Genomic DNA, 54,700 nt, shown 5'->3' on the forward strand with positions numbered 1-54,700 from the left:
GAGTGCGGCTGAGCACAGTGTGACCTGTGGGAGGGCGGGAGAACTGGGCTGGGCAGGTATGAGCCCTTGGAGCCTTGCATACTTTCCCGGCAAGAAGGCTCTGCGGTGCTGGCCCTCACTGGAGCACTGCCAGCCCTAACGGGGTGCTGCCGTGCGAGCAGCAGCGGGAGCGGATGTGGGGCTGCATGGAAAACGCGTCATTCTACCACAACCGGCCCTTCCCACGTTGCAGTGTCTGTTCTGGTACAACGAAACCGCAGTTCAGCGTTTGGGGCGTGCGTTTAATTTGTTTCAGGCCAGTGTCAGTGTATTCATGTCAAGGGTTCCTCTGTCTCAAAAAACACAGCCCAGCACCACAATTCTTGTAAGGTTTGGTGCTTATAGCAGCTATTTCAGACAGTTCCCTTGTCCGTTGGTGAGCAGAGAGGGACTGGGGAAGTGGTGCAGAGCTGTCACTGACCAAGACCAGTCGGGTTTTCCCTGTCTTTCGACCTACATCTCCTATATCTGTGGAAGGAGCTGATTTAGGCCAAACTCCTACAGTGTCTCTACAGTGCAAAAGGCTCTGGTGATATTTTATAGCACCTACTCCCACATTCAGCATTAATTGATTTGCGGACTAACCCGGCTCCTGTGCTGGGTCGTCTTGAAATTAAAAAAAAAAAAAAATTCAAGGTGCTCCTGAAAGCAAGAGCATCTCGCGATTTTCCATGGAAATTAACCTTTCCCATGTCTGCCAACCCGAGAGGTTCCTCCTCTCCGTCTCCCTTTCCTTCCGGGAAGGGCCGACCGGAGGCGCGGGGTTCGGCCGCAGGAGTTGCCGCCGGGTAGGGCCGTGCCGTGCCTCCTCCGTCGTTCGCATCCCGCCGTGCAGCAGCATCCTCTCGGCTGCCGTCCCTCCCGGGCGCGACCGTTCCCGCCGGTGGTTCCTGTGGCGGCCCCGTTATTTCCGGCGGCTCCGTGTCCGTCCCGCGGCCGGAGCGGAGCGATAACGGAGCGGCAGCGGGGGCGGCCCTGGTGGGGGGAGCCGCCGCCGCCGCGTTGCATCGTGTCGCGACAGCCGCCCAGAGCGCGCAGCCGCCGCGGGGGAGCCGCTGGGCGCCGGCCCCGGGGAGCGCCGTCCGGCGCGCTGCCGGGGCGGAGATGGACCAGTCGGTCGCCATCCAGGAGAGCCTAGCGAGGGGGGCGACCTGCCGGATCGTATCCTTTGATCGGCCCCGGTGGCGCGGAGCCGTGCGGGGCGGCGGGGCCCCTCTCCCCGCTCCCGCCGGTCCCCGCGCTCCCGCCGGGCTGTCCCCGTCCCCTCCGATTTGTTCCCGATGCTCCCTCCCGCTGTCCCCGCCGCGCTCCCTCCGCTCCGTCCCCGCTCCCTCCCGCCGATCTTGGCTCCGTCCGCTCTGTCCCCGCTCCCTGCCGCTTGTCCCACCGTTCCTTGACCCGCAGCTGCAGGCGGTGCAGGGCCTGCTGGCGTCGGGGGAGAGTGTGGAGAGCCGGCTGCTGGGCCTGGTGGAGTGCCGCGGGCAGCACGCGTGGGTGCCGGACGGGAGCGCGGGGCGGGCGGGGAGAGCATCTGAGGGAATTCTCCGGGTCTCTCACGAGCCTCGACAGCCGCCTGAGAACCCCCTCCCATCCCAAGGGCTTTCCACCAGGGTACAGTCTTGTAGGGCAGCAGTTTGAGGGCATGGTGCCTTGATGTTATGGGTGGTCAGTGAGAAGCCCCAGGCCCATGAGCTGCTCTGCTCTGCCAGTAATGTGAACACATTATTTAAGCGATGGGGTGAGCAGGTGGGTGGGCACGTGGTTGAGGAGTTACTTTGGGATTTGCATGAGGCTGTGCTAGCAGGTGCTGCTGTGGGATGGGGTCTGTGCTTGTCTGTCTACAGACATGCCAGAACTGAGGAGGCTTTACCTCCAAGTCTGCTCTGTGCTTGCAGGATCTATGTGTACACTCACCGGCGGATGGCCATCACAGCTGAGGATGTCTCGCTGGAGAGAGTGATCCCCATCAGCGATGGGTTTGCAGTGGAAGAAGGTACTGACACACTGTGGTGGCTCAGTGGCCAGTTCCAAAGAATGGCATGAAGGGGTTTGGAGTCCATATTTTGCTGTTCTACTTCCTGAAATTTGCAATCTATTCTGCCTTCCCATTTTTTCTTCAGTTTGCTATCCTTGGTGAAACTTGTGCATCACACGGCATCTCTGGCAGGGCCCTGTGAGGACCAGAGTACCTATGTCCCATCAGGCCCCAGCCACAGCCCCTGCCCGGCAGGTTTATTCTGCCTGCCTCTGTTCCTGCAAGGAACGTTTGGAGTTTGGAGAAGTTGCTGAGCTCACTAACCTCAAAGTATCAGCGTAGTCTGCAAATCTGTTACTTAGCTTTCAACTGAACTTTGTCTTATTTTTGCAGTTGTACTTGACAGTGACCTTCACATCATTGGTGAGTTCTGGGGTTGCTTTAGTGCCTGCATTACAGGTGCTCTGGGCCCTGTGCCAGCTGCACACAGTGGGGCAGGAGTGGAGGGCTCTTGGTCTGGGGGAGTTGACTGGGGAGGGGTTGTGCCCTGTGGCTCCTGGAGCAGTTGCCATGCTGTTGGCCATTTTTAGTTGGTGCTAATGAGCATCGTCACCCCTGTTCAACCAAGGGAACTAATTTTTCATATGCCTTTCAACTGCTGCTGGAAGATTAATTATTGTCACTGAACAAGCAGAATAAAAAATTTTATAAATTATGATTTTTATATTTTAAGTGGTTCTCATGTAAAATTTTGGAAAGGAACATGGTAAGAAGGCATGGGGAGATGTTGCCAAAGGCTGAGTGCATGCACACACCCACCGTTGTAGAACGAAGAAACGCTGAGTTTGTGAAGGCTTCTCAGCACGACCCACAGGATCTCTTTCTCCCGCTATCCTCAGGCTCTGACGTGACTGTCCAGATCAGCTCAGCAGACGATCGACTGACAGTGCAGCTGCCCTTCGGCTCCCACACACGCACGTTCCTGCAGGAGGTCAGCAGGTGCAGCCCAGGTACGAGCTCCATGCGTGCGGATGTGACTGTGCACGTACGGGTCTGGCCGGGCAGGTGTTGCGACTGCTCGTCTCTCCTGCGTGTGGAAGAGCAGCGTTGACCTCTCTCTGCTGAAACTCTCTCAGCACTGTCGTGGGTCGCGATTCCCCATCGTCAGGCAGCTCGGCAGCGATGGTCGGTGTTTTGGGGGGCAGAGGCCGATGCTCCGTGCCGCAGGCAGCGGCTGCTCTGCGGGCCCGAGGCCGAACGGGCGCGGGGCTGCGGCGTTGGCGGCTCCCGGGGGCGGGCCGGGGCGGGCCGGGGCGGGCCCTGGGGCCGGGCTGGGGCCGGGGCGGCCGTGGCGCCGAGCTGCGGCGATGTCCGCGGGCGGGCGGGCCCGCCGAGGTGAGCGCGGGGACCCGCCGGGGCGGGCGGGGGGACCGCGCTGCCCGGCCGGCGTCTGTCCGGGGAAGTGAGGCCGGGGCTGGGGCAGGGCCGACCGCCCGCCCGGCGCTCCCGGAGCTCCGCGGCGCGGCGGCGGGCGGGAGGGAGGCGGAGGGGCCGCTCCGTCCCGGCTCCGGCTGCTCCCGCGGCGCTTCGGGGCCGCTCCGTCGCGGGCAGCGGGCGCGGAGCTGCTGCCGGGCGCTGGCTGCCGGGACTCCGGCGGCTTTGCCGCCCGCTGCCCACCCCGTGCGCCCGGGTCGCCTCTGCCGGGCAGGCCGCGCTCTCCCGGCGCCTCCTCCGCGGGTGGGCGCGGGTGGCCCCGCCGCTCCCGCCGCTCCCGCCGCTCCCGGTGCTCCCGGTGCTCCCGGTGCTCCCGGTGCTCGCTGGCGTTTCCCGCTTTGAAGAGCGCGCGTGTGAGAAGATTCAGAGCTACAGCAGTTCCTGGAAGTCAGTGTGGGATTCAAAACCTGAATATTGGCATTTTGCTGTACCCTGCTGCGTTTAGGCTGGGCTGCTCTCATTGCATGAAGGCTAATTTAATTCTCCCCTTTGGACGCTAAGCATGAATCCTGTTTTATCCAGGAGATATGATACATTTTCCTGCTGTAGAACAATACTATAATGTCGCTGCACATTTTTAACATTAATGCCTTTATTACTGCTTGAATATCATTTAACTACAAATCCTGTGCAATTGAGACCTCCTGTAATCTCTGCATGTTCCTCTGTATTTCTGTGCTCAGTTCAATTATTGAACAAGGTCATTATTCCACTTCAGAGTGTTACCACATAGATTCCGCTGACTACAGAAATCTGTGGCTAGATATAAATTTATCTAAAGAAAACGGCCCTCTTCCAAAGCTAATCTCTTTCTTAGGAGGTTGCTACCTAAAGCTGATTTCCGCCCACGAGGCTAAAATGCATGATGTGATGTATAACTCCGATCTTTGGATCATGTAGCAGTTGTGTCAGCAGCAGGCTCACACGTCTTTCCATTCTGCAATAATGCCTTCTGCATACTGGCGAGTGGCATGGACCCATGTGGGTAATAAAGCCTGGGAATCTGCTCTTGGCACAAAAGTAACCAGTGTCCATTGAGGTGAAGATTCAGGTTGGTTCCTGTCACTCACTCTCAAGGGGATGTTGCATGGCTGTTATCGGGAGAGCTTGCAGAGGTCCAAGGAGTAGTAATTGAGTAATGCCCATGGAGAAACTGCTGTGTCCCAGGTCCCCAGGCCCATACTTCCCAGTGCATCTCTGTGTGCTCCTGGTCAATTCTGTTTGACTTGAGCTGTGTGATCTGCAGTGAGGTTTCAGTCACATGCTCTTCTGCGTCCAGGCACTGATAAATCCTCTTACACAGTCTATTCTCAGAGGGCTCTTGGGCAGAAGAGGTTTTCCAAGCTGAGAATTTGGCCACTTCTTGCCAGCTGGTTTGTATCCCAAGGGCTGGGTGAACTACTGCAAGTTCTATTTCTGTTTTGCACTCTTGTTCTGCAGAATGTTCTGTGACAGCAGTAACATCTTAATTTTTTCTGGGCTGTGTTCACTGAAGAAGAAGCTCAGCTGAATGCCTAGAAACCAACAATCTTAACAATTTCTACATCATCATTAGATTTGTGTGGTAAGGAGCATGATTTTAAGATTGCTGGTTTTGCATCTTAAACACAGAGACCTCCCCTGGAATCCTCTTTTTTAACTGTTATTTTGCAACTTGTAGGAGCAGAATATTGTAACTGAAACAAAATGCTGAAAGACTGGTCAAATTTTGCTAAGGTAGTCTGATGTGTTTAGTGTCACTCCTGTGGTTAGTTCAATTTGTGTGGTAGCAGCCCTGTTATTCTTTTAGGAGTGTGCAGTTTGCATTGAGGCAGGTGTTTCTGCTGAGGTTCAGTGGGTCCGTGGTGTGACTCTGTATGACCCTTGAGGTGTCTCGAGGGGGCAGACACCTGTGCCTTGCTGGGTATTTACATATAGGTAGAAACCCTTTAAATGCTACTGTGCGGTTTGTTTGTTTCCCCTTTTTTCCCCTTTCTTTGTACTTCCTGTCTTGCTTCAGAAAGGAAAAATCTGCTATTAACATACATTTTTCAGATTCCTGGGATAAAGCCCTGGATTTTGTGCTGCTAAGTCCTGCTTCAGCTTAGCTGTAAAGGAGAGCCAGCAGCAAGTGCTCCCACAGCAGACAGTGGTTCTGCTGCTCTCTGTGGCTCCTGTCATTTCTTCCTCTGCAGGGGAAGCTCCATCATCACAGAACAGTTGGGTCAGAGTAAGCTAAATCTGTCAGATAGCTGAAAGCGAGACCATGGGGTACTTTGTTTTACCACACAAATCTAAATTATTTTCTGCCCACAGATTTTTGCCAGTGTTTACATAAGCATGTTGATAAATTGAAGAACACTTTGTGGTTAAAGTGAAACTTTTTGGTTTGTTTTTTTTTCAGAAGCGGTTGGCTCTGAAGGTGTCAAACAAAATGGAAGAAAAGCTGCAGTCAGTCAGAGCTGCAGCCAGGACAGCAGTGATAGAAGCGCTCCCAGGTACAGCGTCTCTGTCGTGTTCAGGTTTGGGGCTGCAGCTGAAGTGAGCTGTGCACATCAGCAACTCCTTGCGGAAGGTCAAGTGAGGAGTAAAAGTGGTGGCCACATTTCTGTGCTGGTTCAGCTGTGCCTCCCTCCTCACAGGGTCTCGGTATAGTGACAGTAAACACAGATACCACCAGCCTTCTGGATCCTGGGTGATTGTGTAAGGATGGAACGAACTGGGTTTGGCAAATGGTTGGTGCTTTGATGTCTAGAGAAAGAATCAGAATGTACAGAGAACTCTTTGAGCTTCTTGGTGATATGGGTTTTTCTGGTGATGTGGGTTTCCTGGACATTGAGGGGAAGGGAAGGGAGTGTCCCTGGTGCCAGTGGGTGAGCTCTGCACTCACCCGCTGCAGCAATCCTGTGGCCATGTTAGCAGTTCCATCTGCTGGTGGCCGTGGTGGGTCAGTGCACAGAGGTGAGGGGGTCAGAGCAGAAGCTGGCAACTTTTTGAGATGAGAATCTGCAGGTTCTAGTCAAGAGAGAAAAAAGTTCAGCATAAGCATGCTGTCAAAACATTAGTGGAAATTTCATTCCACTCCCTCAGAGACAATACTGTCAGTCCCCTGTTGGGGCATATTTTGGCTGTTTAGTGGGACGGAACCTGCTAGCACTGTTTATTTTGAATTCAGAGAGCTTTGGCTTACAGCCACTGTGTCTCATAGATACACTCTTAAAATGTTACAGTTTCATTTTCCAGTTCCCAGGACTTTGTGGACCCTGATGTATATAATTCAGAGTCTGTCCATGTGCTGTCCTTGGCACTGGTATGCAGGTTGCTGACCTTAAATTTATACCATCCAATTGCTGGTGGGAATTGCCAAGCTGTGACATTATTCCTTTGCAAAAGGAGTTTGCAGAGGCAGGAGACACAAAGTAAAACCACCTCTACCTCCACCCACTCTGGGCAGAGCTGGAAGATTTCCACCAGAAGGCTTTACAAACACAGTTCTTCATTTTCTGGCTGAGGTCAGAAGGGCTGAGCAGAGGCAGAGGGAGATGAGATTTCCCTCTCTTTGCTCCAGTAAGGAGGGAAGGTGTACAGGTTTTATTTCATTTTCCAGGTGTGAGTAAGGCCTGCTCTGTGTCAACAGGCTGCGGCAAGATGGTGAAAACCATTTGTTGTTTCTTTGTCTGGAGATTTCAACCCTGCTAAGAAATGCTCTTTTCAGTCTTCTTGGCTTATCCCAAATGTTATCTGTCTTTAGTGAACAGACAGAAAATTTTGAATTAAGGCCTCAGTGGCAGAAATATGCTAGTTAGGGTGTGGGGATAGCCTGGGCTTCATCTGCAGTTTTGCTTTCATTTGCAGGCAAAACAAACTCAAGCCTGAAGTGAGAACTGAACAGGTTCGGGCCTCCCGTGTCATGGCTTCGAACAAGGCCTCAATCTTATCAGAGCCAAAGTTTGGACTAAGAGATACTATCATTAAATCTCAGCTTGTACAAATGGAGGACTCCTACACACACATCCGGAACTACAGGTAATGATCGTTCCTGAGAAGAACTTACTTTTGTGGGTTGTAACTTAGCGTAGACTGTCAGAATAACTCATCTATTATTCCATCCTGTGTCTCCACAAACAGGAATTTCTGTAGAAAAGTATGATCCATACTTTCCAGAATAGTTTTCCTTCCACGTTTAGGCATGAGCAGAGCAGAATTTCATTCATGTCTCTATCAAGACTTGCCTCATGGTTCTTGTGGAGGAAATGGCCTTTTGGAAATCACTTTTTTCTGTGCTTATTTGTGTCTGGAAATGCATCAGCTCTGCACACTCCAGGCTTCTCCCTCTCCGTTTCTGTCCACTGCTTATCCATGTAGTTGTTCCAATAAGCTCATAAGAAAGAGCTTGAGTGAAATACATGATTAGGACCAAAACTTTACTGTGTTTGAAATTGTTTTATGCATTTCATTCTGTGAATTTATAATTTCAAACTGCTGCTGCACAGCCACCGTCTTATTTTTGTTATTTCTTTAATACTTTGTATCTGTGTATAACAATGTGTCCTTCTGTAAAAATGTGTCTGTAAAGGTGCAGCTGTAGTTAAATAATTTTAGGGACTTAAACTTTGTCACATTTCTTAACTTTCCCTGGCAACAGGTTAGTTATATGGAACATTATTTTCCTGGTTAATAGCAGTACTATTTCCTGGGCTCTGCAGTTTGCAGCTCTGGGATTCTGTCACTGTCTTTGCAGGGTTTTTGTTGGGACATACAACGTGAATGGTCAGTCACCCATGGAGAGCCTCCAGCCTTGGCTGAGGTGTGATGCTGAGCCCCCAGACATTTACTGCGTGGGGTGAGTGTCTATCCCTGGCCCATCCTCACAAATCTGGACTGTGCTGGCGGATCTGTCACACAGAGGAGTTCAGCCAGGACACCACAGGAATGTTGACACTGCTGTAGTGCATTGCACAGCTCTGGGGTGGGTGTGTCCACAGCTGGTAAGGGCTGGTGGCCTGATAGGGTTTGGCCTCTCAGAGTTACAAAATCCTTAATGCCATTTGATGTAATAATGACAGTAGTTTAGCTTTACATTTAACATACATCTACAATCAACATAACTGAATTTGAGTTTTCAGTTATAAATTTAGTGAGTATAAGCTGATTTAGTTCTTCCCCAGAGAAGGGGTTGGACAGTTATAAACAAATGCATGCATCCATGGGTTCCTTCCTCTAACACAGTTTCCAGGAGCTTGATCTGACTAAAGAAGCCTTCTTTTTCAATGACACACCGAAGGAAGAAGAATGGTTTAAAGCTGTAACTGATAGTCTTCACCCAGATGCCAAATATGCAAAGGTAAATGTGGCTTTTGGGGAGGTTTGAGTGTGGAATAATTTTCCACTTGGGCCTCTTTTCCCTTTGCTTTCTCTTGTTGTCAATGACTGTGTCTTCCAGAGGCTCTGCAGGTTTTATAGGTAGTGTTTCTGTGCAGGGTGCTGAGGCAGGGGCAGGATGGGAAACAGAGCCAGGCTTCCCCACTCAAAGGGAGCTTCTGCTGTCGTGGGGAAGGAGAATAGGAAATTTTGTACCTTCTTCCATGCCTGCCTACAATGCATGGGGGAATGAATTGTGAAGGTATTTTGTTAGGAATACTGCTTATGTTTTAGCTCCTGCTCTACAGGTCTGCTTCATCTCTTGCCTCTGCTGTTGAAGGGAAGCTCCTTCCATGGGCTTATGCATGTGCTGTGGCTCTTGCTTTGGGCATCAACTTCCTTTACTGATGTTGCTCCCAGCTCCTTCCTGGGCTGTGCTGCTGAGGGCCTGTGCACTGTGAGCCCTGCTGGTGCACTGGATGATCTTGAAACTTTCTTTTTGGTGACCCATGTTATGGATGGGGGGTAATGTGCCTTCTCTCAGCAAAACTTCTTCCATTACAGCATTGAATGGACCAGGGTCTGTTTTTCAGGTGAAACTTGTGCGGCTGGTGGGGATCATGCTCCTGTTGTATGTGAAGGCAGACCTTGCTTTGAACATCTCTGAGGTAGAAGCTGAGACTGTGGGAACTGGAATCATGGGGAGGATGGTAAGAATGGTAACTGCATGAGAAGGGGTGAGATTTGGAAGAGCCCCTCTCCTTGGATGTAATGGTTATTCCTCCAGCTAAGGCTGTGGCTGCCTCTAGAAGCAGATAGTCCTATCCCCATGCCAGCTCAGGGCACTGCAAGAGGGACTGCCAGGTGCTTGCTAATGTTCAATGCAGTAATCACTAATTAGGATTTTCAGTCTATTCCTTCCTCCGGAATAAACAGTCTGTCTCAAAGTCTTCTGGCTTGTCCAGTGCTAGTAACTCATCTGCAGTGTAGAAGCTTCTGACCAATGTCTTTGTCTTTATCTTTCAGGGTAACAAAGGTGGTGTTGCCATCAGGTTTAAATTCCATAACACCAGCATGTGCATTGTGAATTCTCACCTCGCAGCTCACACGGAGGAATATGAGCGGAGGAACCAGGACTTCAAAGACATCTGCTCTCGGATGCAGTTCTGCCAGTCGGATCCAAATTTGCCCCCTCTCACTATTGGCAAACACGAGTATGCTTCCCATCTGGCTGTGGGAATTCTGGCATGTGCAAGGGAGCACCTTGTGAATGTGCCAGGGGACGAGGAGGGGGGCTCAGTGGTGTAAACATCAGCTGGAAGAGCTGGAAAGGCTTTACCTGGTTTGGGCAGGGCTCACCCACATAGTTCTGACAGGTCGCTTGTCGCCTTATGCTCTCCCAAGCCTTGTTTTATTCTCAAGCCTGGAGTGGGAATGGGGCAGGAATAAGCACTGACTTCCCCAGCTGTGGAATTCAGTCACCATGGAATAATAACAGTGCCAGCTATTAAGAGATAGTGACAAACATGCAGAACAGTGATTAATAACATCAGAAATAGAAAAGGTAGCTTCTCTTTCAAGTTTTGACTCTTGTTATTCCTGATAAGAGCAGCTATGGCTGCACTCATCAGAGGGGTTGTGATGGGGAGAGCCCCAGAGCTGCATAGTGGAGCTGCTGCCCACGGCCAGCTGCACCCTGGGGCAGCTTCAGGCCTCTGCATATTCTGGTGTATGTTCTCTTTCAGTGTGATCCTATGGCTGGGGGACCTCAATTATCGGCTGGAGGAACTGGATGTGGCAAAAGTGAAGCAGCTTGTAGAGGAGAAAGCATTTCTAGAGCTTTGCCAGTATGACCAGGTACTGATGTCTCACCTACCTGCACATGGTGTTAAGGCTGCTTGGTACATGACTCCTTGGCCTTTTCTGTGCTCAGTGCCTTCTTTTTACTCCATATGGAAATTGTGCTTGAGCTTCTCTAAAATTAAAGTTTTCATCGTTTCTTCTTTTGTAGCTGAAGAGGCAAATGAAGGCAAATGCAGCCTTTGAAGGCTTCACAGAGGGAGAGATCTCTTTCCAGCCAACATACAAGTATGATGCTGGCTGTGATGACTGGGACACAAGGTACAGTGATTGTCTCAGATGTGATGCTACAAATGGCTGATGTTATCACTGAGGGAAGTAAAAACAAGGCTAAAAAAATTGCAGGTCTAATGGCTGTAATTAGTAACAGTTCTGAGATTATTTCTGGTTGTCTCCCTTCGCTCCAAAATTCATCTCCTGGTTTTGTCTATTTATGTTGTTTTTCTCCCACAACTATTTGTCAGATATTCCTAATATTTTTTTCCCAGTAATAATCCTATTAGGTTTCCTCTTAGAGGTGTACAAAGTTAATTAATCCTTTTAGCCAGTTTAATTCTCTTTTGTCTGGTTTGTTGGGTTTTTTTCCCAAGGAAAATTTTTAGGATCTCATTTTTGCTGATCTCTCCTGTACCTGTTCAGGTGAGACCAGTCAGGGTTGACATGGAGTCAGCTGTGCTGTTCTTCAAAAGCCTGCGAGAACCATCTTTCTTGTAATGCTCTATACACTGAGCAGCTCCTCTAGTCTTAGCAAACCAGGAACTTCAGTTGCAAGTGCAGAAATTAAATCTGTGCAGCTGTCAGTGAAAACAAGAAATGCAAACTTTAAATGTAGAGCCTGAGTTTTTATTTTTCATGGCTCTTATGGTCAAAAATACCTGAGTGTTGCTTTGTATGTTAATTGTATCTTGCACCTTTGAAGAAGTAGGAAGTAAAGCGTGCGCTGGAGATACCTTATAGTAGAAACTCAAGCTTTTTGTATCTATGCAAAGAAACTGTTAAAAACACACTTTGATAGAGAATGAGCTCCAGGCCATGGCAGGAAACCCTGATCTCTGGGCAAGCAGTGTTCTGCCCTGCGTTGTTACTACACTTGAACTGTGCCTGGAAACGGTGATTTTTCCCTCTGTTTTAGTGAGAAGTGTCGTGTTCCAGCGTGGTGTGATCGAATACTCTGGAAAGGGCAGAACATTGCCCAGCTGAGCTATCGCAGCCACATGGCTCTGAAGCTCAGTGACCACAAGCCAGTGAGCTCTGTGTTTGATATTGGGGTAAGTATGTCAATGCTGGATGAAGTAACTCTGCTGACCTCATCCCCTGGGTGCTGATTTCTCTCTCCTGCTTTTATGGCATTCGCAGAAAACAATGGCTTGAAAGGTGGGCTGGATCATATATGGAGTGGGATTGTTGATCACAGTAAGCAAGGGTTGTGTAAATGATACTGCTGTTAAGATGGACAAGGCCTGAGTATCTGTTGGTGTTCTTTGGGAACACAGTAGTGTGTTGTCAAACTTCTGATTTTTTCTGAGGGGGAAAAAAAAAGGTTAATCTAGCACTGACTGAGTGACTCTTGCTGGTTATGGCAAGGTCCTTTACTGTTGGATCATGAGAAGATCTTGGAGATTAGTGCTCCAAGCAGCTCTGCCCATTCCCTGTGTTGTATACTCTAGTGTGCTGCTAAAATCAAATTACTTCCCATGTTTCCAGCTGTGTTCCAGCTGTCCTGCAGAGGCACAACAAATGCTAGCTGTTGCAGTGTGTGTCCTTTTCAGGTGAAGGTTGTGAATGAGGAGCTCTATCGAAAAGCCTTTGAGGAAATAGTCCGCTCCCTGGATAAGCTGGAGAATGCCAACATTCCCTCGGTGACACTGTCCTGCAGAGAGGTAGGGCATGGTCATGTGCCAGCACTCCCTGAAGGAACCCTAGACCCCAGCAGTAGAAGATGGATTCTAGGCCCTGGGGTCTGGTTCCAAAAAGTAGAATATTTTGACTTCCAGCTGCTCTCTGTTTACAAGCCCTGGGAATCTTTGTTCCTGTTTAGATGCCAGTGAATTCCATTCACAGTCCAAGGCTGGAACACAGGGTGTGTCATTCCCTGAGGTGGGAAGAGAGAAAGTAAAAAGGTGGTTTGTGACCCTTGCTCTGACTTGTGCTTTCAAACATAGAATGTAAAATCGTAAGGATCTGGAGAAGGTCACAAACCAGCATTTGCTTTGTGAGTTGGGACTATAAAGATAAGCCTGGGAGACACTTGAGGCTACAGCTATCTTGTTCTCAATTTTATTGTAGTTACTTGAGGGGAGTATTTGTTTTAAAGGGCCCACTGACGCAAAGGACTTTGGCATTCAGAGTAAGCGTGATCCTATGCAGTCCTGGAAGAGATGGGATGTAGGAGCAAGGGGTTAATCTAGTTGTCTTGCTGCTTAATAATTAAACCATAGGACAGGAATTGCTGCTCAGCAAGGTGGAATCGGCTGATGATGTTGACTGATATTTGTTTCTAGATCCATTTCAAGGATGTTAAATACATGCAGCTGCACATAGAGAGGTTTACAATCCGCAATGGCCAAGTGCCCTGCCAGTTCGAATTTATCAGCAAACCAGATGAGGAAACCTACTGCAAGGAATGGCTGATTGCTAATCCCAGTAAGGGCTTCTTGCTCTCAGGTGAGGTCCTCCTTGTTTGTCTCATGTTAATATTGTCCCCTTCTGGCTTAGTTTCCTCTACACTTCTGAGAGTGCTGTGCCTGTTTGCAGGCTGTTGGTTTAATACTGGTTGTAACTGAGTCTGGGTTTTTTATCATCTGGCAGATGCTGAGATCACAGTTGAGCTGGAGGTGTTTGTTAATAAATCAACAGCTACTCGCTTAAACTCTGGAGAGGAAAAACTTGAAGATATCTTAGTCTTACATCTTGTCAGAGGGAAAGATTATTTTCTCTCCGTAACAGGCAACTATTTGCCGAGTTGCTTTGGGTCTCCCATCCATACACTGTGTTACATGAGGGAACCAATCCAGGACATGTCAGCAGAATCCATTCGGAAACTTGTGAGTTAAAGACAAGATTCCCTTCCAAACACACAAGAGCATTAACACTAGATGCTAAGGCCTGTCTATTTTTATTAAAAAGTCTCAGTTCTCAGGTATAAGCTTTGTGAAGTATTTTTGCCGAGTTGAATAAGAACTTGGCTAGCTACATTTTGTTTGTCTCCTTCCTGCCCACACTGCCCTCCCTCAGACCCTGATGCCAGTAGACATGAGTGATGATCCTGCCCAAGATGAAAAGCCTACAGACATCCCAAAAGAGCTGTGGATGATGGTGGATCACTTGAATCGCAACGCTTCCCAGCAGGTTGGCACTGGAAACACAGAATGAGATGTTTGCATTCGGTTAAGTTTTGAAGAAGATGCTGGTAATAGCAATCATTGCAAGCTGAGTGTGTTTGGTCAAAGGCCATGAGAGATAAGTGATCCTGATGCCCCAGGCTGTAGCGTTTGGTGCTGGTGACTGTGTCTATGTGTCCAGGCATCAGCAGTGTCCTCCTGCACTGCTCTCACTGCAGTGCCACAGCCTTCCTAGAGCTGTTTGTGCTGAGACTTGGGTGATAACCACCAATTTGGAAAGATTTTCCAGGCAGATTATAAGGACATTGTTCTATTTACTCAAAATTCTTCTATTTTCCTTGGACTGATAAAGGCTTGTCTTTGCAGGAGGACCTGTTTCAGCAGCCAGGCCTCAGATCCGAATTTGAGCAAATCCGAGACTGTTTGGACAAGGGAATGTATGATACTTTCTGTATCCTTTTAGACTGATGTCCAGGAGGGCTCACTATGCCGGAGTGACCAAAATTGAGAGAGGTTTTTAAGTTGCTGTCTCTCCTCCTGGGGTAACTGAGCTCTCCATTTCCTCATGGCTTCGAGCCATCGCTCCGAAAGCCTCTGTTGAGTCCTGGTGATGTCAGTGAGTTACACAAGTGTCCGACTGCCAACAGCAACAGCTCGTCTGGAGGCCAGGGGATTAACCCAAAGCTGTGAGCTGTAGGCAGAGTTCTCGGACACCTAACCAAAAGTTCATTCATTTTTCGGAAGAAATAGGACCAGCCTAGATCGTGCTGTGCTCTTCCTTAACCATGTTTGGATCAGTGGGCAGCAACCACTCAGTGGCAGAGGCCCTGCTGCTCTTCCTGGAGAGCCTGCCCGAGCCTGTCATCTGCTGCAGGTTCTACAGCTCCTGTCTGGAGAGTGCCAGCAACTACGGGCTGAGCTGCCAGGTATTGCTGGCTTCCCTGAGGGACCAGCTCCAGTTCCAGAGGGAGAGGAGGCAAACTGTCCTCTGCTAAACCTGGGTTTTGCTCTCAGTAACTTAATCATCTGTTAATAGAAAGGATCTGGAGCTGGTGCTTCTGGGTTATGAAGAGCTGTTGGCACCTGCAGCCAGGGGGATGTTGGGAGCAGGTGCAGTTGGAAGCCACTGCTGCGTCTGCAATATAAATGTTGGCGTTTTCCCTCCTCAGATTATCTCTGACCTACCAGTGTGCCATAAAAATGTATTTGAATATCTGATGGCATTTCTACGAGAACTACTGAAGAATTCAGGGAAAAACCATTTGGATGCGAATATTCTTGGTAAGGCAAGCAAAATAACCCTCTGTTCAGGGGGCTGCACAGTTAGGGCAACAAAACACTTAATACCCGAGTGCAGTTGTGGCTTGTACTGCTTTGAACCTTTTATTTTAAGTGAATAGTACATAGAAAAGCAGGAGCCTGGGAAAGTGACCCAGATGGGGATCATCAGCGTTATTCTACCTCATTCCAAAGCCAGGCACTCTTCCCTGGGATTGGGGTTGGTGGAATGCCCCGTGATATCCTGCTGCTACCACGGGGCTCTCACTGTGTGTGTGTGGCTTTTCCCTGCAGCCAGTGTATTTGGTGGCTTGTTACTCCGACCTCCTCCTGGACATCCCACGCCTGATATAGCTGAGAAGAGGAAAGCTCAGCAATTTATCCATCAGTTCCTTGTGAGAGATGATTTACCATGAATATCAGATGCATTTAATCTGACTTTTAGACATTGAATTACTGTAAAAATATTTTTTGTACATTATACTGGCACTTTTTTTGATATCACAGTATTTTATACAATCTATTCCTTTTGAAGGCAGAGATCAGGCATTTTGACACCTGATTATGCTGTAAAGTATATAAAGTTTCTCAATAAGCTGTATGTAGACAAGTAAAAAATATGAAAGCTGATCTTTACGCTCTATTTTATTTAACTTGCTAAAAAACCGGAGAATGTTTAAGTTTCTGCTCTTTAAATAAAGACATCTGGAGCCTTTTCCCCGCCTCTGCCCGCTGTCGGTGCCGGCCGTCAGTCGCGTGCGGCCGCACGGGGGCGCTGTGCTCCGCCGCCTCCCGTGAGCTCCCGCGGCGGGCGCGGTGCTCCCGGCGGGCCGCGCGCGGCCGGAAGCGGAAGTGGGTCGCGGCGATCATGGTGCCGCTGGGGCGGGGAAGGAGCTGCCGCCGGCAGCCGGTGAGCGGGGGGGGGGGAGGGGGGCGAGAGGGACAGAGGAAGGACGGGCCGAGCCGAGCCGAGCAGGACCAGACCAGGCTAGGCCAGGCCAGGCCATATCGGACCAGTGAGGCTCGTGCAGCCACCAGTAGTGGCTCTCCACCGGGCCGGGCGGGGGTAGTGCCGCGCTCGGGGCGGGACCGCGGCGCTCGGCCCGGCCCGGCCCCGCCGCCACCGGCCGCCCTGGGGCTGTGCCTGTGAGTGGAGCGGGGCCCGGGCCCGGCCGAGCCGCCTGACCCCCCCGCCCGTCCTTGTGTTGCAGATGAGCCGTTCCGGCCGGAGCTCCCGGTAGCGCGGTGAGAGGCGCGGAGCCATGGGCGAGAACAGCCCCGAGGGCAACGCCATCTACTATGAAGTGGAGGAAGACGACTTAGCCCAAGATGACAATATGATGAGGTTTGCTGACAAAAACGGGCTGGTGTCCTCCTCGTCCGGGACGGTCTATGACAGGACAACTGTGCTCATAGAGCAGGACCACAGTGTGCTGGAAGATGAGGAGGATGAAGGACAGTGTGGGGATCACTTGCCTTTTTTACCAGAGGGTCATGAAGAAGGATTTCATTTAATAGCAGATCATGAAGGAATGTCACAGGGTTATGTGCAACATATTATTTCTCCAGATCAGATTCATCTAACAATAAATCCTGGTTCAACTCCCATGCCAAGAAACATCGAAGGAGCAACGCTCACTTTGCAGTCTGAGTGCCCAGAAACCAAGCGTAAGGAAGTGAGTAGCTAAACGTGGTTGTGGGTTTTATGCACTCTTCTCACCTTAAAGGCATTGAAAATGTGCTCTGCCAAGGCTGTTTTTCAGGAGATGTGCAGTAGTTTTGCTTGTTTTCCAGGGGTTTTGTGTAACGTAGTGAATTGCCCTCCACTAAATCTGCTCTCCTCACCTCCAGCTTCGCTGTGTGTTGGGGAGAACCATGTCCCAGCAGAGCTGCCAGGGCCATCCCTTTTCCCTCTGACACCACCTGCTGCCCTAGGAACCTGCCAGAAGGCACTTTGTGGCACTGGATGGCAGGAGGGTGTGGCACTACCACATGTTTGTGGCAGTGATGTGTGTAATTTTAGTGATCTTTTGGTTTTCTTCTGGTTGGGTCATTACTTTGTGAGTTCAGAGGTAGCTGAAACAACCTGAGCTGTTAACTCTGGGATTGGCCACATTCTCAAGAAAAGCACATTCAGGTCACAGTTAAAGTCCAGGCCACTGCTGGGAGCTGGAGTACCAAATGTGAGATGCCAAACTTTAAATTACTTGTAGTTTTATTGTGTCACAGAGAAAATGTGAGAGAAGAGGGAAGCTTTAAGCTGCTTTTTGATGTCTTCTGAAAGCTCAGGTCAGCCTGTATGGTTAAAATTAAAGAGTTTGCTCTTAATTCTGTTTCCCTGGTGAATTCTATCTGGGCACACGGTGGTGAGGGCTTGTCCTGGGACTCTTCTTCTTGGGTGTAAGAGCAAAGGGAAGTAACACCAGCTCAGGGGCAGCTTAGTGCTCCTTTTTTGGCCCTCCTGAGTTATGTGAGGGGTGATGAGTCCAAGTGTCTGCACCAGTGTCAGCATCACCTGCTTGTGTAACTGAGAGGGAGAACGCTGCAGCCCTGAGCCCTGGCTGTGACACTGAATCCTGTCCCTCGGCAGAGAACTGTCACCATCATGGCTGGGTGGGGGGAGCGGGCTGTCAGCAACTTCTGGACTAAGGTGTGTTCAGTGAGTCTGTTTGAGTCTCCTTTTGTCAGTTACTCACGTTAGCAGCTGCTGCAGTTTGTACCTGCTGAGGTAATTCACTTTTTCTGTCAGTCATGTATGTACTTTCTCTCTTCTTTGTGGGACCCTGAGCCGCTCCCAGAGCAGGGAGCTAAACAGGGTCAATGGCTGCACGTGCAATTAAACTGGAAAGGGCGCTTTTATTTTTTCACCCTTGCTTTTTAGAGAAGGCTTGTAAGACGTGGAATTTCCTAATGAAATCCTTTAACGTGAATTTATTTTCCATTTCCGGAATTAATTTCCCAGAGTAGAGGGCAGTGATACCATAATGGGAAAGCAGTGGCACTGAGACCTGAGCACGTGTGAAACTTCTATCTTGTGAAATGCCTTTTTGCCTGCTGTTTCAAAGGTCTGATAAGTTGTCTGGAGGTGGGGAAAGGAAAGTTCTAAAGCTCCCAAACATCTGGCTTATCTCTGAAAATCAGCTGCTCCGTTCTTTGGTAATTCCAAAATATCTGCAGCAGTTTTAACACTTGAGATAACCGTTTTAAAGTCTTAAATTTTCAAGTCAGTCTTAAGGCATTTATGAAGCTAAAAAGGGGGTTTTACACTTTAGTTACATTTGGCTTTTTTTTGTTCTATTATATGTCTCTTACTGTAATTGTGTTGGTAAGAACAAACATGCTTACAGTATTTCAAATTCAGTTATTCTTTGTTCAGTGATGACACAGAAAAATTAGCCATTTAGGGGGAATATTGTAAGCTCAGGAGGAGTTAAAGGCAAACGGAGCAGTTACTCTAGACTTTGAACCAGGGTGTGAGGCTCCGCTTCCTCCAGCCCTGTTGGCTATTGCACAATGAGTTCCCATTTCTGAGGTAAGTGCTGGATTACAGCTCTTCCAGCGTCCCCCTGGCAGAGGCAGCAGCTCACTGTCCCTGGCCAAAAGCCACAGTCTCGAAGCACCTGGGCCCTGTCCTGCCTGTCCGGGGCTTGGCGTCTGCTGCCTTGTTTGTTTTCTGTTGTGCTTGGGTGCTGTGGCAGCCTGGAGCTCTTGCTGCTGTACCTGTGAGGCTTTCAAATCAGTCTCTGATGGTTTTGTGTATATAAGCAGTGCTGTTTGTGTGTATAAGCAGTGTGCAGTGTGTTGGTGTGCTGATGTGAAAAGGGAATTAAATGCTGTGATGCTTCACAGAAAGATTTGTTTTGCTCAAAATGTGGTGGTGTTATTGCTGCTGTCTGTGGTGTGCTCAGAAGGATTTATGAAATAAAGATTTGACCTTTATTTGGTCTTTAGAGGGAACAGAGCACTGCAAGACGATTGTTAGAGTTCAGGCCATTAAACTGATGTTGCTACTGCCACCCTCCCTTACACATGGGCAGTGACAGCTGGGAACCAAACAGCTTAATCTGTAATCAATAGTGTCCTTTTTCTTCTAGACCTACATGTAAACACCTAGAAAGCTTTACAGAACCCTCCCTTCATTTTCAGGTAGTTCCTGCCTGTGTCAGATCCCTTGTGTACCATGGGAATTATTGGGGAGAATGTTCTGTAAAGTGTTAATTTCCAACTGCCTTGAAGCTGTAACAGGGAACATTTACTTCAGCACTGATACGTGAATTGTACTGGACCTGGTGATCCCAGGGGAGGATGAGGTACCCTCCTCATGTAATAAAATGTGCTTTCTGATGTTGGTGTGTTACTGGTCTGTGCTCCCATGTTGTGGCTGGCTCAGCACAACCAAACTTCCTAACTGCATTGTAACCATGCTGTAGTTCTTGGGCATTTAGTGGTAACTTCTGCCTGATTTAAACTGTAAATTAAGGGGAAATTGCTTTAGAGTGAAATTACTGTTTCCTTCTCTGAGAATGCTGAGTGACTAGTTGAAAATGTGAGGGGATGAATTCCCTGCTTCCCCTGGTAGGCAGAAGCTCAGCCATGCCCAGGACAGCTGGGCTCCAGCAGGCCTAACAGAGACTGGGGAACACAAAATGTTTCCCCTTCCTCATCCTTCCCCAGCTCTCTATACTGAACATGACATCACATGGTCTGGGATATCCCTGGATCTGTCAGGGTCAGCTGTCCCAGCCGTGTCTCCTCCCCACTCCCTGTGTACCCTTAGCCCCTTGCCGGTGGGGCAGAATGAGGAGCACTAAAAAAATCCGTCTCTGTATCATCAGCGCTGTGTTGAGCACAAATCCAGAACATGCCCCATATGTGTGAAGATGAACTCTACCACAGCCAAACCCAGCACATTATGGTATTTCTGTGCTCTGTGTAAAGGTTTCTTGTATGTCTCACATGCTTTAACATTCTCCAAATAGGAAGGTTTTATTGAGGCCAGGCGAAGGTGAATGCTAGCCTGTTGTGGGAGCAACAAGAGACCATGGATTGAGATACACAAAAGATCACTCAACTTTATAGAATTTTTTTAAAGGGGTCCTGCTGGCAGCTTTTTCCCCTGCAAAGCAGGTTGGAAGTAACCAAGAAACTATTTCTCTTTTGTTATGGAGAACTGTCTAGAACCTGATTTATAGCTGGTGTGACTTGCCAAGTTCTCTCTTGGGCTCTTCAATCACCTTTAGGTGTTGAGGTTTCTGAACTGTGACAGTCAAATGAAAGTCATCAGTTTGGTAGTTAATGGTGGAGGATAACTTTATTCAGGCAGATTAGGTGGTGTATTCCTTGTGCTTTACGAGAGAGGATGAGATTTCATTAGGTGTTACCACTTGCACACTGGAAGCTTCTAAACGGTCCCTTGTGCCTGTTGCAGAAGTGGGGAAGGTACCAAATCTAGTTCCGTGTGAAATTGTCCTAGGGATCTCGACGGCTTACTGAGAAATCTGTGACACCTGTATTTGGGTGTCCATGTAACCTGATGTGATCCATTGCACTTCAGGCACTGGCTGTTTCAGTAACCACAGAAGGAAAGAACAAGGCTCAATGAAGGTTGCTTTGGGATAAAGTGAAGTAATGAATGGACTGGTGGTTAGACCATGGGAGATGGTAAAAACTATTTCGCTCAAGGTGTTGATGGGAATTCAGCACACAGGGCAGTGAGTTTGAGCGTTGTGGCTGCATTTTCCTTTGTCTCCCTGCTCCACAAATAAGTAGCTCTGCTAGAAGCATTGGACTGTAGTGCAGGTGCTACACATGTGGGTAGTGGACAGGTTTTGATGCCTTAGGTTTTAACTTTTCTATTTTCCAAATCCTGCACTGCCCAGTGTGTAACTGAAGTTTCTTGTGGCCTGTTCACTTCTGCTCTCTGTGCTGGGCAGACATAACAAAGCCTCTCCGGGCCTGCTCTCCAGGGACACCCAGACCGTCCTAGGCCCTAAAAGTATAAACCAAAAGCTTCTAAAGGGGGGAAAGCTGAGGGGAATTACCTCATTAACTAAGCTTTAATTGGAGAATTAACCCTGCTATGCAAATGAACCAAACCTATAAAAGTGTGAAGAACTCGTGCCCTGCTGTCCACCTTGGGGTCCATCTTGGCAGCGGCCTCTGGCTCCCAGGGGTACCTTTGAAGGCTTTTCAAATAGATTCCTGCCTTTATTCTCTTACTTCTGTCTAGTCTCTGTTTTTAGGAGGCCTCTCAAAGCATCAGTTTGATGGCTCCTCAATGTTCTTTCCAACTGTTCTATCAGATTTTTAGCTAGAAAAATTTTGGATTATGTTTTTCCTTTTTCCCCTTCTGTTAGACTCCTGTTCTGCAAGGCCAACTGCTTCCCCATGTGCCACTCCTTCCTTGCAGAGTGCAGCAGAAATGTTGTTGTCAGAGAATTAAGCAGCAGTAAATTTTTTGGGGGGCTTTGGGGTCAAAATCTGTTGCATTGTCTTTGATGTCTGACTGCAGTTCTACCCAGTCTGGATTCTAGAAATGATTAAAAGTTATTAAGCAGGCAGCATTTTGTCCCTTAGGTTAAGCGCTACCAGTGCACCTTCGAGGGCTGTCCCCGCACTTACAGCACCGCTGGCAACCTGCGCACGCACCAGAAAACCCACCGTGGGGAGTACACCTTTGTCTGCAACCAGGAGGGCTGTGGCAAGGCCTTCCTCACCTCCTACAGCCTCAAAATCCATGTGCGGGTGCACACCAAGGAGAAACCATTTGAGTGCGACGTGCAGGGCTGTGAGAAGGCGTTCAATACACTGTACAGGTGAGAAGGTGTTCACCACTGTATACGTGGGGCGGCTCTGGCGAGTTTTCTTGTAGGTATGGCTGTTGCTGTTCTGCAAGTTGCATCTGCTTTGTGTTTGTGTTTGAATACAATTGTTTTGCTTCTTCCGTGTACACCCCTCAAGTGTGGCAATGCTGTCCACAGGGTAGGATGACAGAACTGTGGTGACATGCTTAACTTCTTAATATTCCAATAGCATTGAAGGTGGTGAATAAACACAAGCGTCTCTCAGACTTGTTGGAGGACTTTGGAACTGACAGCAGTTTCATGAGCTCATTACCTTCTGCTCAGGATATGTTAAGCCTTTGATCCTGTCCTGCACATTTGAAAGAATGGCTTGCTTGCCTCAGGCCAGGGCTTTCTTACCCTGCCAGTTCTAAGAGGGATTTTTTTGGCATGTTTTTTAGGTTGAAAGCACATCAAAGGCTTCACACAGGGAAAACATTTAACTGTGAATCAGAAGGCTGCAGCAAATACTTCACAACGCACAGCGACCTGAGGAAGCACATTCGAACACACACAGGAGAAAAGCCATTTCGGTGAGTTGCTGGGTGGCAGTTCTGGCTTCTGTGGCTCAGGTAATGAGGCACCTGTGCCAAAAAGCAGCTGTTATTGCTCTGAATGGAATGGTGTTCTGAGAAATAAGTGAACGTGGCTGGCTGGCGTTGGAGCATGTTTGTTCTTGAGCTCCCACAGCAGCCTTTAACAGAGGGTGCAGTGATTGTCCTAAAAGACAAGAACAGTCAAGGTATTTTTTAAAACGTAAACCTGTGCCACGATGAGCATCTTTTAAAACACATTGCTGCTCTCTGCTGGGATGCAATGTGTATTCCATTAAGGAGACTCCTCCTAATACTGCCTTCGTACTTGGATTTTAAAGTCTTACTCAGAGCCCTGCTGCGATCTGTGTAGCATGCACAGCAGCTTCTGGGAGATATCTGGTTGCTAACAGAGCTTAGCTTTGGGCGTGCTTTTTAGAGTCCTGGGACTATTGCAAAGCATGATCTAAGGTTGTAGCTAATGCATCGAAGGGGGCTGATGCTGACTCTCCTGTGATGCCTCATTCAGGTGTGAGCATGATGGCTGTGGGAAGGCTTTTGCTGCAAGCCACCACCTCAAAACACATGTTAGAACACATACTGGTAAGTTCTATGGGTTTTTTTCAAAATTTTCTTTAATTGAGCTTATGTAGTTTATACTAACTCTCAGAATCCTAATATGAACTTAGTTACATGTGATATGGGAGTGACACCAAGCTGAGTGGCTCAGGCAACACATGTGAGGGAGGGGATGGCATCCAGAGAGACCTTTGCAGGCTGCAGGAGTGTGCCCCTGTGAGCCTCATGAGTTTAAAAAGGCCAAGTGCAAACTCCTGCACCTACATCAAGCCAGTCCACATTTTCCATTTACGCAGTTATATTTATGCTTGACAGGTCTTGAATTCAATGAATGTGTTTTCACAAATGTATCAGTAATATGCATAACAATGAAATATTGTGTTGTGTGTCAGTTCCCATGGTGAAATGGAAGCATTCACCTGCGGGACTCCCAGGAATAGTGAATGCATGAAGGGGCATTAAACATCTTGTTTGTATGAAATACTGGTCTCCCATGTGCTTTAAAAGTGTGTGTCTGATAGTATGTTTTTAAGTCTGTTAAATGTGTTTTGTGCTGCCTCTAGGGGAGAAACCCTTCTTCTGTCCCAGCAATGGTTGTGAGAAGACTTTCAGTACCCAGTACAGTCTCAAGAGTCACATGAAAGGTCATGAGAAGGGACATACCTATAATGCACTTCCCAGTAACAATGTGTCTGAGGTTAGTAGCACTTCTGCCTAATGCTTCTGTGTTGAATAGATATAAACCATACCTTGGGGAAGAAATCATTTGGTTTGCAGCTTGTTCTTAAGGTGTAACATTTAAGACTGGGATTTTCAAAGGGAGTTGTAAGTGCTCACTTTGCCACGTGTGCATGTGGGCAGTTGTATCCATCAGGCTGCTTTCCTTGTGTGTGCTTCAGTTGGAATCAGTACTGTGGGATAAACGTGAAGTAAAATAGATACTAACTAAAAACACTAACTGTGAAGGTTTAATTCTTAAATTTTCTAAAAGTTGATTTGTTCCTATGCTAATTTAAAATTCTGGGTTATATGACTTTGTGGAAGTACTTTGACAGAGATGTTAAGAATCCTTGATAGCTACTAAATATCCTTTGCTTAAAAATCTTGCTCCTTTGATTTTAGAACTGAGACCTGGGTCCCATATAAGCAGAGTGTGGACTCTAAAAGGTCATTTAAAACATTTATGACATTATTCTTTTAATATATAATTCAAATCGTTTTTCTTTTTTACAGGATACAAGTCACTCACTTTGTCTCAGTGATTTAAGCCTCATGTCAACAGATTCAGAATTGCGGGAGAACTCTAATCCAGTGAGTTACTGTCCTGGAATTGCTTCATCCTCATTGGAGTTTTGATTTTGTCCTCCAAAATGTGCAGTGCTTAGTTCAACCTGCTGTTGAAGGCTCTGCATCTGATTTTACAATAACAACGTTGTTGCTTCTTGATAAGTGTTGACTGAGCTTAAATTTTACATAGAGGAAAATTAGATGCTGAGGAGACTGTGTTGTTCTTTGTACCGTGGTGCCGGGAGCAGGGCGCAGCTTTTGTATATACTCTGCTCTTTGAGCAGTGTGGGTGACTAGAATTGCATAGTCCAGGATACAGTCTATATGGAGCTCCTTTTTTCTGCTCCACAAAAAGTTCTGCAAGCATCCAATTAATGTCTGTTTCTGTTTCTGACTGAGTACTGCAAGAAATAAGAGTTAAACAAGGTATGGATGCAGAGGAATATATTTTACTTTTGAAGAAGTTACTTATTTTTGTAGGGATTTGCTCATTATGTTGGTAAATTTGATTACCGGTAATAAAACTAAGCATATAAGTAATATATGTTGCCATTCCTGAAGGTGGCTGGTTCACTGGAGGAGGTTTCTGACATGCACATGTTGCTTGACTGGGGTTTGTGCAGTTTGATACCTGAGATACAGCACTGTCTGATGTCTTCCTCTTTGTTTTCTGTTTGTCAGACACATGGACAGGACCTCAGCACAATCTCACCAGCAAGCATCTTTGAGTCTATGTTTCAGAGCCCAGACCACACTGCAAATCAGGATGACTCTCAGCAGACAGGTACCAGTTGTATCTGCACTGCTTTTAAACACAACTTTGTGACAGCTCTGCATGCATGTACTGAGTTCAGCATTTCAGACTGAAGCTTAATGCCCAACGTAACTCCTAAGAAGCAAAAAGAACTTTAACTTCAGTGTTGAAATTCATTGATGTTGGGATGCATGGTGTGCACAGACCATGTGACACTCAGTGAGAGGGGAGGTGATGCAGCACACTGTCCTGCAGTACTGCCATTGGAGCTCTCAAGCAGTCCACATCATCCTGTTTTCAAGGTTCTCTCTTGAAGTTGCTGCACAACCTGGCTGATAAAAGGCTTATTAGAGAGAGCTGATGAGGCTGATCAGGCTCACTGTAGAGCCCAGTGTTACCAACTTCCTGAATTTGCAGCTACTTTTAGATTTCACTGCCTAGGGTTGTTTTTGAGCACTAGTCTGAAGTTAGGAATGTGGTAATGCTTTACTTGGCAAAAATCCATCAGCTAGCTGATAAGTTCATTGAAAAAGCAGTTTATTCAGACCTAATGAGAACTGATACATTTTTTCTGTTTCTTTTTCAGCAGCTGCCTTGATTGAAGGGTTTAATGGCGACACGGACTCGGTTGCTGCAGTCCCGCCCCCAGCAGGAGACGCAACCTCATTGTCCCTCCCCCTGGTCCTGCAGCTTGGCCTCCCTGAGCCCACGCAGGCAGCACTGCAAGCCTCAGCAGCACCTGCTGCTCCCTCTTCCATAGCACCCAGCTCACAGCCAGCTGCGTTTGGGAATCCTGCAACTGTTTTACAATCCCCAGAAGTGCCTGTTCCTCGCAGCACACCATTTGCAGCCAGTCACCAAGACTTCCTGCAGCACACCCAGCCGCCACCGCAGCCCATTGTACAGGGACTGTCAGTGGTTGCTGGGGCTCCTGCCCCGACAGCCCCGAGTGCCGCTGATCCCCTGCCAGCTGTAGTTCAGACTGTGCCTGTTGGTGCAAACCCTGTTTTGACCAGTAACCCCACTATAACCATTACTCCTTCTCCGAGCACCGCCATTCTGCAGTCCAGCATTGTCATGGGAGAGCAGAACTTACAATGGATCTTAAATGGTGCCACTGGCTCCCCACAAAGCCAAGAACAAATGGTCAGTACACCCAGTACAGGCTTTGGAACAGCTTGAACCATTCCTCCTAAAGCCCTTGTTTTTGAAAAGGGAGGGAGTTGAACCTGTAAGATAAACCCCAGGATGTAGTGTGGTATAATGCTTGTCATGTTAATGTGTATACATGTCACCAATGCAGCCCCTGGAACAGACAGGGAAGTAAATACAGCACAGAGAAATCCAGGGTGCAGAAAGATGTTGCTTTCTTCTTTCCCCCAGTGGTGGACTTCTGCCAGCAGGTATCAGCGTGTTTATCCAGGAAAGGTCCACACCAGGCCTGAGGATATACGTGGGCCTTAATCTATTACTTTTAATGCATAGAAGCGCAAAAGACTTGTAAAGGTTGTGTTTAGGCATTTTGTAATCTTTGTCTCTGCCTAATTTAGACTGATACTGAAAAGAGTTTTTTTGAAAAGAGAATGTTTGTGGTTTTCCATTGAATCTAGATAGCTGAAGCTTCAGGAGTTTTCTCTTTGACAATATTGGTGCCACTTTAGGCTCTCAACTGCAGGTGGACACGAGTGAGTGGCTGCAGGTACAGGCAGTGGGACCACACACAGCAGTGTTTAAGAATTCAGTCATTGAATTGTCAAAACCCACAAGCTGAGTTAGCCAACAAATAATGCAGGGGATATTATGCCCAATCTCTAGGACCACTGAAACAATACTTTGAGCCCAGTTTTCCTGTGTGTCTTTTTGGAATATGTGTATAGCTGTTTAGAATTTGAGCAATAGAAATTTGATTGGAGTCAATTCACACTTTTTTCTTGTTTGTTTTTTTCTTTAAAGCCACAAGTTCCAAAAGTAGTAGAAAAGGTGTTTTTTACCACTGCATTACCAGTAGCTGGTAGCACAGGTAAGCATGACACTGAACTAATTTACAAGGCTAATTTCTCTCTCCCTGCTGTGAAATTATGTAGCTCCATTGTGTTTTGTTTTTCTTTCACCTTCAGGAAACCCTGTTCAGCAGATTGGTCTCAGCGTTCCTGTTATTATTATAAAGCAGGAGGAGGCCTGCCAGTGCCAGTGTGCCTGCCGAGACTCTGCCAAGGACAAAGCCACCACCACCGTTAAGAAGGAATGTTCTTCACCTGATTCAAAAGCTTTGGAGCAGCCAGCTCCCCAGCTGCAGCCTCAGACCTTTCCTTCCTCCTCTGCTCCTCCTTCTTGTGGGCAGAGCAGTCAGATAGTTAACCCTTCAGACTCCCAGACTGAAACATTAAGTGCCATGGATGTATCGGACTTCCTGTCCCTCCAAAGCCCTGAAACCCCATCTAATATAATTCCAATCGAAGCACTACTGCAGGGTGAGGAAGAAATTGGTTTGAATAGCAGCTTCTCTAAGTGAAGATGTTCCAGATTTTCCTTTGCACCTGGAGGGTATAAAACCTTCTCCTTAGAAGCAGAAACTGAAGGATCGATTCTTATTCCTTCCTTTTTGGAAATTTTGTGGCTTATTTCTGCTTCACAGATGTCATCTTAGTCACGTCCCAGGTACATCCACCTTTGAGATTCTATCTAAAAAAAGAAAAGGTAAAAAAAAAAAAAGAAATAGCTAAGTTATATATGAACTGTTTTGGCTGCACTGTCTGTCACTTTTGCTTGTCATATGTGAACACAGAAATTAAGGTTACTTGTGTGCAAAAAGATTTTTAAAAGCAAAAGGGGGGTTACTTTGTCTCCAATTGCACATCACTTATGTTTGGGATTAAGGTACTGGCAGCAAGTGGGTCTTCGTTACAACTTCTTGGGTCTCTGATTTTCTCCTGTCTGTCATGTCTGTACTAACCATGCACTAAAGGGGAGCCCAGAAAAGGAGGCTGCAGGGGAAGGAAATGGCATAGCTGTAGGAGAGGATTTATCTGCAGTGTGATTTGGATGCGATTGTCACATACCTGATGAGGAGCATGTGGTGAGCACTGTGCCTGGTTTTGCTGTATACTAATGCTCTTACTAAAGCCTCCAGGAGCTTTGCGGGGGGTTTATTTCAGCAGGGCACAAGTACCTTGTGCCCCTGATAGATCTGTTCATTTAATTCCACTAGGACTCAAGTGTGTTGCAGACATTGTGTCACAACATGGAAGCGCAGTCGGAGCCGCTGCTGGCTCTGGCTCCAGAATCTGTTTTCTTGGCCTCTCCGAAGGGTACAGTGAGTCCCAGGTGTGGTCAGGTTGGTGCCTGCTGCTCTTTCGATTTCTTAGGCTCTGTTCAGCAACAAGTCATCATCCTAACCCTGGGACTGTTGAATTGGGAGCATGGTGCCTTTGCTGGTTACTCTCATCTTTTGTGAAGAACAACTCTTAGAAAAATTTTCAGAAAGATTCAACATAAATTCAGAATTTGAATTTGAATTCAGTGAGTCTGTCCTTCAGTTGTCCATACATGCTTCTTTTTTTTCCTGTGAGCTATATAATTTCTGCCTGACTCTGCCTCCAGCCTACTGCAATGCCAGCTTTTTGTGCACGGGGCTATTTCTTGACTAAAAGATGTTACGCAACAGAGTAGTTTTTCATATCAAACTGAGAGTCTATATTCTAACCTACTCAGGGTAAATCAAATCCAAACCCCCCTCTTCCACCAAAAAGCCTGTAATGTTGCAATAAATGCAGTCTCATTCTAAATGGTTTATTTATGCTGCATTATTTTGAAAGATGTAATTTTATAGTTTTTATCCATTTTTCTGGCTTTGGCTGTCAGTCTTCTTGTGTTAAAGGAAAGAATATTAAATAGTCTTTATTCAGTTTACAGTGTTGTCATTAGTGAGATACAAAGATAATGACTAAAGCCAATTAGTAGGGAGTGTCCCTGCACTCAGTTTAGAAATGCAAACTGTAGTGGATAGAGGTCTTTTCACTTTTTGTGTTTGATCAGAGCTGTTGTCTGTACCTCCGAGGAGGGGAGAACCCTGTGAGTGCTGCCTGTTGATCAGCAGGTGTTTAACCCTCCTGTGACATGCTCAGTGTAGCCTGACCAACACTGAGACTGGCTTCAGCGACCTCTCATGTTGTTCCCTTGAGAATGCGCTGTCCAGGCATGGATGGAAAGGGACTGAAGGGAACTGGTCTTCCCTTCTTGGACAGCTTGCTTTCAGTCAAGTGCAGAAGGGAAAAACAGTGTCCCGTGAGGGCAGATGGTTGTGCCAGGAATGCTCTGTGCCTGGGACACGCCATATGTTTGTGCCAGGGCAGAGAGCTCGGTGTTGACAGTTGCAGGGATGAACTTGAGGGCAGCACGCATGCTGGTGTTGTTTCCTCTGGGTGTGTGGCAGGGCTGTGCAGGGCTGTTGTATAGCAGGGCTGCGAGTCCTGCAGCAACAGGGTTTGGTATCCACAAAACAGGTTAACAAAGCATTTCTTGTTTTGTTCCTGTAATGGCAATCCCTGGAGGGCAGCAAGGTGGTGGCCCCTTTGCTTTTCTCCTACAGCTTCATTTTGTGCTGCAGTTGGGTTGCATGGCAGCAAGAACTGCTTCAAACACAAACAAAATAGTCCCAAGCCTCCATGGCTAGGACTGTCCTCACAGAGGAGTCTCCTGCCAGCTATTCTGCTTAGAGCTCCATTTGGGAGAGGATTGAGCACTGCCTGGAGGTGCTTGGAGGTCCCTCTGGTGCCTCTCACTGTGGCCTCGGGCATTTTCTTTGGCAAAGTGCAGCTGTGGTGTTTGAGTGTGAGTGGGTGTGGATGTGTGCCTGTGGGAGGCTGCTGATGCAGGAGTGTGAAGATTCCCCTGGAGTTGTGGGGTTACCTCTTATGGGGGACAAGGGTCCCAGATGTGGCCTGCACTGTGACAGCTGGGCAATTTAGCAACTGCTTCTGAGCCTTCACAGCCTTCAGGGAGGCTTTTTTAACTTTTGCTACTTATGACTCAGTCAACCTAAAACATGCTTCTGGTTGGACCAGAGAGCATCTTCAGAAATTTTTTTGTGACTGAAATGAGTAGAAGAAACTACCAAAGTCTCTGAACTGGGAGGCTCAATGTGGAGCTGTGGTGATGGGCAGCAGTGTCCAGGGTCGATCTGCTGTTTCTCTTCCCAGCTACTGGGTTTGTTTAATGTGTTCCAGGAAAAGCACTATGTCCTGTTGATTCTTTGGTGCACTGGGTTTGCCATTGCCCCCTTATATGTGCATCAGGCAGGCTGCAATTCAGGTGGAACTGGTAAGAGCTTGTACTGAGGCAGGAGTGTGTGATTCTGTGAGCGCATGGGCTGTGCATCCACTGTGTTTTACAGGTGTGTACTTTTGTTGTTTATCATCCATCTGCTTTCCAGAGTGTTTGTGTTGTGTGTGTCTGAGATGTTTTCACATTTGCATCAACTCCAGTGCTGCGTGATCAGACTCTGCTCCAGGGCAGTCTGTGCCATGCTGGGATGGGAGGAGATCAAAGGGTAGCTGCAGCAAAGCTCTGAGATTCTGCAAGGCCAGAGATTTTCCTGTCCTTTCCTTGCTGCCCCAGCATTTAGCATACTCACTATTACATGGTTTATTAAAGGGAGAGTTTCTGCCCTTACAGATCTGGTGAGATGTTGGATTCCCAGAAAAGAGTTCATGTGCTGGAGCCTCTGGGAACAGCATGCCCTCCTCCACAAAGTCTGCAGGAACCCTTTCAATTATCAGAGAGCAAAACTGCACTGCTCTAGGTCACTTGTTTTGTGCTAGTGGGGGTTTACTTGGTCACTTGTAGTTTCTAGATGGGTGTAGAAGCCTAAACATGTAGAGGGGATCAAGTTACTGACTTTGGTAGCTCTGGTCACCAAGTAAAGGACCCAAGCGAGCAGACCTGGCATGCAGCTGAAGGCTGGAGAAATTGCTTTTTGTGCTTGTAGGTTTGTAGGGGGGGTCAGGGGGAGAGAATCAGCACTGATTGAATGCTGGTACTGAATTACATGGAACAAAGTACGAGTTGGACACTTGTGTAATGCTGAGTGTGCCCAGGAAGACAAGTTTGCAGAACCTCATACTGGTATCTAAAATGCACTTTAGGTTATTTTATCTTTAACCCAATTGCTGCAATTTCTTTTGTATATACTTTCACAAAGTTTATTTTTGCTCTGAGTAAAAGTTAACAGGGGTGTGCAAAGATGAGCACTTAACTTGGTGCAATACCTGTAGCTAAAGATCCTTGTCCCGTGTGGTCCGTGTGTCTGTCTGACAGAACAGGTGTGGTGGGTGTTGTGCTGCCCTTCCCCCGTGCCCCAGACAAATTATGCATTGTTAGCAAACGTCCAATCTATGCAAATAACCCTCTGAGAGCACTGTGCTTCAGCAGCCTTTTCTCTCACACATTCTGGGGGCTGCTTGTCACCCTGTTGGACATGCTGTGTCTCTTGATGTGTGTCCTTCTTCCCCTGTCCTCGTTCTGTCACCCGCGTGGGAACACAAGTGACAAGCTGCTCTCAAACAGGCATGTTGCACCTTTGAAAATTGTCTTCAAGATGGTTTCTGATGTCCTGTTACTGCCTTATTTCTTGGGGGTGGCCGTAGCCATCCACAACATTGTCCTTGATCTGCATCAATGCTGTGAACTGTTTACAGCACTCCTACTCCAAGATAAACTGGGTTCAGAGCTGGAGCCAGCCAGGTCCTTGGTGTAGAGCTGCAGGGAGAGCTGAGCTGAGGGTAGTTGTCCTTGGAGATGATTGGAGATGAGCAGCTGTTCCTGGGCTGGTTCCTGAGCTGAGGCAGCCGAGTCAGTGGGGCAGAGGAGATGAGATCTGGTGTCACGTTCTCGCTTCCACCGCTGGCTGGGAGACACCGGGCAAGGCACAGAACCTCGCCGTGCCTCAGATCCTCCCCATGGAACAAGGACAGGGTGTTGTCTCTGTGAAATGATTTGAGATCTGTGGGTGAAAAGTTCTTGGCAGGAGTTATGTCAGCTAGCTGGGCAAAACTGTTGGAGTCAGTTTGGACTGTAAGGCAAAAAAGAAGAGCATGTCTTTAATAAACCCCATGAATTTCTGACTGCAGAGTTTTTAATTGTATACTATTTTTTCCGTAACATATTTTGGAAGCAATGTCAAATTTTTATAAATGTTACCTGTAGTCAATACTCATGGACAGGGCTGAACTTTTAACTTTTTTGTGTCTTATCTTGATATCTATCACATGTTCTAGAAGGTGGATTCTGTGTCTGCACTGAGAAATGCAAATTAAACTGGATATTTATGTAGTAGTGTACATAGTCTGAGTGTGTGTGTTTTTGGAACTAGGTGAAACCCCACACCATGCTGCAGTGGTGTGCAAGCTGGCCAAAATTTGGTTCATTATGCAGTGTACACTTCCTCAAATAAATGCAGTTTCTACTTTTTCTTAAAGATTTTTTTCACATGACCTTTTCCAGCAGACTTGAGGGTGTGCTTGCAGTGCTGTATTGCAGTCGCTGGTGTTCCTGGTTTGTGACTCTGTTGTCCTCCTGCTGCTCGGGCTGACCCTGCTCTGTTCTGCCTCACCCAGCCGAGCGCTGGCAAACCCCAGCCTGGCTCCACACCGGGGGCAGCTCCAGCAGAGCTGTCGGGACTGGGGGGGCTGCACTGCCTGGGGCTTTGGAGACGGCTGAACTAAACCCCAGTTTCTCAAGAATGTGTGTATGGTAATAAAGGAATTTATTTAACTCTGAAACATGGGAACAAATGTGCTTACATTGAGCAATGTGAAGATGTTAGTTACAGGTACAGTACTTCCAAAGGAAGAGCATCTCCAAAACCCAAAAGAGTAAATATGCATTTGTATTTTTTGAAGAATGTGAAATAATGGTGTTTGCTTAATTGCTCATTTTGTATGAAGTTAATATTGTACTTTGAAATATCTGCAAAGAAGTGGAAATTAACCTTTTTGGAATTGAAAGCAATATTAATACTAATGGAATCCTAATTAAATGCTTATTTAAACATTGTGTTATAATAGTTTTTCCTGAGAGTATTCTGTGGCAGAGCAGTGTGAGCGTCCTGCCCTGTCCCCTAAGGAAGAGGAATTCCAACCTTGAAAGGCGGCGTTTGCCTTTTCACCCTACTCCCTCTCCCATCACTGGCCCAATTTCGCCGCTCTGGTGCCGGGGGGTGTAGGTGGGAGTTGAAACCCAGAACCGGGGCATCTCTCACCTCAGACCTCCAACCTCGTCCCGCAGCTGGTTCGTGCTCAGGTCATGCCTGACTCCAGGACTGGCTCTCGGCAGGAGTTGAGCAGGGGCCTTAGAATAACACAGGGTTTGTGCCTCTGCAGCCTCTCCAGCGTCGGCTCGGGCTGGTCCTGATCCCAGAGCAGCAAGGGAAGAATCAACCTGTGCAACACACGGGCGCTGGGGGCGGCTGTGCCTCCTCCTTCCGAGCAGACGGCGGGGGTGTGGGGAGATACAAACCAAGCCACTCTCACTTTATTTTGAAGTGTAAATTTAATGGGATAAGGCACGAGCGCAGCGAGACCAAGCGAGATCCAAGGCCACGGCGGGGGAGCCCGGCGGTGCCGTCGTCACCGGTCCCTGTGTTCCCTCGGCACCGACCGGGCGTTCCCGCAGCCCCAAACCGATCGCGCCCCTCCGTCCCTTCCGCGAGGCCCATCCTCGGTCCCGCCGCCGCTCCCGGGGCTTCTCAGGGCCTCGCGCTGCTCGCCGCCGGGCCGGGACTCAGCGCCGCCCGCAGCGCGGCCATCGCCGCCGTCAGCTCCTCGCAGGCGGCGATGCGGGACCTCAGGTGCCGCTGCCGGAGCTCCAGCAGCTCCCGCAGCCTCTGCGGGTCGTCTAGAACCTGCAGGGAGACGGCGGGGAGCGCGGTCACGGCCGGCGCCGCGGGTACCCCGGACCCCCCATGGCCCTTGGCCGTCCCGTTCCCGCTCCGCACCCGCCGCTCCCGCTCCGTCTCCGGCCAGCCTGCGCGCGACTCCTGCGCGCCCCCGGTCGCCATGGGAACCAGAGAGCCTCCACGCCCCGGATGTTGCGTCATCGCTCGGCGCCGCGGGCGGAAGTCGCGCCGCATGGCGCGGGCGGCGAGGGCGCTGGCGCTGGCGCGGGCGGCGGAGGGAGCGGCGGGGCCGGGGCCGGGGCCGGGGCCGGGTCGCGCCCGCCTGGTGCTGCTGCCGCCCGGCGGCGGGGCCCGGCCCGACCCTCACGGTGCGCGCGGGGAGCCAGCGGAGGGGGGAGGCTGGGCCGGCGGCGGGAGGCCCCCAGTCGAGCTAGGGTGGGCCGGACCGGAGGGTGGAGGCCCCGGCCGGTGGAGGCAGGTGCCCGGTCGCCCCGCTGACGCCTGGTGTCGCGCAGGCTGGAGGGAGGCGGTGGCGGCCGCGGCCGGTGCCTTGCAGGCAGGCGGGCTGGTGGCGGTGCCCACGGACACGGTGTACGGCGTGGCTTGCCTGGCCCAGGACTCGGCCGCCGTGCGCAGCATCTACAGCCTGAAGGGGCGGAACGGTGCGAAGCCGCTCGCCATCTGCCTCGGGGACGTGGAGCGGCTCTACAGGTGAGCGCGGCCGGGCCGTGGAGCCCGCGGGGCTGCCCGGAGATCCCGGCGGGGTGCAGCACCTCCTCTCGCGGACCCGGAGCCCCACGGAAGGGATGGGAGGGCCTTGCTGGAGCTGCCTGAGGTCCAGTGGCCCGGCCGACACCGTGTGCACATCCTGATCCAGCTGTCTCTGGCCCTGCAGGTACTGCCACGTGAATGTTCCCGACGAGCTGCTGCGGGACTTGCTGCCGGGACCAGTGACCCTGGTCTTACAGCGTTCAGAAGAGCTAAATAAAGACTTGAATCCGTTCACATCAGTAAGTGTTGGCTACAGGATTGATCTCAGGGCTTCGGGGGCAGGAGGCTGATTTTGTGTTGCTGCTGTAACATTTGTCCTTACTTGTCCCCAGAAGTGGTCCCTGTGTTGTCCTGCTCCCTGTGACTGACCTGGATGTGGCATAAACCAGCGTTAGGGCCTGATTTAAGTCTTGTGTTATTGCTGGTTCAGCAGATGTAGATCTGTCAGTTCTCTAGAGCTTCAGTTTTAAGTCAAGAGAGCTTTAGGCAATGCAAATTAAAACCAGTTGCTGTGTGTAAAACCCTCCTCTCTTTCCCTGCAGCTGGTTGGTGTTCGCATTCCAAACCACCCCTTCATGAGAGACCTGGCACGTGCCTGCTCGGGACCGCTGGCTTTGACAAGCGCCAACATCAGCTCCCACGGCAGCACCCTGACCGTGTTGGTGAGGTTCTTTCATCCCTCAGGGATGTTACTGGGGCAGTTTGGCAGAGCCCCAGGCTCTCTCAGTTGAACTCAGCTTTAGCAATAAACCAAGAGTTGCTCTGTTGCTATATTTTCATTTTATTTAAATGATACTCACAAACCACTGTCAGGACTGCTACCCACAGCTCTCTTGCAGGAATTCCAGGACTTGTGGCCTCAGTTGTCCTTGGTCATTGATGGAGGCCCAATAGGAGACATCCAGAGCCCAGAGTGTCGCTTGGGGTCGACTGTGGTTGACTTATCTGTGTCGGGGAAATTCTCCATCATCCGGCCTGGCTGGTGAGTGTAGCTGGGGCTTTTCCCTTGCTTTAAATGAAACAAAGCTTTTGGATAGGGTTGGGTCATGCATTACTTTGCTTTGTTTTGTTCTGCTTTGTTTGCTTTGCTTTGCTTCCCACAGCAGTTCCACCTTTCCATTAATGTTAACTTAATTACGAGCACGTACAGAAATCCTCAAGAGTTCTCAAATTCCCCTTTCTCAAGGCTTCTATGTGAAGCCGTAGTTTCTGGAGTTCAGGCTCTCCTTGGTTCTAAGTGCAATCCTGTGTCTCACCAATTACTCTTCCCCAGAAAATGCAGTTTAATGCTCCAAACCCTTTGTTCTGATGGCTCTGTTTCTCCCTGCAGTGCACTAACACCCACAGTTGACATCTTGAAGAAGAAGTATGGCTTGCTACCAGAATCTTCCTAACCCTTGGGACTGGGAGCTGGTGGAGCTGGGCACTGTGTGCCTGTGCACTCAGGAGTGGGTGATCATGGCCTTGTTTAATAAGGTCAATGGGTTATGTCAAGGTAAATAAAAAAAAGACTAGAAAACCCTTTCTGACCTCTTTGTGCTGCTGTATCGTTCCCAAATGTCTGTTCTGTTATCCTGATCAGGCTTTGTGAATACAGTGATTATGAAAGTTAAACTGTTGTCAGGATGGTGTGGGGAAGAACTGTGTGCCCCACCCACTTCTGAGTGCTCATCCCATGCCATCTGCACTGGAAGGAAAGCAAACATGGAGTAGAGGGGTTTGGAGCTTTGAGGGTGTTACAGCTGTGGTGTTTTCTGGCTGCTTTTCTCTGTTCTAAATGCAATCAAAACCTACTACTGAGATAAAACTGTCAGTGCTTCTGAAAATCCACAGTATTCAGAAAACCTAGGCTAGAGCTGCTCAGAACAACCTGCTTCCTCCTAATGATGAGAATGAAATAAGCTCTTGGCGTGATGATCTTCCTTTGTTTAAATGTAGAATTCTCTCTTGATTTTGCTCTAAAATGGTGCTAAGCTGAAGTAAACAGGGAATGGATGAAAGTGTCCACTGGTATTTATCATTGATTGAAAAGTAAAGTTGTTGGGAAGCAGGGAGGGGGTGGCACGGGATGTGGAGTCAGGATCCTTTCCCTGGGTGGAATGGCTCCACTGGGGTCTCCAGTGCTGCCTGTGGGACGTGAGTGGGGCCTGTGCCAGGGCCACTCCCCTGCCTGCACCCAGCCCTCGCACAGCCTGTGCTGGGATGGTTTTTCTCAATGTCTTGAGGGCCATAGAGGAGTTTTCTGTTGTAACTGCTCAGAAGCAGCAATCTCAGACACTGCCAATGGATTGTACTACACACACAGCTGACCCCAGAGTCAGCATTGCCTGTCTGGAGCTTCTGCTATAAAGTTCCCAAAGCACCAGGGTGAGTTACTGTCATTTGTAGAGTGAAAGCATGAGGGATCTCTGGCTGTTTCCCCTTCTCTGCACCTCTGCTCTTACCCTGCCTTTCCCAGTCAAGTATCCTGGGGCATGGAGGCGCTGAGGGAAATCAAAGGGGTCACTTCCTTTTGCCTGCGGAGGACCACTTGTTCTGCCTGCCTGTCCCTGCAGTGCTGGCGGACACTGCTCTGAGCAGAGGGTCTGGTGTAGTAGAGGGGGCAGAGTGGGGCACTGAGGGTCCCTCTGTGGGCCCTGGTGGGTAGTAAATCTGGGCAGTGACTCTCCACATCCCTCAGTTCACACTGGCACTGAGCAGAGCCAGAACTGCTGCCCTGGTGCCCCCATGCCTGTGGGGGTGTGTAAAGGCTGTTTGGGGGCTTGCTGTAACCTCCCACCACGGTGAGCAATTTCCCTGTTGCATTTGCACAGTGGGCAGCCCCTGCCTCATTCCTCAGCTCATCAGCTATTCATCCATCCTTGCTGGGCTACTCCAGTGCTCATCCATCACTTGCACCTGCCGTCCACTTTCCAAATGTTTCCTATTTTCCCAGTGCTGTATTTCCCTGCTCAGACAAGCTGATCTTGCACTGTCGATAACCAGGTGCAGCTGTGCCCCTGCCCTCTGTGCTGGCAGAGGCACACGGCTCTGCCCTGTGCCAATGGAGCAGCTGAGCCATGGTCACCGATTGAACCATGCAGTTGAGGGGCCTCCAGGAGCCTGCTTCTCTGGCTATGGGGGCTCTGCTGCAGCAGGTCCTCCTCCTTCCCTTAGGGACTCGGAAACATGCAGGTGGAGCTGGTGCCCTCACAGCCAGGAAGGGCTCCTTTCCTACAGCTGGGTGGGGAGTGATGCTCCCCCAAGTGAGCCACAGCCTTAAGGAAGAGCAGGCTTGCCTGAATGGGACTGGCTCTGGCATCTGCTCTGGGATGCCTGGAGCACCTCATCTTGGCCACAACCTGATGTGGCTTTTGTGAGCAGCCTTGGTGGGCAGAAAACTGGAGAAGCGTATCACCATCTCAGCTCGTGCCTCTGCTCATGGCTCATTCCCTGCTGCCGGTGTTCAGAGTCCCTGCAAGTGACAGCTTTATTTATACCACCAGCATCAAGAGGATGAGCCATACATCAGGCATGGGTGAAAGGGCTAGTGCTGTCGTTCTCTTGCAGGAGCTGCAGGTGCTATAAATTCCCTCTTTCCTCTGGCTTCTGGCTGTCTGTGGGGCACTGCGCTGTCAGCATGATGTGCTTGGCACCAGCTGAAGTGACAAGCCTGTGTATCAGCGTTGGGGCACTGTCAGCACCTCTGGAATGCACCAGCATGAAGCAAACCCGGGATTTGTTGCTTATTCACGTGTCCTTGGTACTTCCCAAACTGGGACCCTGCTGCTACACCGAGTGACTGCAGAGCCCCATGTGCTGTGGGCGGGGGACATGGTAGTGGGTCCAGCAGCCATAGTGAGTCATCAGGACACAGTGACCTGTCTGCTGGGACATGGTGAAAATACACCCCAGCCCAGCCAGGACATGAGGATCAGACACAGCTTCTGGAATGGGAAGGTACCTTTGGAAATCTGGTAGGTGGGACTATAAACACATTCATAAACGTACTCACAGACCAGGGTGACCCTAGTGTTTGCAGCCCTTGTAGAAGTCACATTGGCGTGAGCACTCAGAGCAGAAGTTACATGGTTTGCATTTTAATTAGCACTTGCCCTGCAAACAAAAGTGCATCTGTAGAACCTCACTAGCAGAGCCAGTTCAAACTCGTGGAGCAATGGTTCAAACGAGCAACACCAGGCCAGGCTGCCTGGGCCAGGGTTGGATTGGAGGCGAAGCTGCTCGATGTCTGACCCTTTCCAGCCCTGTTGGAGCTATTGGGAATGCTGCTGTCTGAGGCATCCAAGAGTCCTAACCAGGGAGAGGTTTTTCTCCATCACTGCAACCAGAGATCTGTGATGCTGCTGCTACTGCCCTCATTCTGCTTCCCAATGAAATTAAAACCAGACTTGGGCTAATTAAGCTGGAAACACAAAATTGCAATTTGCAGCTGATTAAGTCTTTAAAACAATATTTATGTTAATCTTCTTCTGATTTATTTTCTTGTAATGGCTTGACTAGGAGATAGCTTGGTAAGATGATTCTAGATGGAGCCGAGCCTACCCTGCCAGATGCTGGGAGCTCAGAGTGAGGGTTTTTCACTCACTGTGGTTACAGGCAGGAAAAATGATGTCTGTCTGGGCCAGGCCTGTATGCAGCAGGGTATGCTGAGTTGCAGCTCTTGGTTTTGCTGCAGGAGTGAGTCCATCTGTGTCAGGAGAGGGCTGTGAAACAGTGCGTGGGAGGGGGCATCCACTGGACAGCCAACTTTGGCTGGGGCAGTTCTGCTTCTCCTGCAGCTCCCAGACGTGGCTTTGCTGTCACACAAGGAGGCTGCTGTGAAATGCTCTTTTGAGTTTATCCTCCCAGACTACAAAGGCCTGTTGTAAAAACCCAGTTTCCTTCTGCACACTGTGCGTGCATATCCACTTACACTGTCCTCCAGCCCTTCTTCCAGCTCCAGAGCTGGCAGAATGCTGGGCAAGTTTCCGCAGGATACCAGCTTAAGGAATTAGTCTGTAGAAGTGTAAATGATAATGACAGAAGGGACCTTGAAGTCATATGGAGAGTCTGTTTTCTCAGACAGCATTCCTGCTTCCAGATCACCCCAGGTACATTAGTCAGATTTGCTCTCAGCTCCCTTTTCTGGAGGATGTTCTGCCTGACTGCTCTTCTTCCTATTTTCCAGTTCCTTAAAAAAAATATTTATTTGGACTGGAATTTTTCAGGGGCTTAAAGGTAACACAGTCTGTGTTCACCCACCTCTTCTCCATTTTTTCCCCTTTTCAGAATGGCTGTGGTTTACCCACCCTGGTCTTGACGCCTTGGGGATGGCTGCAGGGAGTCCTGGGGAGGGGGCTCTGGGCAATGCAGGTTGAGGTGGGGAAGTGCTGGCATGCCATGCGATGTCACCGCTGCAGTCCCTGCATGCAGGGAGAAGAGGTCCAGAGGTCAAGGGCTTTTCACTGTGGAATTGTTAAATTAACTATTAATTTAGTTTTGATTAAATTAAAACTTTTTTTTTTTTTTACCAGCAAATGATTCTCTGCATAATTAATGCTGGCTGAGACTGCTGATTCACTTGCTGCTGCTGTGGGACAGAGCATTCATTGCAGTCCAAGACGTGCTGGGTTCCAGGGGCAGCCCTGTAGGAAAGCCATGTGCGGCCCTAGGGAGAACTTCGGTGCCCGGGACAGGGAAAGCACTGGATTAGATCCCCCATTGCAATGAAACTATTAATTTTTATTGGTGAGCCCACTCTCCCCAGGGCCTGGGGTGATGCTCCCCATTAACTCTGCCTACAGGGGCTGAGAGTGGCCCGGCTGCAGCTGTCAGGTGCAAGTTGTCATCAGCCACAGCTTGATTGGATGAGATTTCTGGGGAACGAGAAGCTCCCAAGCTTGTGGCAGTTACCTGCCCAATGTGGGCAGAGGAGAATTTTCAGGTTTTTTTCCTTGGTGTATAGCTGTACCCTCTAAACACCCTTCAAACGCTGATAGGCTTCCCAAGGTGTGGAGAGAGCGCTTTCCTGCCTCCAGGTGTCTGAAAGCAAAAGAAATGGTGAGTCACAGGGGATTGTGGTTTTAATAATGAAATATCATCTTTTAAAACCTGCAGTGAGCAGGGCAGTTGGTTTCATTATTCTGAGCATGTTTGGCCAAAATCCTCTGCTGGTTACCAGACATCCATTCCCCTCTGCTGTGTGGCTGCAGCTGTGGTGAGATGAGTGGTGGGGCAGGGATCAATGGTGGAGCAGGGATGGAGGTGGGGTGGGGATCTCTGGCAGGGCAGGAACCACCACACCTGGCTGACGTGGGAGCCCCAGGGCTGGCAGAGAGAGCAGTCAGTGGGGCTCTGTGGTGTCTGGCTGAGGATGGCTGGGATTGCAGTAAAACTAAACTTAGCATCCAGGATGTTCCTGAGAGACACTGTCAAGGTGCCACTGGTGTTTGGAACAGGCTGGTCCTGCAGCTGGGAACGCTGGCGAGATGAACATTCCGTGCAGAGACCATGTTTGCTCTACTTGTGTCCTCCGTGGTTAATGCTCTGCAAATAACTTCTTGGCAATGACTCCAATTAGGCCAGGACATCTCCCTGTAATCTGGATCCCTGTTGTGCTGTCAGACTCAATTCAAATTTAATTTGCTAAAGGTGTATATCAGGCAGCTTTTTTCCTTAACACAAAACTGAGGGGAAGATAATATTGATGGAAAAAATAATATAAGTTCATATTCTTCTTACCTTAAGGAAGGAAAAGTGATGCCAGAAAACTTGGCTAAATTTACATTTTAATGGGAAATGTTCTGACTGCCTGCTCTGAGAAACACAAATTGCTTTCCAGATGGGACCCTCACTTTATACCAAAGTGCAGGGAATTAAATCCAGCAGCCTCTGATGAGATGAAAGGGATATCTGGAGCCACAATCTCCACAATCAGCCACTGGCAAGGACAAGCCAGGCTCTGGTGGTGAGGCCAGGCTGTTGTCCCATCAAGACCAGGGGCACAGGCCAGGCAGCTGCTGGGACTAAGGGACGTGGCTCCTGGCTCCAGCATCTGGAGGTGTCATGCCAGTGAGTGGAGGGCTGTCTGCTATGTGTTTCAAACCCTGGGTGACCGTGACCCTGCCCCTGCTGGTGTACCCCAGCCCATTTTGGGGGCGCTGACAGAGGGAGGGCTGGCTCAGAGGAGTCTGTCCTCATGTGTGGCGAGGTGGGGTCTCAGTAGTGGTAACTGCACTGGCACAAGCGCCACTTCAGCCATTCTAACTGGCAGCTGCAGTGGGAGCCTCCCAAGAGCCTGTGCCCAAGGCAGCTGTGCTCTCTGGGGTGTCCCTGCCCTCTTGTCTATTCCTTGTCAGAGCAGCTGAAGCTTGCAGACAGGCTCCAGCAGTCTCTCTGTGATGCCAGCCTGGTGTCTCAGACCCCCATACAGCCAAAAGCCGTGCCCAGGACAAGCTGCCGTTAATTTCTTTGCATCTTAAAGCTCTTTGAAGATGAAAGCACGGCACAGTGCTGCATAGTCTTATCTCTGGCAGGGCCTGTCACCTGCAGACATTTCTGGCATATTCACGGGCACAGCAAAGACTCATCCCTGCTGGGACTGAGTTCCTGGCGTGTGTCCCCACCCCATATGGTCCTTTTCCAGTTGTCAGAGCAGTTGTGTGCAGTGGATAGGATGTAAATTCAGTGTCGTATGGCAAACACATCACTCAGACAAGGAGACAACATGCTTATTGGGGATGCTTCCAATCCAATAAAATAAGCAAAATCATCCATGTTAGAGGCTCAATCAGAGCAGATGTGCTGGCACCCACAAGGCTGCTTCCCCGGGGGAAACAGTGTCACTGTCTGGAAACCAAGGCAGTGATAAATCATAGGTGACCTTCAGTGATTTGTTACTGCCTTGAGCAAAACACTGCTGCTCCTCTGGGCCAGTCCTGGGCATCTGCCTGGGATCACAATGATTCCGATCTTTACTATCATAATGGGTTTGTCATGGGTTAGATAATGACAAAAGGCTGCGGATGCAGGAGAACACAGATGTGGAGCTGCTGGAAGCAGAGCAGAGCGTGGACCAGTGGCAGGTACCACTGGTGTTTGCTGCTGTGGGAAGAGCCATCCCCAGCTGCTGGGTCTGCAGGGCTGAGCAGGGTTGCTCAGAGGCCCCTGTGGCTCTTGTGTGCTGGGACAGAGAGAGATGGTTTCTCATGTTTCCAGATTGCCAGGCATCAGCAGGCTCAGTCCTGCCTCACACTCCATTGGTAGCAGCAGGACTAATGCTGTTAGTGGAAGCGGTGGGAGAAACGCAGAGCACTCGCGGTGTGTGTGGCATGGCAGAGGTTCTGGTAAAGAGATGGAGCAGCTCAGGGCGAGTTCTGGAGATTTGGGGTTCACAGTGATGTGCTGAACTCCTGCCCAAAAGTGGAGCCAAGCTGGAAGGTGGTGGGGTGGGAGCCTTGGAGTTTGTTGGTCACAGACAGGAGCGGTTGGGGTGAAACTGTGGGCTGGAGCTGAATATGGGGCCATGGTGGAGGAGAGGGTGTTGGGCCCTTCAAAAACATCAGTGGGCACCTAGTTGGGCCCAAATGACAGGTTTCAGTGCTTCTCCTTGGAGAGGCAGTCTTGCACTGTTCTCCCTGGCAGCAGGGTGCTCTGCACCAAAATACAGTGGGGGCTAGGACCCCTCCTGCCACGCTGGTGTGAGTGGCTAGTGGTGCTCATGGGGTTGACTCGGGAGCCCCACCAGTGTTGAGGAGAATTCTGAGGACTCCCTGCAATGACTCAGGCCAGACCCAGAAGCAGGTGCCTGAGTTTAACCAGCAAGTTTGTGTCACAAGGATTCCATGGGCTTGGCTGGAGTGAATGTTATTTCCCCCCAAAAGTCACAGGGAGACAAAACACCTACTAAAAACAAAACTTCCCATGATACTTCAATTGTGAAGCAAAATTTATGTTTTGATTTTGGAAATCAATGGCAATTCACAAATTATTCTCCTGTGCTGCTACAGGTCACCCATCAGCATTGGTCTCTGCTTGACAGGAGCTATTATGGGGTTTGTTTGTTTGTTTGTTTGATATTAGTGGTTTGTTCAGCTGCTCTCCAGGTTGGTATGGTAATGACAAATTACAGACTCATGGGCTTTTTTTCCAAACAGTTTTAGAAAATGCAGCTGGATGACATCATCACAGTGCCACTGAGCACACCAGCAGCAACACCTGGGATGAAGCAGTGTTGAGGAGGGCATGTCCCCATGAAGGTGAGCACCAGGTGAGTCTGGTGTGGGGCAGCAGGCTGCAGCTCCAGAGACATGGCTCAGACACACTACTGCCCCTGTGTCCCTTCATCTTTCCCAGATTGTTTATCCCTGTGCCCACTGACAGTCTGGAGGGACCAGAACATTTCAGGATCACTGCTGCTTCCTCACTCTGTCCCACCCATTGCCCACTGTGTTGGGATCCTGGCTGTGTTGGGATCACCTTTGCTGGTGATTCTTTAAGTGACCTTAAAACAGTTCTTCATGACACATGTTGCAATGTCTTGGAGGTCCTGGGTGGTAGTGGGATGCACCGAGTGCTGTTGTGTGGCCATTTTTGGGGATGGAGCAGCAGTTCAGAGCCCATGGGGACACAAAGGGGGTCCCAAGCTGGGATGGGTGTCCCTCAGGAAGGGTCTGTGATGCTGGTACTGGAGCCATCCCAGACCTGCTGGGCTCTGCAGGCGTGGGGCTCTTTGCCAGCACCAGGCCTGTGCTATTATGGGCAAATTACCTGCAGAATGCTTTTTTAATCTTGAGAGAAATAACTTGATTAGTAATTATTGGTGCAGAACACTTGGGGAGTCTCTGCAGAGGGCGAGGACAGGCTGTTTCACTGGAGCTGCCTGTCAGTTTTGTCACCTAATTATAAGACTGTTCTGTGCCAAGACTCGGGACAGACAGGAAAAAACCCTCAGTGTAATTGTATTGGTCATATTTTATAGCCACTAATTACTTGCTTTGCAATTAGCATTTCTCTGGCTGGCTGGGGAGCTGTCACAGCCCTGGCTCACGATACATAGCTCAGTGCTTCCCATGGCACAGCTTCCCAGGGCTGGCAGGGAAGGGGGCTCAGGCCCTGTGTCTGCAGCCTGACAGCACAGGAGGGAAGGGAGGCTGACTGTCACCGGGGGGCGGGTGAGGGATGTGATGGTGTCCATATCTGGGACAAGATGCTGGGTCTGGGCTTGATGGCTCCACCTGAGCTCAGTGTGATCATGAATCAAAATTCTGATGTGAACTTTAGCTGCATCCATAAGCTCTTGATTTATCATTATTAAAGATATGTCAGTGTTCAAACTCTGGTTTATAGCTGTAAATTTATATTGTATGTTGTCTCTGATACAGTAAATATTCTTGTCCAAAGCCCATCAGGCAGTTTTCTACTTATTAGGAATTAATGACTCATAAAACAGAGCCAGAACAGGCTGTTGGTGTGAATGAAGGGAATGCTGTGGCTATTGGGTTTCCCTCCTAAAGAATTATGAAGGGACCCCAGTTAGCAGGTAATTGGGTCAATCCACCCTCTGAGCAGGTCCTGGGCTGAGCTGTGAGTTTCAGAGGATCCTGGCCCTCTGTGGGATGTGGGGGCTCAGCCATGCCAGCCCTGTCAGGCTGCACTGCCAGGTACTCTCCTCTTACATCCTATAATACATATGTTAACCCTCTGGTTCTTTCTGCACTGGCAAATCTTCAAAATCCTTCACCTCCAGGAAAGACCATCTGCTGCTTCAGCATCATGAAAACAGCTTTTGGCAAGCGAAACTTCAGTTTATCATTTTAATTCAGCCCAATGCCAAAAGTTCTGTAATTTATTGTGCCTTTTGCAAGGTTTTTCTCTAAGTGTCTGTATAGTTGGTGTTTGTTTGGGAAGTTTTAGGGATCTTGTGTTTGTGTGAGTGTCTCAGAGTTGTCATGATGCGGCGAGAGAACTTGTCTGGTCTGAAACTGCCCTGGGCTGGTGTGCTGTGCTGACACTCTTCCATAAACACCAGTCCTAAACTAAAACTCTTCTAACAACTAAATTAAATGGAATCAAAGATAAATCAGCAGTTAAATGCATTTGTGGATGCCTGGTGTGGTGCTACCGGTGGACTGAGGATGATGCGGCAGTGGGAGCTGCAGCCTGGCATGTCCTCCTGGGGCTCAGAGGAGGAACAGCTCTGAGAGGGGTTGTACTGAATCGTTTGTCCATTTGTTGCTTCCTTTTGGCATTGCAGACGAACTTTTGCATCCCAATGCCTGATTTGTAGGACCTTTGCTCACTCACTGGGACAAACTTGTATTTTGGTTAAAGCATTACAGAGGGATACAGTGTGATAGAATGGGCAATGTTATCTCTAAGAAGCAATTATACTTCATAATATGCATTAATTAAAACTTTACACTTAAACCAAGTAGCTAATTACAGATCTTTTAGCTTGATAGAGTATGGGAAGGGATAATATAAATGGTAATTATTGAGTTAAGCAGAATGTAATGTGCATCCAGGGCTCACCTGGGACATCTCAGTCAATACTCAGTTACTTCACTCTCTCTGAAGTCTATGTGCCACCTGAAGGCTCATGCTTGCCTCCTGTGACATCATCAGTACTGTGATGTGCCTGGGCTGGCGGGTGAGCGGTGCCAGGGCCAGAGAATGTGTCTCATGAGGCTGATGTGCCTTGGCAGCCAGCTCTCAGTCCATGTCTGACCTGCCCACCATGGCCCAGCCATCTGGCCTGTGGCAGGTGCTGGTGGTCCGGCTCTGCCCAGCTCCTTCCTGTGGCCTCTGCACAACGCTGGGTTCCAGCTGTGGACTTTGCTGCTTCCCAGCTTGGCAGAACTCCTTGAGGTTTCTGCCATTGCTCCCTGCCACTGCAGGGAGGCAGAAGTGTTACGTTGTGTGGGTCTGTGCCGCTGGCAGTGCCTCCGGGCCTGTGCAGTCTGTGCCCTGCCAAGACCCTGTGCTTCTTCAGCATGCCTTGACTGAGCATCATTCCTGGCATTGCACAGCCCTTACAGTAACACAGAGGAGAAATTCATTTAGCAAGGCTTAAGGTCAGATTCTGAGAGTTAACAGTTGCGAGGTCAGGAACAGAGAGTTACAGGAGGAAACAAAACACAAACCACAGCCCTACACCGATTGCAGGGGACAGGCTGCTCCCTCGGCTCTGGTCGCAGTGCTGCAGCAGCATGCAGCCCCAAGTTAGTTACGTTTGTGGCCAGTGAAAACAGAGGCAATGCTCTTCATGCCTTCCTATCAGATGGGAATGGATGGGAAGCCATCCCAGACCAACTGCCACATTCCCTTCTGGGGATGTCTGGTGAAGTAAACCTTTCTGCAGGTGTGGGGTAGCCCTGGAGAGCTGTCATCACTGACCACAGCCATCCTGGCACTGCAACAACGTCCCGACAGCTGATGTGAGCTTAATGACTGGATGTGAATGTACTGACTGGCAGGCACTGGGACTTGCTGGCTGGGGAACTGGAACTTGACACAAAGCCAGGTGCCTGGCTGGAAAATTCTGGCTTGTTTGGGAAAGGTCACTGTGATGCTTCAACACTTGAGCTAGTTGGATTATGAACAGCTCCAAAAACCCAGCAGTAAATGGAAAGTGGGATAAGATGTCCTGTGGATTTCTTGGCAGGTGATGTGGGCAGGCCGGCCTGTGCACACTGTGGCAAGGCCAGCACTGACAGAGGGCACGATCTGAACTATACCCACTGCAGGCTGAGGGGAGACAAGCTGTTGGCCAAAACCACAGTGAGCTCAGATGAGAGTGAGGAAGGGCTGGGTAAGGACGGCAGCTGCAGGCAGCTCCAGGGCCTTTGGGCTTGCTGTGGTGAGGGCTCGGTCCTGTCCCTGGCATGGCCGTGGCTGGGAGAGGTGCTCAGAGGGATTGTGGCAGGAGAGACTCTCTGGCTGCTGACGTGGTGGGGACAGGTCCTGCTGGCTCCCAGTCCTGCAGCAGAAGGTAGCACTGTCTCCTCCCCTTCAAAGGCAAAATGCTAATTTCTGTCTGAGCAAGAGCAGTCACAAATTGTACATCAGCTCCTTCATCTGTGTGCTCCATGCAGCACCTCTGCAAAGGGTTTGAACAGGGATGAAAAGCCCCTGTTAAGAAGGGAGGCTGGTTAAGTACCTGAGTACGGGGCTGGCTGGCAGCTGCTCCAGGCCCGTGGTGAGTATCTCAAAGCCTGGGGTGCCATCAAGGGTCCCCAAACATCTGCAAGGGAAGAGCTTCTTTAGAATTACTAACAGCGGCATCCTGTGTCCTCTTTGGTCCAAGCTGATGTTTGCTGAAGGATATTGGAAGAATTTGTAGAGATATTTCTCTTTAATCCTGTCCAAAGTGACAGCAAAATCAAACTAAAAGGCAGGAGATCATGTGCTGTTGTTTTAGGCAAGAGCCTAGTGGTGTTAATGAAGGGTTTTATCACTATGGGGGCTGTTTGATTTAGAGAACAAAATACGCAAAGTAACAAAGCTGGATGAATTAAAAGCCTAACAGCATAAAAATGTATTATAGCCCTACAAATTCTTCAGGGAACTTGTCTGGGCTATCCCACTCTTCCTTGAGACCAGTGACACTGCCAGCCAGCCCTGTCCTTCCCTCTGGGGCTGTTCAGTACTTGGTTGCTGGATTTGACAGCAAATCCAAGGAAAGAGGTTTTAGGGGCAGGCAGATGGTGGCTTTTGGCAGGGATGCAGCATTTTGTGGTTGTTGGGGGTTTCAAAGAGCCAGGATACCATTTCTCACTGTTTAAGGTTTGACTTTTATTTGATGAGTCAAGGGATATAAATAAATGGACTGTGTTTGCAAGGGTGATGCTTCTGCATCTCTGACTGGCGTGAACAAGGGCCGGGGGGGAATAGTGGGTAGGGATGTTTCTGAGAATCTTCTTTAGTCTTTGCTCTGCTTTCCTGGCAATATCAGCAAGCTCTCCAGCACTGCTGCTCTCTAATCTAATCAGACCTAGGGAAAGAAGATTCGCTGCAGTGTCTGACCACTTAGATAGCCACCAGCAGAGTAAATACCAGACATGTCCTGTGAGAATGGCCAAAAGCTATTCCAGCCCTTTTTAATGCAGAGACAAGATCTCTTGAATCTGGACCTCTCCCTGCTTTGGGCTGCTGCTCCAAATTCCCCTACTGCTGGCCTTTAGCAAGACTCAGCAGGTAGGTTCATCGATACAGAGGAGGATCTGTGGCTAGGTTTGAAAAACAGGTGTCTGTTAAGGAAGACAGGCGCCTCCTTTGGAATGGAGAATATGACTTCTTTCTCTCCAAATTGTTATAACTTTGAAATTAAGGGGCTTTCAGGCAAAGGTATGAGAAAAGGAATAACAGTTCTTTACTCGTATGTATAACGAGGCAAACAAACAACAACAATGGCAGCAACAGCAAACAAAACCAGAGACCCGGCGCAGCCTCTCTGGACTGCAGGTGCTTTCCCGTCGGTGCAGCTCCGGTCACAGCCGGCAGGGGCGCTGTGGGCCCGCCCGGCTCGCTGCCCGTGGCCGGTGGCGAGCGCCGGCGGCAAGGAGCGATGGAGAAGGGGCTCTTTCACCAGCCCCCTGCGGCAGTCCGTCTCAGTGTTCTCCCAGGACAGCAAAAGGAGCTGTAGTACGAACCTCCGGAGAAGCAAGTTGGAATGGCAGGACTGCCCGGCAGGCAGAGGGTGAAAAGCTACAGTATAGCACAAACCCGGGGGTTGGGCAGCAGCAGCCCGGCTCTGGAACACGGCAGGGAAAAGGGCCCCCCGGAATTTTTCACTGGTGTTGGCTGGAACCCGGGTCCAGGCTCTGCGAAGGGGGGCAGCCCTTGGCGGGAAGTGGGGTGCTCTCGGGTTCTGGCAGGCACGCACTGGCTCTGGGCTTCCTGACAGCCAAGCAGCAAAAGAAGTCGAGCCGTCACAGTGCCGAAGCAAAAGAAAAACCTAAAAGAAGCAGGCAAAACCCACAGAAACAGCAGGAGCTGTGGTCTGAGATACTGGCGCGTGTGTCCAGTTGAACTGCCCGCGCTGGAAGAGAGGGGCTGCCTCTCTTTTCGCCTTCAATTTCTTCTGGAAACCTTGGCCTGGCTGCCATTCATCACGATAGCCCCGGAGCCAGGGAGGATGGGGCGTGGGGCGGTGACAGCCGCCACCCCGGGCACAAAACAAAACAGATCAAAACCTCCCAAAATGGGATGGGATAATAAACCATCCCCAAGACAATCTGTACATGGGGAACTCAGAACAGGGGGTATGCAGTCCCTTCCTTCTCATGAGCATTTATGGGTGTCTTCCAAAGTGTTTTTCTTTATGACTTGATTAGTAGATAAAAGACCACTTCTTCTTTTAATGGAGTCTCTGATGTTAATGGTCTCCTTCCAATCAGATTAAGGTGTTTTGGCCCGTGGAGGACCATCTAATGGAGGATGATTGAGAAATATCTGGTTCACAGCTAGCTCCTTGCACTCTCACTGTGCTGTGCTGCTGCCACTGAGACACTGCCGGGAATTTAAAAAAAAAAAAAAAAAGGCTGGAGGAGTTCACCCCCTCCCTTCACAGGGGCTTCAGCACTCCCTCCTACCAGGCTCTTCTGCGCTGTCATCAATGGTCATCCTGGGACCATTCCAAGAAGCACATGGAGAATAGGGGGCTGTGCTCACCCTACTGAGCTCCTGGGGCAGCTGGTGCTGTAGCGACTGCCCTCCCCTCATGCAGTGGGAGCTGTGCTGCCTGCCTGGTCCTGCCCTCTCTGCCATGTGCTACATACAAGGGCAAAGCAAAGCGCTGGAGTCTGCTGGATAATCACAGCTATTAGATGCACTCGTGTGTGCAAGAGGGTGTGAAATGCAGATGGATGGAGGACCCTGGGGAGCAGGACAGAACAAGTGGGGACGTGCCCATGTCTGCGCTGAGTCCAGGATGGAGCACTGGCTGTGGTTGCTGGCCAGGGGGTCCTGGTGTCCCTGAGCCCTACTCAGCCATGGGCATCGCTGACTTGCACAGAGCAACTCCCCAGGTTGGTCCTATTGTATTAACAAGGCACCACTTCTGCATTTTAAGTGTGTGCTCCTTGATATTGTCCTGCCTCTAAATGATCCTGGAAATGCATTGTCTACTTAACTACTTTTTAATTAAAATTCAGGGATATTAGAAAAGAGAAATCAATTCTTGTCACAATTAAGACTTGGTTTGAACAATTGCAGCATGTTTCAGTGAAGGATCCTCTCTGGGCTTATTGATCTGTATTGTCATAATGTCTAGGTTATTGCCATGGTTCAGACAGTCTTAAATTAATATTTTACCTGAATTATGTATATATTCTGGCAGGCAGAGGAGGCTGCCTGCTGCCACTCAGAGCCTGCAGGGCTCCCTGGGCCCCCGTGCCTACTGACTGAGGCCTGTGCTGGGATGAGCACCTTGTCTCCTACAGTGTCAGGCTCCTCTGTGAGCCTGGTGATTGCACCAAGGGCCTGGTGACTGGTTGGGCAAGTCAGGTAGTCTCGGGGTCTGCAGCCCCAGAAGTGTCTCAAAGCTTGGAGGCAGCCACAGGGCAGCCAGTGGCACCAGTTGAGCAGGAATTGGCAACTGGCAGTGCCCACGGAGCATCCTGCACCCAGTGCAATGCTGTGTCTCCCTGCTAACGGGAGCTGGAGCAGGACCAGGAGGGCAGGCTAGCACAGGAGCCTTCCCCATAGGTGGCTGTGGCTCCCCCAGCCACCGAAGTCTGTCTCCCTCTCCTTCTGCCTTTCCCTCTCTTTCTCTTCCTCCCTCTCCCTCTGCAGAGCGGGGCTGGTGGGAGGTCGCCAGTGCTTTCCACAGTGACTGTGGACAGAAGGGTAGAAGGATGATTAATCAAAATCTAATATGATGAAGGACCTTTTTAAAGGTAGAAGATGTCCCAGTTATGGTTTGTCTGCCCTTTAAAAGTTCTTGAAAACTAGGGGGTCTTGGAGGAAAGAAAATTGATTTGTCATGGTTTCTCTTGTACCTTGGGGCAGAAAGTAAATTCAAAGGGGTCCTGCCATGAAAGGTCAGAGTCTATTGCTGTGGCTGATAATGAGATCTCTCAGAGATAAATCAAAACACCTGGACTTCACCACAGAGCAGCTACTGGTTTAACCCAAGATTTGGAATCCGGAAGAAGAGAGGGCACATCCTAAACCTTGTCTGCTGTGGAAGCAGAGGTGGCAGCAGTAATGCTGCAGCCCCCATTATGCTGGTGCCAGGGCTGTTCCTGGTGGTGCCTGGAACATCCAGCAGCTCCCCACAGTTTGTGCAGAGCTTCTGGCCCCCACCAATGTACCTTTCATGTCATCACTGCTCCCTTACATGCAGTGGCACATCAGCAGCAGCTCCTGCAGCTGTGCTCCCTTCTCCCTGTGCTCCCCCCAGTCCTGTGAGCCACATTCCCCAGACTTGGGGGGCTGGGGAAAGAGAACCCTGATGGCCTTGACAACACTCTTTGTTACCCAACGGCCGTGGCTTCCAAGGCTGCAGCCCACTAGATCCCATTTACTTTGTGGTAAGTAGGATTCACATAATAACTTCTGGCTTGTATTAATGCTTTTAATCTGCAGACCTCAGAAAGAGATGAGCCAGAGAAAACCAGGAGAGAGATGCTCAGAAAAAAAGAAAAGAAGCAGAGAAAAGTGAGTAGGATGAACTCTTTACCTCTCTATCCCATTAGTATGTTTGCCATGGATTGCAAAATCCTGTTAGGCACAGGCAGCCTGCAGATCTCGAGGCAGCACAGAGCCTGCAGTATTAGTGCTGGCTTTGGCTTTGCAGCAGTGCCAGGGCTCTCCTCGAATGCTGGCTGCCCTCAGGGTGTTGGGGAGGGCTCCAGCACAGCCTTGCCCCTGGCTCCAAGTGCCTTCCCCTCACTGGGACTCCCTGGCTCCGATATTTGGAGCTCTTGGATTTGGGTTCAGTGACCCTCAGGCTCTGTGTTCGTGCCTTTGCTGTGTGACTAATTGGAGAAGTGTCTAATCCTGTTCTCCACCGATGTCACTGTTATGCAGCCTGTGATTAAACATGCTGTCAGCTGCTGCTGTTTACAGATAACAATGCTTCTTTCTCTCATTCCTACACTATCAGACTCATTAGGAAGGTTTATGGATAAATTAGTCAGTCTGGGATTGAATAATGTCTGAAATGCATACACTGAGAACTGCACTTTCCTGCTCTGGGTAGCCAAATGTGACAGTGACCTGAACCGCTGCACAGGGCAGAGGCCCAGCCCCACACCAGGGTAACCCCCAGATCCAAAGCCTAATTGCTGTCCCCACATGGCCTCTCTTCATTGAGACTCTTCCAGGGGTGAGCCCCCCACTTCTGGTACCAGGCTGGAGATAGCAGTAAGTGTCTGGTTGACAAAATTCTCTCTGATGCTTCATTACAGCAGATTCTGCAGTACACATAAAAAAGGGCTCTTTTCCTGCTCTTATTGCTTGAAACACTCATACATTTCCAGAGAAGATTCCTGGTAGGCTTGGTGCATGGCTGTTCGATACAGGGGGAACAAACTGCAGCTGCATATGGGAACAGGTTGTTTCTGCCATTTGTTATTTTTTTTCCCTAATTATGATGCAGATTGGATGCTCTCTCCAGCATTCCCTCCCTTTCTGTATATTCAAGCAGGATTTTTGTGAACGTATACACCAATTTCTTTCTGGGCCTGGACTGCCCCATTAGAATGGAGCAGAATTTATTGCTTCCCTGAGCTGCAGCCCTTTCCCCAACCCCCTTCCACCACTGGCCAATGCTGAGCCGGGATGGGAACAGGGCTGGGATGTACCACTGAGGAGGATCCCTCTCTCCATCATCGGGGCAGGGCTGGCAGGACCCCCATGGCAGCTATCCTGGGGGATGGTGTGGCCGGCAGCTGGCAGTCTCTCTCTCCAGGGCTGCATCTTGTCCTGGCAGAGTGGCAGGAGGAGCAGAGGCACCTGCAGGCATGGAAAGCTGTCCTGCTCTCTGCTGAGCAGTGAGCAATCTGTAATTACTGGAGAGCTTTCAGGGAACTGGACACACCATGCTGGTGCCTTATTTAGAGTCTGCCCAAGTGCTGAGTCCTGGAGTGCAAAATGCATCTACGAATTAGCCACAGCTGGATTAAATTGCTAATTATAATTTGCAAAGTGTATTCCCCTCTTCTATCATGAACAAATGAAAAAGACTCGCTCTGCATGACCTCCCTGTCACCCTCACCCCTTGACAGGGGGATAATTGGTGAATGTCTTGTGGTGATTGAGTTACCAAGTGAGTCCTGAAGTGTCTTTCCTCATCAGTGTGTCATGCAAGTTGCATCTCTTATTTGCCTGATGAATAAGAGTCAGAGCAGCATCACTCCATGGAAATCCACAGCAATTCAGTGCCCTTGTTGTTGTTAAAGGGCATTTACTGCCTTTTTATTGAAGGACCAAGAAAGTTAGAAATCTTGGTAATGCATTTTAAATGGTGATCAGCACAAAGATATAAACATAAAAAAAGCTCTTAATAAATAGAGGAAACACCATGAAACTGGGAATCCAGGCACAAGGTGCATTGGCACTTTGGGGTCCCCATTTGGGGTGCAGGGATGCTCTCCTCAGGAGCAGTGTGAACCAGACTGGCACATACTTAGTCTTCAAATTAACCAAGGTTTGGGTTGCAGATTCAGTGCAGTGCAGCTCGGAGCTGCTGAAGGAGGTCTGGGAAGAGCTTAAGCTGTGGAGGGAGCCT

General features: G+C 49.4%; 3 protein-coding genes and 1 long non-coding RNA gene across 10 annotated transcripts; 3 read left to right on the forward strand and 1 right to left on the reverse strand.

The window, feature by feature from the left end:
* Window positions 1-827: 827 nt before the first annotated feature.
* On the forward strand, window positions 828-16,042 carry INPP5B (inositol polyphosphate-5-phosphatase B). Of its 4 annotated transcripts, XM_068994428.1 has the most exons (22): window positions 833-1,200; window positions 1,450-1,529; window positions 1,935-2,032; window positions 2,408-2,437; window positions 2,914-3,024; window positions 5,892-5,985; window positions 7,343-7,513; window positions 8,229-8,330; window positions 8,717-8,831; window positions 9,442-9,558; window positions 9,875-10,062; window positions 10,594-10,705; window positions 10,860-10,969; window positions 11,841-11,976; window positions 12,478-12,588; window positions 13,210-13,372; window positions 13,517-13,752; window positions 13,943-14,056; window positions 14,416-14,500; window positions 14,848-14,975; window positions 15,219-15,330; window positions 15,622-16,042. In XM_068994428.1, exons 1-22 carry the CDS (start codon window positions 1,144-1,146, stop codon window positions 15,741-15,743), a joined length of 2,592 nt encoding a protein of 863 aa, XP_068850529.1. In that variant the 5' UTR covers window positions 833-1,143; the 3' UTR covers window positions 15,744-16,042. The 4 variants fall into 4 exon arrangements, with proteins under 4 accessions (XP_068850528.1, XP_068850527.1, XP_068850529.1 ...); XM_068994427.1 differs by having other exon boundaries at window positions 828-1,529; window positions 13,655-13,752; XM_068994426.1 differs by having other exon boundaries at window positions 830-1,529.
* An 88-nt stretch (window positions 16,043-16,130) lies between these two features.
* MTF1 (metal regulatory transcription factor 1) lies at window positions 16,131-33,369 on the forward strand. 3 transcript variants are annotated; one of them, XM_068994430.1, is made up of 11 exons: window positions 16,131-16,237; window positions 16,539-17,003; window positions 21,904-22,142; window positions 22,571-22,702; window positions 23,232-23,305; window positions 23,845-23,978; window positions 24,515-24,592; window positions 25,250-25,352; window positions 25,909-26,468; window positions 27,276-27,342; window positions 27,440-33,369. In XM_068994430.1, the coding sequence occupies exons 2-11, from the start codon at window positions 16,590-16,592 to the stop codon at window positions 27,832-27,834; spliced, it is 2,196 nt and encodes a 731-aa protein (XP_068850531.1). In that variant the 5' UTR covers window positions 16,131-16,237; window positions 16,539-16,589; the 3' UTR covers window positions 27,835-33,369. The 3 variants fall into 3 exon arrangements, with proteins under 3 accessions (XP_068850531.1, XP_068850532.1, XP_068850533.1); XM_068994431.1 differs by having other exon boundaries at window positions 25,912-26,468; XM_068994432.1 differs by lacking the exon at window positions 16,131-16,237 and having other exon boundaries at window positions 16,594-16,672; window positions 16,897-17,003.
* A 481-nt stretch (window positions 33,370-33,850) lies between these two features.
* On the reverse strand, window positions 33,851-34,406 carry LOC138121992 (uncharacterized). The gene is made up of 2 exons (XR_011156315.1): window positions 34,315-34,406; window positions 33,851-34,221 (listed from the first exon to the last, which is right to left on the reverse strand). It is a non-coding gene; the product is annotated as an uncharacterized lncRNA (long non-coding RNA).
* Window positions 34,407-34,447: 41 nt separating this feature from the next.
* On the forward strand, window positions 34,448-36,999 carry YRDC (yrdC N6-threonylcarbamoyltransferase domain containing). 2 transcript variants are annotated; one of them, XM_069035920.1, is made up of 6 exons: window positions 34,448-34,583; window positions 34,731-34,926; window positions 35,111-35,225; window positions 35,529-35,648; window positions 35,826-35,968; window positions 36,317-36,998. In XM_069035920.1, exons 1-6 carry the CDS (start codon window positions 34,448-34,450, stop codon window positions 36,378-36,380), a joined length of 774 nt encoding a protein of 257 aa, XP_068892021.1. In that variant the 3' UTR covers window positions 36,381-36,998. The 2 variants fall into 2 exon arrangements, with proteins under 2 accessions (XP_068892021.1, XP_068892020.1); XM_069035919.1 differs by having other exon boundaries at window positions 34,448-34,926; window positions 36,317-36,999.
* The last annotated feature ends 17,701 nt before the right edge of the window (window positions 37,000-54,700 follow it).

The sequence above is a fragment of the Aphelocoma coerulescens genome, chromosome 23, assembly GCF_041296385.1.
Source record: "Aphelocoma coerulescens isolate FSJ_1873_10779 chromosome 23, UR_Acoe_1.0, whole genome shotgun sequence".
NCBI classification, from domain to species: Eukaryota; Metazoa; Chordata; class Aves; order Passeriformes; family Corvidae; genus Aphelocoma; species Aphelocoma coerulescens.

Excerpts from the sequence above, each read along its gene's own strand:
- YRDC (XM_069035919.1), top strand. The coding sequence starts at position 34,448 with ATGGCGCGGGCGGCGAGGGCGCTGGCGCTGGCGCGGGCGGCGGAGGGA. Across the intron at positions 35,226-35,528 it reads ACTTGAATCCGTTCACATCA|CTGGTTGGTGTTCGCATTCC; the intron begins GTAAGTGTTGGC and ends CTTTCCCTGCAG. Across the intron at positions 35,649-35,825 it reads GCAGCACCCTGACCGTGTTG|GAATTCCAGGACTTGTGGCC; the intron begins GTGAGGTTCTTT and ends GCTCTCTTGCAG.
- INPP5B (XM_068994426.1), top strand. The coding sequence starts at position 1,144 with ATGGACCAGTCGGTCGCCATCCAGGAGAGCCTAGCGAGGGGGGCGACC. Across the intron at positions 12,589-13,209 it reads TGACACTGTCCTGCAGAGAG|ATCCATTTCAAGGATGTTAA; the intron begins GTAGGGCATGGT and ends ATTTGTTTCTAG. Across the intron at positions 14,057-14,415 it reads ATCGCAACGCTTCCCAGCAG|GAGGACCTGTTTCAGCAGCC; the intron begins GTTGGCACTGGA and ends TTGTCTTTGCAG.
- MTF1 (XM_068994430.1), top strand. The coding sequence starts at position 16,590 with ATGGGCGAGAACAGCCCCGAGGGCAACGCCATCTACTATGAAGTGGAG. Across the intron at positions 22,143-22,570 it reads GCGTTCAATACACTGTACAG|GTTGAAAGCACATCAAAGGC; the intron begins GTGAGAAGGTGT and ends CATGTTTTTTAG. Across the intron at positions 25,353-25,908 it reads GGATGACTCTCAGCAGACAG|CAGCTGCCTTGATTGAAGGG; the intron begins GTACCAGTTGTA and ends TTTCTTTTTCAG.